Genomic DNA, 53,112 nt, shown 5'->3' on the forward strand with positions numbered 1-53,112 from the left:
CGGGCCCGCCTTGGGGCAGCCACCTACTTTTTTGGCTATGATGGTTCCCCGGAGGGGGTTCGATGACGATGTATAAGAGATAATGAGATAACGGAATGAGTATATCTAGGGTAGTTCAAATATTACGTATGATATATGTATAAAATGTATCCATTTGAAGGTTATGTCTTAAATGCTTATGCCTTATGATTTCTATTATGTTCATTTCATTCATGCCTTACATACTCGGTACAATATTAAATGCGGCGTACGTTTTTTCTTTAGACGACGTGTTCATGCCCACGGGTAGACGGAGGTGATCCCGGACTCGTAGGAGCACTAGGTTGCAAAAGGCACTCGTTCCGGAGGTGCCATTGATTATTCTTTTGGTACATATATGTATATATTCATGTCTTGGGCACGACGGGGTCCTGTCCCGTCTATATGTCTAGTACTCTAGTAGAGGCTCGTAGATACGAAGTGTGGGTAGTAAGGTCTCATAGTCTTTATGTATATGCATGTATATATATATATATTATTTTGATAGCCGAAGGGCTTATGTTTATAAAAGTAAATATGTTTCAAATGATGATAGTTTTTTATGATTATGGATATCTATTATGAATGAGCGGTGTTCGGTGGTTAGCCCCGGATACCCGTCATGGCCCGTAGCCCGGTCGTGACACTCACCCCAAAAGTACGAGTAATCGTACTTCCAACTTGTCGACTTTTGACGAAACTCATCCTTCTTTGATTCATTCACTTTCCAAACCTTCCGATACTTACTAATATTATTTATAGACTTTTATAACAATTTATATTAATAATATCAATCCCTTTTAACCTCAAGATAATTTCTTTTGAACTTGCGTCGACTAAATCATGATGCGACTTTGACGTGCGAAAATCCGGGGTGTAACATTTCTATAAGTGATGACTCTACCATATTCCGGACCATTATACCTCCATTATCTGAGTCTACCAAGTAGATTTCGAACCTGCTAATTGGTGAAAACCTCTAGTCAACCCTTTTTCCTTTTGGGCTTGTTCATTTATCATACCTCCCGTGACTTACGACTATATGCATCAGTTACAATATTTATTCTTCCCTTTTTATTCTAGTTCTAACGATCTTATATGAAACATTTATGACATTATGGTTCTCCATTCCTCCTCATTTTCCTCACTGACACTTGTTGTCAACGGCTTCTTATTTAGGCCTATCCTTATACTCCTTATTTGTAACTCTAATCTAATTCCCACACATTCTGAATCCCTTATATATATATATATATATATAATTCTGACATCATTCTTAATTCCCATCCTCGTGTCATCCTACACGGTAAATGATGAATTACGAACGTAATCCCTTGTCGGTTGTACTCATAACCTAAAAGAAGCTGACGTTATTAAACAATTAACCTTTACACTAACTTTTACTATTCCCTGTCCTTCTCTCATTTGCCGGTATCTCCCAAAGTTTACCTTCAATACTGACTTCATCTTTCTAACTTGATGTTTTCTCCCTTCTAAACTTCTCTTAAAATGTAGTACTAGCTCCCTTGTCCTTGTTGCCGTCTAGACTATTTCTCAAGGTTGCAACTCTGTAGCGGTAAAAGTAATTCGGAGTGACTATGCCATTTGGATATTATCAAGGCTTGTCTTTTATCCTCATGTGTAATCATACCTAGATCCTTCCTTAGTCCTTTGTTAAATATTTCGATTTATCTACTTTCATATCTTAACCTCAAGTAATTTTTTTTTTTTGGATTCATATCTTCCAACTTTAACTCATTCTTCAGATTAACATTCCCATTTACAAAGTGTTTGACTACGCTTGTCGTCAATTTGTAAACCAATATCGTCTCTTTTCCATGTAGTTTGTATCAGTGCATTACTTTAAAGTTGCTTCTAATCCTTTATGTCCCAATCCTCTCATTTTTTCGTTGTTAAACAAAACGTGCTCTCAACTTAGTGCTTTACCACCTTGTCCCCCCACCTTAGGGAAATATCTCAATGTTTCACGCTTGAAGTCCTACTCGTCTTTCCTCCTTCCGTGGATCCGTATTCTTGGTAGTTTACGATTGATCTAGGGGTAAACTTTCTTCCTCTGAGACCATTTATAGGGGTCCATATACGTAGAGAGTCATACGTTCTTGCTGGCATGCCTTTTCTTGACAAGTTTAACTTTAGTTCATGTGGCCTGTCAAAGAGATCTTCATAAATTTCATTTAGTATTTTTCTCCCACTAATCCACTTCCTCCTTCTTCTCGTTCACTCATTCTATCACTACAATGCTAGCTAGTGTGAGACTCCTTTGAATCTTTAATCGGTACCTTAGTTCTAGTTCATCCTAAGTCATCCTCCGATATCCGCATCTCGTAGTTATACGGTATAATTGACCTTCCGATAATCCCCGTTAAAATTACTAATCCACTTTTAATGAAAATGAGGCCCATCTTTGCTTTATAACCTTAGAGCTCACTTGCCTACAAATCTTATTGTACTTCAATACTTTAACTTATGTCCCTTAATAGTCTTCCCTATTCACTCATATTACTCTATTTGGCTTCATACCAACCTTTCGCAACATTCCACTTCTCATCTCCTTCGGAATAATTTCAACAAAACATCCTTGATTCTCAACTTCCCGTAATCTAAGTGGCCTCATTCTTTAGTCGTCTGGTATTGCTTTACTTTTCTAATAACCCCATAAGCTGCAGAACTTCCTCGATTATATTTTTCGCATTTTGTGCTTATCATCTACCTTTAATACATTTGCATATACAATGATTTATCCATAAGGGTCGGAAACTAACCATCAGAGCTTCCCCGCACTGTCAGGTAACATTGTGCTAGTTAGCATCAACATTATAAAAGAAACCTGGGTCGTGTATCTGTCACAATATCATTGATGGTTCATAATCCACTAACTTGATAGGATGTAAGTGCAACTCTCATTATCGTGCAAACATAGGAACTCTACCTTGATCTTTTATTTATTTTGTAACTTAATTCCATTAGGATGCCCTAAACCCTCGATAACAAAATAGAACTCAAATTTTTTGAACCTGATGTCAATAATATAAAACATATAACACTCTACCACCAACTCATAAAAGACGAGGTCTCACAAAATATAATTTACATACCTGTACTCAGAAATCTCAAATAGCATTGGAGCCCGACGCTCCATCTCCACTCCTATCTTGGTCTTTATGCTTAAGAATTGGACACGTTCGTATCCTGTGGCTCTTACTGCCATACCAAAAATAACCCACTGTACCTACACGACATGGTCCGGTATGCGTCACCATAGCTTAACGATGACACGTGGACGGCGGCTCCTCTACCTATACTAGCACGATCTAACATCTTGCGCGTTGAAAACACCGCCTCGGCCTTTTGAGAGTTATGATCTCGCACAAGTCATTGTATAAACCTAGCCTACTGTAAACCAACACCACCCGAAAATCCTCTATAATCACTAACTGTCCTAGCTCTCTTGGTCCATCCAATAGCCTCATCGAGATCATATCCTGTAAATATATACGGGCCTTGCTCTTTGGGGTCCTGGCTTGTCCACCGACCCTTGATGGTGTGTGTCCATCAAAGTGCTCTGAGTGGCGCCAAGGCGCGGTGCAACCAGCTTCCCCGATACGCATCGCTCTCTAACATCTCGATCGGATAGAGCCGGTGGTGGAACTAGTAAAAGCGATGATCTTTGGAGCTTCCTAAAAGACCCTCAATACGGACGGGTGGAGCTATCTGGAGAAGCGATTGACTCTGGGCCTCGGACGGATCTGTCTCAATAGAGGGCATACCTCTCATACCCTCTTTCAATCCTTTCTTAACATCCCGACTAGCTGCAGTTTTTTGGGCGAAGGCATCTCTGTACAACCTACATCAACATATACATTAGACTCGACTTCCTATAACTCAGTTCTATCGCACGATCTACTACATGAAAGGAAGGTAACCATCCTAAATGTCTTGCATCCTCCTGTTTATAAGTATGGTGCACAACGCACCCATAAACAAGACTACGCTGGGCACCGGCTTGTAGACTCCCTAGGAGCCAGGACACGCGCTGCGATACTAAGTTTGTCACACCCCAAACCGGAGGGGCACGACCGGTACCCTGGCCTTACTTACCAAGCACCAACATAACATAAATCAATAACCATTCTAGAGTATACAAGTGGTCCTGAAGGCCATGATACAATAATCTGATGAAGAATGAAATACTATCCAACGATAAATAACCCAAAAGGACATACATAAGTGAATACATGGGACATAAAGGCCGACGGGGCTGTACAAACTTCTATACACAGGGCATTAATCTACAAGGCTCTAGAGAGTACGTAAACATGATAAGGTTGGGACAGGGCCCCTCCACACCCATAAGCATATGCACATAAGCATACTAACTCAAAAGGCAACTCCGGAGCATGTGAAGTGCACCAACACCTTCCGCGGAGCTAATAACCTACCGAGGAGGATCGTCAACCTATCTATCGGACCTGCAGGCCATATATATACATAAACACTATATGTTTATGTATATATATGGCCTGCAGGTCCGATATATACACACACACACACACACACACACATATATATGTACATACATACATATACATACATATATATATATATACACACACACACACACACATTTATGGGGATTTAATACATATCATACATATATATATGTTCTTTGGGGTTAACATTATCATAACGTACTCGACTGTAGTGGTGTGCAAAATAGGTGTCGTATCCGGTCGATTATAGCGCGGCTTGGTGTCATAAAATATATATATATATATATACACACACACCCATAAGCATACCGACTCAAAAGGAAACTTGGAGCATGTGGAGTGCACCAACACCTTCCGCGGAGTTGATAACCTACTGAGGAGGATCGTCAACCTATCTATCATACCTGCAAGCATGAAATGCAGCATCCTCGGGCAAAAAAGGACATCAATACAAATAAAGTACCGAGTATGTAAGGCAGGAAAGCATAAGTAAAAGCAATAATGTAAATAGAGATAAGGAGAAACAACCCGTAACTCTAAAATGCCACTGTGGGTGTATGACTGTAACGACCTGTTTGGTCGTTATAGTGTTTTGACCCATATAACCTTGTCAACCCTTCCCTCGAGTCCCATTAGTATGATTTATTCCTTAGTGAGGTTATTGGTTTGGGTCCCAAGGCGTTCGGGGATGTTTTGAGTCTCGAGTGAAGGCTTAGTTTCATAGTGTTAGGGTTGACTTGGTCAACACCAGGTTAAAATGATCTTTTTTGAGAATTCTGAGGACACGGGTGAGTCCGTGATGTGGTTTACAATCAAAACGCATATATGATTTATGTTCAGAAGGTTCCGGATGAGTTTCGGGGGCTAAAATGAAGTTTTGAACATTTCAGAAATTTGGGCACCCACTGCAGCGAAAATTTGGGGCAGAATGTCCATTTTTAATGCAATTTTCAAGTCTTTCCCCTCATAAAACCAAAAACACTTTCCTAGAAAGTGAGGCTATTTTCCTAGGGCTAGGGTGGAGTTCCTCCTTAAAGATAAGTGCAAACCCTTACGTGATTCATTATCTTCCCTTCTTCAAATCCCATGACAAGCTTAAGCTCCATTAATAGTGGGTGAAAGATTAGAATCCAAGAATTGATGAAACCTTCAATAGTTGAAGGGTTGAGGTGATAGCAATTGAAAAGCATTCACAAGCACTTTGGGGTAAGATTCTAACCTAGTATTCATTATTATCATCTTATAGTCTACCTACACACTATTTGTGAAGAACTAATGGGTTAAGAACGCTAGGGCTAAAAATAGAAAAGATAAATTTGGATATCTTGTGATGAATAGAATTCCATGAAAATAAGATTGAAGGTTAACTAGATGATGCGTAACATAATTGTGCACTTAAGTTTTCCGTTTTACCCTCATGAACCCGGATTCACATTGCAAGGTATTTTGGGTATTTTTCTAAAAGTATAGCAATATGGGTATCGTTGGACTCGTTTAGACTCGTAGAGTAATATTTTGACTATATTGTACCTGAATTTTTAATAAAATTACAGTTTTTCTCTCGTGGCTCGGGTTTGGCTATTTTGGATCCATTTTTGGGTTTTGGGTAAATCTATGGCAATATGGGTACCCTTAGATTCGTATTCTGATGTAGAATTCATATTTGATAGATGTTAATTGTTTTGAGGTTATCCAAAGAGGAAGGCAAGGCTAAGGTTTGGCAATTCGAGATTGTTTCTCGGCATTCCGGGTAGTTACGGCTTACTTTAGTTAGACTTTGATTAGTGAAACGTATGTTTGTGTAGAATTGATGGGATAAAGCATGATTAGGTATTTGTACATGGTGTTTTGGTTGGACATTAGCTAGGTTGGTATGACTTCTGATTTTGTGGGCTCGTCGTCATTACTTTATGTACTGAAATATGAGATGTAGTTGTATTCATACTATGGCAATTCGGGATGGATTTCTATTAGGTTGATTGTTGTTGATGGTGGGTTTTTTCCCTGTTATTTCGGTTAGACTTATTACCTAAATTGTCGTGTTGTACTCAGTTCATATCATTAGAGAAAGGAAGGATAATGAGTTTAGACTTGAATTGTGATATAAACTTATGACAGTACGTTGATGAAAACTTGATGTATGATTTATTGTTGATGATAATATATAGAAAAATGGAGCATCTTGGTGATACAAGACTTAGTTGTGAGGCGTACTTGCTAAATATGGAAAAAAAAAGGGACATAGACTCTTATGTTGGTTGAGACAGTTTGTATCATTCATTTCATGGTTGAGTTGATCTAAGTCTTGATATGACTTGTGGCTTTGTGACTTGTACCTTCATTGTTGCTTTATTGGTTTGCATTGATTTACCATGTGTACACTCATTTATGCATTCATACACTCATACATGACGGAAATGGTTCGGAAACGATTCATGAAAGACTTGTGGCATGATACCTTGTGTTTGACATTGATATTGCTAATTGTTCATAGTCCATACATACTAATGAACTGGAATACGTTGAGACATACATTGTGATGTGAAATTAGTGAAGAAGTTAATATAATCTGCTTGTTGAACTTGTGATACTATTTGATACATGTTACTTGATAATCGATCATTAGAAGTGATGTGACAATATATATATATACATACATATATATATATATATATATATAAATGTAGGGCACATTTGACCGGGGGTGAGGATGTGGCCTAGTTGTGAGCTCGTGGTCCGAAGTTCATTTCAGAACGAGTGGTATATATATATATATATATGGAAAGGGCACATTTGACAAGGGGTGAGGACGTGACTCAGATTATGGGATCGTGGTCCGAGGTCAGTTCCGAAGCGAGTGGTACATGGACACCATGAGTCCTCTGTAGGTCATGACTTTTGGGCAAAGACACCAAAGCATGTGTGTACACGAGTGATGGTGGGCGAGGAGTGAGGTATTTGATGCATTGCATTGCATTTCACTTCATCATATTTTGCATTGTACATCATTACATTTTATTCTAAATTATGATATACTCGTTTGGTTTTGATTTTGGTATGGATCTTGAATGCCTATTGTGATATAAATATGGTCATTGACTGAGTTAAATTGTGGATAGTGACTCTACCTAGGGACGGAACTTGGACTTGTGATTATCAGGTGAGATTATTGAAACTTGACAGACTTGTTGTTTAAAAGCTTCATCTTAGGTTGTGACTCTATTATGGGATATTATGTGACTTGGATTTGAGTATTAAGTGCCAATATGTTTATCTTGTTGATTTTATACTTATATGCGTGAACTAATCTTAGTTGGCCTATGATGCTTACCGGTACATAGTGTTTGTACTGATACTACCTTGTTGCACCCTCTTTGAATGCAGATTGTGTTCCAGAGATTTCATCTAGACCACATCTCTAGCTTGAAGCTAGTTAGCTTGATCGGATCCGAGGGTGAGTGATGTGCCGCAGATTTGTGGTACATTCGATGCCTTTTTACTATGGATTTTGAGTGTTCTCAAGTAAGTCTGGTTCATTTTAATGTGTTTTTGTTATGTTCTAGGAAGGCGACGGCCCAAAAGCAAAAAACAAAGAAAAAGGAAGAATTGCCCAAAAATGAAGATTCGACGGTCCGTCGATTGATCGACGAACCGTTTCTTGGAGCGTCGAAAAGATGGATTTTCCAGTGATGGCCTAAGTTGAAGGGGACAACGGACGGAACCATCAACGAAGCGTCGAATGGATCGACATTTCGTCGTTTGTCTCATTAAACAAACTTATCCATCAGAAGAGAAAAGACGGAAGAATCGACGGGGCGTTGAACTAGTCGACGGCACCGTCAAATAGACCATCAAACTGGAGAACTAAAAGACGAGGGAATCGATGGCCCGTCGAACTGATCGAATGTCCATCGATTCTGCCACCAGGGGCAGTTTTGCCAATTGTTGATGTGCTTTTTTTAGCCTATTTAAAGAAAATTTTAGGTTTTTGTAACCATCAGATTATTCTCCAACATTGAACACGTTTTCCAAGGCTTCAGCAGCCCAAAAGGGCAAGACGGTGGCAGAAAAGCGGGTTGAAAGAGCACCGCCACCGGTAGTAGAAGAAAGTGAGTCCCAAAGTGCGGCTCAATCTCAGTCTTCCCGTTCAGTGCCTATATTAGAGGAGCGAGAGGGAGCCTCGGCCCTGACTCCGGCACCTCGGCTCCTCCACCGGATGCTTCGAGCCAAGATGTAAAAGAGGCCATTAATTTGCGACTCAATTGGTTGCGGCCCGGACTCGGAGGCCAAGTTCGGGCAAGGTGATAGGCTGTTAGTGCGAAGCCCGTGACTTTATTAGTTTGAACCCTCCGAAATTCTTTGGATCAAAGCCGGAAGAGGACCCTCAGAATTTCATTGACGGTATGTTGAGGATGCTTCGGTTAATACATGCTTCAGACACCAAATCGGTGGAGCTAGCGTCCTATAGATTGAGGGATGTCGCGGTATGTTGGTACACGATTTGGATGGCTTCACAGGGGGCCAATGCACCTCCCCCGGTATGGCAAGAGTTTGTAGATGCATTTCTCCGACATTATTTGCCTCCGAAAGTTCGGTGAGCTAGAGCCGATAAGTTCCTAAATTTGAGGCAAGGGAGCATGAGTGCTCTTGAGTATAGTCTCTGCTTCAATTCCTTGGCTAGGTATGCTTCGGCCATGGTAGCGGATATGGGGGACCGAGTGCACAGGTTTGTGAAAGGCCTAGGGCCACATTTAATGGATAGATGTTTGACCGCATCCCTTCAGGACAATATGGATATTGCACGCATCCAGGCCCATGCTCAGAATTTAGAAGAAAGCCTGCAACAACAAAGAAGTGAGCATGACAGAGGGCATAGCAAGAGGGCTAGATCTTCGGGTCCGATGAATGAGTATAGAGGTGGTCACAGACAGCAGTCTTCTAGACATTTAGGCTATTCTATGACCAGTGCGCCCCCACGGTATTCAGGCCAGAGATTTGATAGATCTACTCATCCCGGGCCGAGTTAGACCTTTTCGGGATCTCAGTTTAGAGGTGATTCGGGTCAGGCGAGGCCACCCGTGCCACGATGCTCCCAGTGTGGGAAGTTACATTGGGGTCGGTGCGGTTGGGTTCGGAAGGGTTGCTATTCGTGTGGTCGGCCGAGGCCGTATTATGCGAGGTGCCCCTCGATTGGTGGCGGAGGTAGGACCCGGCCTTCGGGGTCGGTGGCCGGATCTTCGACGTCATATATACGCCACATGGGGCCGGGTTCACACGCGCCGGTCGGCCGTGGTAGGCGGGGAGAGCCCCCCGATTTTAGCGGTCCTCGGCCACCGTATTCTATGCTTTGGCTGGACGCAAAGATCTCAAGTCTTCTCCTGATGTGGTCACAGGTATATTATCGGTACTTTCTCATGATGTATATGCTTTGATAGATTCCGGCTCCACATTGTCATACGTTACTCCGTATATTGCGGGTCGGTTTAGAATCAAACCGGAGTCGATTAAACCTTCTGAGGTGTCTACACCCGTGGGTGAATCAGTAATAGCTAGCCGAGTATATAGAAATTGTGTAATTGTGATCTATGATCGCCGTACTATGGTTGATTTGCATGAGTTAAAAATGGTGGATTTTGATGTTATTATGGGTATGGATTGGTTGGCTTCTTGTTACGCCAATGTCGATTGTAGAATGAAAATGGTTCGTTTCCAATTCCGGGAGAACCGGTTTAGAATGGAAAGGAAATACGGCATCACCAAAGGATAGGTTTATTTCCTACCTAAAGGCAAGGAAAATGATTACAAAAGGTTGCATTTATCATCTAGTGCGAGTTCAAGATGTAGAAGCTGAACCGCCGACTTTCCAGTCAGTTCCTGTAGTGAATGAATTTCCGGATGTATTCTCGGAAGAGCTCCCAGGCCTTCCTCCAGAGCGGGAGATTGATTTTGCTATCGATGTGTTGCCAGACACTAAGCCTATATCTATTCCTCCTTATCAAATGGCTCCCGCAGAATTGAAAGAGTTGAAGGAGCAATTGAAAGACTTGCTCGAGAAAGGCTTTATTAGGCCTAGTTCATCCCCGTGGGGAGCACCCGTGTTGTTTGTCCGAAAGAAAGATGGCTCTTTAAGAATGTGCATCGATTATCGGCAATTGAATAAGGTGACGATCAAGAATAAATATCCTCTTCCGAGGATTGATGACTTATTTGATCAACTATAAGGTGCCCAATGGTTTTCTAAGATAGATTTGAGATCCGGATATCATCAAGTGAGAGTTAGGGAGAAAGATATCCCTAAGACAGCGTTCAGAACAAGATATGGCCATTTTGAGTTCCGGGTAATGTCATTTGGGCTAACCAATGCACCGGCAGTGTTTATGGATTTAATGAATGATGTGTTCAGGCCTTTTCTAGATTTGTTCGTGATTGTGTTCATCGATGACATTTTGGTGTATTCTAGATTCGAGGCAGAACATGTAGATCATTTGCGTACTGTCCTCAGAATTCTTCAGACTCGAGAGTTATTTGCAAAATTTTCTAAGTGTGAGTTCTGGTTGAACTCAGTGACATTTCTTGGGCACATTGTCTCAGCCGATGGAATTCGGGTAGATAGCCAAAAGATAGAGGCCGTAAAGACTTGGCCAAGGCCTACAACTCCTACGGAGGTACGTAGCTTTCTGGGCTTAGCGGAGTTATTATAGAAGATTTGTAGAAGGTTTTTCTTCTATTTCTGCACCACTCACAAAGCTGACCCAGAAATCAGCTAAGTTTCAATGGACAGATGCTTGCGAGCATAGTTTCCAAGAGCTAAAAGATAGATTGACTTCTGCGCCAGTCCTGACACTTCCACAGGGACTGGAAGGTTATGTTGTTTATTGCGATGCTTCAGGGTCGGGCTAGAAATTTGTGTATTGATGCAACATGGCAAGGTGATTGCATATGCTTCAAGGCAATTAAGAAAACACGAAAAGAATTATCCAACCCATGATCTCGAATTGGCTGCAGTGATTCATGCATTAAAGATATGGAGACACTATTTATATGGTGTTCATGTAGATATTTATACGGATCACAAGAGCCTTGATATATCTTCAAGCGAGAGAGTTGAATTTGCGGCGACGCTTGATAGTTATAATTGTTAAAAGATTATGATGTTGATGTTCTATATCACCCCGGAAAAGCAAATGTTGTGGCTGACGCCCTTAGCCGCAGATCTATGGGAAGCTTATGTGATGTACAATCAGAGAAAAGAAAAATGACTCGTGAACTCCAGCAATTAGCTAGCCTAGGGGTTCGAGTAGTGGACTCAGGTAGCAAGGGAACCACCATTCAGAATTCAGCAGTTTCGTCGCTAGTAGTGGAAGTGAAAGAGCGACAATACGAAGATCCTATGCTAGTGCAGTACAGAGATACACTCCCTCAGAAAGAGGAGTCATCATTTGAGATTACAGGAGACGGAGTTCTCCGATGTCGAGGCAGATTATGTGTCCCTGATGTGGTAGGTCTACGCCACCAAATATTGAGAGAAGCTCATTGTTCCCGTTATTCTATCCACCCCGGAGCAACAAAAATGTATAATGATCTTAAATCCATGTATTGGTGGAATGGGATGAAGAAAGATATAGCAGAATTTGTAGCTCAATGTCCCAATTGTCAACAAGTCAAAATCGAGCACCAAAAGCCGAGTGGATTGTTGCAAGCTATAGAAATCCCAACTTGGAAGTGGGAAGTGATTAACATGGATTTTATTACAGGCTTACCCCGTTCTCGACGCAAGCATGATTCCATTTGGGTGATTGTGGATAGACTCACTAAGTCAGCTCATTTCTTGCCAGTCAGAACGACGTATGTAGCAGAAGATTATGCAAAGCTTTATGTTAAAGAGATAGTGCGACTTCATGGTGTTCCAGTATCTATTATCTCAGACAGGGGTACTCAGTTTACAGCTAATTTCTGGAAGTCCTTCCAAGAGGGTTTGGGGACTCAAGTGAGCCTTAGCACGGCATTTCATCCACAGACTGATGGACAAGCTGAGCGTACCATTCAGACTCTTGAGGATATGTTACGGGCATGTATGATAGATTTCGGTGGAAATTGGGATGATCATTTGCCACTCATTGAATTCGCTTACAATAATAGTTATCATTCTAGCATTCAAATGGCACCGTATGAAGCTTTATATGGGCGAAAGTGTAGATCCCCAATTGGGTGGTTTGAAAGGAGAGAGAGGCTAAATTGATAGGGCCGGATTTGGTCCAACAAGCCATAGAGAAAGTCAAGCTTATACAAGATCGATTGTTAGCAGCCCAAAGTCGTCAAAAGTCCTACGCGGATAATCGTCGAAGGGACCTAGAGTTCCAAGTTAGAGATTGGGTATTCTTGAAAGTGTCGCCAATGAAAGGCGTTATGAGATTTGGCAGAAAGAGGAAACTTAGTCCCCGGTATATTGGGCCTTATGAAGTTGTACGCAAGGTAGGCAAAGTAGCTTACGAATTAGATTTACCTCCTGATTTGGAGTCAGTCCATCCAGTGTTCCATGTCTCGATGCTACGTAAATGTATTGGAGATCCTACTAGGATCGTCCCATTAAATGATGTTCAAGTGACAGAAAAGTTAGCTTATGATGAAAAACCCATTGCCATATTAGATAGGCAAGTACGGAGGCTTAGAAACAAAGAAGTGGCCTCAGTTAAAGTTTTGTGGAGAAATAATAATCGAGAAGAAATGACATGGGAAGCGGAGGAAATCATGAAATCCAAATATCCGCACCTATTTCAGCCCCCAGAAGAGGGCCAAGATGAAACGTCAAGATCATAAGGTATGTATGTTTTTCCTTTTATGTATTTGGGTCGTGTGTGGCCAAGTTATATTGCTATTATGTTGTGGCCCTATGAGGCATTGATATTATGGGTTGTTGTGACAGGATGGTAGCGCCACATTATAAGGGAAACTCTGGCGAAATTTCTGTAGAATCCCCGAGTGCTTAACATTCGAGGACGAATGTTCTTAAGGGGGGAGAATGTTACACCTCGGAAAACTTTCCGTTGATGCTCAATGAATAGGCTAGTGGAGAGCACGAAGTATATGATGTCTCGATAAGTAAGAAGTAGCATTTGATGACCTTAAGTAAGATTTCAAAGACATTCGATGTTAGACGAGAAAGATTGCCAAGAGAAGGCAAAGCTTACGATGAGTATCGGAAAGAAGTTACGAGTAACGAGTTAATGGCGACTTAAGGGGATTATGAAGAAGAGTTACAACGTCCATTAGATTGGTATTGAGGTTCTAGACAAGTGCCAAGAAGGTTACATAAGGATTGGAGATCAAACGAGTCGACGAGAACAAGATCGGAACCACTGGGCATTACACAGCCAGACATATTGGCCGTATAAAATACACGGACCGTATGTCCGGCCGTAGGTTCGACTTATGTTGTGGAGAATGGCATGCCTCACTGGACCAAATATACGGTCCAGACATACGGCCCGTGAAAATTATACGGACCATATGTTGGTCCGTATATCCGAGTCGGGACAGATTTGTGTATTTAATTAGGGTTCAAGTTTTATTTCATTTCATTTCCATTTCACTTCCCTTCTCTCTAAAACATCTCTCCACATTTCTCCCACAAGTTTTCAAGAGAATTAGTGATCAACTTCATCAAACCAAGTGAATCAAGTATAAGAAACCCTTTAAAGTTCATCCAAAGCAAGAATCCAAGTGAAGGAAAATCTAGGGTTTTGCTCAAGTGAGGCATATGCCAGAAAGGTTCAATCCAACACCATCTAAGGTAAGTTTTATGATGTTTCCATGTTGTTCAAAGTATTAGGAAGTTTAAACGCTTGGATTGCAAAAGAATATAAGAAATGGGTCATGGAATGTGCAATAATGCCACTTTTGAATAGATGTTGGGATGAGTTATGATTCTTGATAAATTATGAATATGATCATGTTATAAATGCTATTGAGAGTGTGGAAAATGATATTGTATGTGAATGAACGTATTGTCAAGTTATGACTATGGATATGGAAAGTTGAAGTGAATTGTGAAGTAAGAGTAATGTAGATGACTAAAGGCTATTGTGAGGACTTTGTGAACGTTATTATTGATGTTTGGGAGTTGATATGTAATATGGGGAAAGTCGTATAAATAAAGGAGATGCTGTCCGATTTTCTCTAGAATTAGTTATGAACGCTAAATGCTATCCATCATCTAATATGAGTATGCACTTGATGAAGGTAGAACGTGAGCTTTGAAGGAGAACGCTCAAGTGATAGAATAGTTGCACGAAAGGTATGTAAGGCTAACCCTTCTTTCATAAGGCATGGTTCTTGGGCCAATTGTTCATCCTCTTATGAGTTCATGATACTCTCTAATGATCCTAGCTTGAGAAGCTATTAAGCTAATGACGCTCAAATGATATGATTGTACTAAGTTCCTTATATGACGAGTAGTACTCTGAGGTTAGAAAGTAATGAATGACGATAGTAACAAGATTAAAGATAAATATGTATATGTATATATGTATGTGTGCCCATGAGAGGCTATTGTGAACACCGAGCTTATATGGCCGGGTAGAATATGATAAATATGTATATGTATATATGTATGTGTGCCCATGAGAGGCTATTGTGAACACCGAGCTTATATGGCCGGGTAGAATATAACGAATATGTATATCAATATACAACGACGCGCGCGCGCTAGTTGGGTACGAATAACACCGAGCCTTGGTAGGGCCGAGGTACGAACAACCCCCGAGCCTTGGTAGGGCCGGACCGAGCCTTGGTAGGGCCATGGTACGTAAAACACCGAACCTCGTGGTCGGGTCGGGTATGCATCTATATAATAATAAGCCATATATATGATATCTATATGAGTACGAATAAGCTATATGTATGACATCTATAAGAGTACGACTATGCTATGTATATGACATCAATTAGAGTACGAATATGTTGAGACCATGTAAGTGCCAAGTAAGGGCTATGTATATGAAATGTACATGATACGAGCATGAGTATGAGGGAAGATATGAATATGAGTACGAAAATAGATACAAAAGGTAAATAAGCAAGAATATGAATGTATGTACGCGAACACGCAATAGAAATGGAACGTCCCTATGGAAAGCAGGTAAGTGCTATGATGATGATGCTATTATCTCCCATCTTGTGATATTTCATATGTTATCCATTATGCTTCTATATTGATATTGATCATGCTTTACATACTCAGTACATTCTTCGTGTTGACGTCCTTTTGTTTGTGGACGACCGCGTCATGCCGCGGTGGCCACGGAGACGATTGGACCCATGTTTGTATTTTCTCGGGGACTACTTAGCGAGCTCCATTTCATTCGGAGATGCAGCTTTTGGTATAGATTCTTTTGTGTATATATTCATGGGCACGGCGGGGTCCTGTCCTGCCCATATGTTATGATATGATGTACCCTTCTTAGAGGCTGGTAGACATTGTGTCTATGGTTAGATATGTTCGGCCTTGTCGGCCTATATTTTGGGATGTTGTTTGATCGCCTCGTCGGCGCATGTACATTTATTTGGGCATAGATGTTATTGATGATATAGATATGTTGTTGCCCGATGAGATTAGAATGATGATGAATGAAAAGTATGATATAATCATGTGGCTCACCTAGAATGTGATGTAAAGTGTGTTAAGGGGTGCCCGGGTAGGCTAGCACCGGGTGCTCGTTGCGGCCCTCAGGATGGGTCGTGACAACAACCAACAAAAGACAACAACATCTTATGCTATTTCAAGTACTATCTTATAAATTCTTCACCCAAACAACTTAACCAACACCTACATAAGCTTAAGCACAAGAAATTGGGTGTTATACTTACCTTAAATAGTAAAAGAAAAAAAACCTGTAGCCAAATCTTCCCTTAGCTTACAAGAAACCTCAAAGCCATCCCAATACCATGGAAACACTTTTCTTCGCTTAAACTAGCATTTGAGGTTGGGTTTAGCTATAACCACCTTGGATTCACTTTGGAACCTTGGAGAACTATTAGGGAGGTGTTGAGAGAATGTGGGAAGTGACCTTGGTCTAAAATGACCAAAAATGAGCCTTTCGACCACTTTGAAACTCTCCATGGTCGGCCACCGCCTAAGTGGGTTCCAAAAGAGGCTACCTGCGCAGTCTCAAAAAAATGCAAATATCACTATACTTTGACGGTGCATTGATAAATGGTTTAATACGTTGGAAACTAGACTAATAGTTATTCAATGTGGTGGGTGGATCTCCTCATAACTCCAAGTATATTGGGAGAAAAGGTCAGTGACATTAGACCCAAATTTCAATAAAATTATGAACGTAACTTGCGATAACTTTCGCCGACTTTTGTTTAACAATTGGCTTGACTTCAAAACTTAACATACGAATATTATATGATTCAAGTAAAATAAAAAAAACTTCGTTAGCATATTAAGCACTCCCAATTTAACCCTGAAAGTTTGAATTATAACATCCTTGATTCATTTAACCTCCAACCTTCACGATACTTCATTAATACTTGTTTTAATCCATTATTATCTTTGTAGAGGTCCTTAAACTCTCCAACTCATATTGATTCAGTTAAGACGAATTCTAACATGAAAGTACGGGGTGGCTAGAATTTGCAGAAGTTTCTTATGGAATGGCTCAAAAGAAAATTCCAGGAAAGCTCTGGTATCCCAGGAAACCTTGTATAAACCCAAGTCAGCTGGAGGACTAAACAATTTTGACTTAACCTAAAACAAAGCCGCACTTACTTTTATGTCCCGTAGTCACATTGTGGGTTCTATGGATACATTGTTACTATATCAAGAACAGAAACTTAGAAGACATTGAGCTTCCTAAACAGGCTAGTAGGATCATTAGAAAGATACTTGCTGCTAAGGAATGTATATCATCTACAAATGCACCAAATGTTCTAAATGCATTGCAGCAATACAGTGAAGAGGGGAAGTTTAGCATCAAAACTGCCTATGGGATGATGCTTCCTAAATATCTAAAGGTGGAGTGGAAAACTCTGGTACTGCTTCATGGACCTATGCCTAGGCACTAGTTTATTTTGTGGTTAGCAATGCAGCAAAGGCTATCTACAGTTGACAAATTAAGTAAATGGGGCATACAAGAGTAGACAGACTGTGTTTTATGTGAAAGTACAGTGGCTGAATCTCATGACCACCAGTTATTTTACAGAGGATATTCTAAATATGTATGGAAAGCTCTACTATAGTGGGTGAGATTGAATAGAACTATTGACAATTGACAAAATGAAGTAAGATGGTTGGCAAAGAAGGCGAGGAACAAAAGACCAAGGAATGCTATAATTGAGTTTCTCTTCTCAACAACTGTCTATCAACTTGGGATTGAGAGAAACAACGCAGATTCAATTTGAAGAAGAATACACACGACTCTCATCAGGGATATTTTCATGCAGTTGCATCTTGTTGGGCAGAAACACAGTAATTTGGCAGAATGCCTAAATAATTTGAATAGATATCTAGTCTAAGGCTAGCCTGAGTTTATAACAGGTTGGTCACATAGAGTTTTTGATGTTATTTGTTGGATTTTTTGTTGGAGAATCTAGCGGAGTCTAAAGCTAGTTGTAAAGATTTGCTTATTGGTTAAATAAAAAAAATCATTTGACCAAAAAAAAAAAAAAAAAAATTCTTACAAAAATTTATAAACTTCAGCAATGTCTTAATTTGGACCTTTTCCTCACATATAAGTCTGATTTTCTCAATTAGGCATTTTCATCCCACCATTTATAGTTTGTCCTTATTTAAAAAAGTTTGACAAATATACCGTATGCTCTTCACACCTAGACGAATAAAAAGTTTACGCCACCAGTTCTACAAAACTTTAGAACAATTATCTAAAATTTGGTCATATATTTTTTATACGTAGTTCAACTTTTATTTTTTTAATTTTTTTCTTTTGAACTTGTGTGAAATCTTTTTAGGCATTATATACTAAAATTCATAATAGGTCATTTAATCATGTTATATGTTGTATTTGCAGGATAATATCGGCCAATTGTATAAAGAAGTCGAAAACTATATAGAAGCCATAAAAATTAAAATTACTTATTAATTGACAAGCTTTAATAAATTCTTTTAAAATTTCATGTAAGTACACATAATAAATAATCTACATTTATAATTTGATATACATTAGAAAGCAACTTTGGTTTTCCACTCAAAGTATCGGCAGGAGCACGACGGCAAACCAAAATCTCAACTTTCGGTACGAAGACACGCAACCCGTTTCTAGTAAAAATGGACAACTTTTTGGTAGCCAGCTCATCAAAAAATACAAGTCAGCAACCTCTAATTCCTCCGTGATAATTTCATAAATGAATATTCATCTTTTACTTCATTTTATTGTACAAAGTTATTAAATAGTTTTTTTTATAGCACGTAAGTCATTAAAATTTACTCATTTAATTTTGTTGAATTATCAAAAAGAGTCTCATTTGTTTCTAAAATTCATTCGTTCTTAGGTAAACCCAATGATCTTGGAAATAGATATTTTATTCATGAGACAAGCTAAGTCAACAGTTCAAAACTAGCCATCTCCACAGCCATTCTTATAAATCACCCCGTATAGATTGCACACACACTTTATGCTACATTTCCCTACAATGCTAAACTCAAAACAAATTAGGAATTCTCAAAAATCTGGCACTTATGCTTGCATGTACATAGAAGTGAGTCTACACAACTTTATCAATGATTCTCCATGAAAAAACATGCAACAAACTCGCTCTTTATTCGCTTCCTCCACCCAATACTACTAAGAATCCAAAAGTAATGAAAAAAATAAGCAACAAAGTGTAGAAAACTCAAGAAAACAATTTTATTCCTTTCTTGAGCAAAACATACTTAAAAAAGCCAAAGCAGAAGACCACAACTTTTCAGTTAAATTAGTCATTAATCCCTCTATTCGAATTTACGTGATACACTTCAGATTTAGAGAGTCAATTTTTTTTATTAATTTTAACGGTGAATTGGGACGTATAATCTTTCAGTTTTTTTTTTTTTTGAAAAATAATTTACTTATTAGAAACTACCTAAAAAACATTATAAGTCACAATAATTAATAATTTAAAATATTAAACAGGCTACAAATAAATCGCGGTGCAAATTTTTGTTGTTTGATTGTCGAAATCGGAAGTGAGACCAGAGTATTATTATGTTTATAGAGTATAACGCACATGACACGCGGTGGCACAAAAAATAATGAGTAAGCCTCAACTTCCCAATCAAATTTCTGTTTTTTTTCTCCCTCACCCCTGGTCCCGCGGCTTCCTTCCTTCCTTCCTCTCATAACTCCAACATTTTCTCTCCAACAAAAAGAAAAAGCTTCTTTCTTTCAAAAACAAAATCTAAGGAGAAACTACTGCTGCATATATAAAATTGGGTCGGTTTCATTTCAAGAATTGAAAAACAAACATGGGTTTCTTTTTGGGGTTCTTCCTAGGTGCTGCATTGGGTGTTGCTCTCATTGTTTGTTTTGCTCGCTTTCAGAATAACAGATCCAAAGCTCGCATTGATTTGGTATTCTTTTCTTATTTATTGAGATTGGAATTTTGTTATTTTTTATTTTAATGATTAAATATTTCATTTTCTCTATATATATATATATATATATATATATATATATATATATATATATGCTAGGCAAAAGCCATAACAGCATTTGCCAGGATGACAGTTCAAGATTCAAGAAAACTTCTGCCACCTGAAGCATACCCTTCTTGGGTAGTCTTTTCACAGAAGCAAAAGTTGAGTTGCATTTGCTTATTACTTTTCTGTAATTGAGTAGTTGAAAGTATTAATAATGGTTGCAATACCTTTTGTGAATTGCAGTTGAATTGGCTTAACCAACACTTAGAAAAAATGTGGCCTTATGTTGATGAGGTAATTGTGTTTTTTGCAAATCTAGCACAACCTTTTCTTGTTTGGTTCTTACTGTTTTTCTTGTTTCATTTTATGTTTCTATTGATTCTCTGGTTAGGCAGCATCAGAGTTGATAAGAACCTCTGTGGAGCCAATTCTTGAGCAATATAGACCATCTATCTTAGCTGCTCTGAAGTTTTCAAAGCTTACATTGGGTACTGTGGCTCCATCATTCACAGGTCAGTTCAATAGTTGCCGCATGTTTTGACATTAATTAAAGTATTGAGTGTAGTTCAAGGTCCACCTTTTTTATATTGATTAGCTTTGAGTAAGCTGCTCTATGTATGATCAGAAATTGAGGCAGGTAGAGATTTCATGTTCTTCAGTAGTATTCCTGGTGCTTGTCGCAGTTTTCTCATTTCCAGGCATCCAGCGAGTAGGACTAACACTTTCTGTTTGGAAAATTTTAACTCTGACATCTCGTTTTGACATTTCAGGAGTTTCCATTCTTGATAGTGATCCTGGGGAAATTATTATGGAGTTGGAAATGCAGTGGGATGGCAATCCCAATATTGTGCTCGATATCAAGACTTTAGTTGGTGTAGGACTACCTATACAGGTACTTTTGACATCTTCCGTTTTGCAATAAATGAATAGCTGATAACGGTAAGCTGAACATATTGATTCAAACAGCAAAATGAATAAATCCCATGAAACTTTGGGTCTGAAACCATAACTCACTTGCACTGGAAGAAATGTAGTCTAAGCTGCAAAAGTCAAATTTGTAAGTGTACAGATGTTTTTTAAAGTTGCAGGTGAAATAAAGTTGTGTTCTTGTGCGCATATATATCAGAGGCAAACCCTTATAGATTATCAAAATGATTCCTAGTTAGGGTAAATCTGAGTCTTCATTGGTCATTCCTTCCATCTCAGTGCTGATTTTCTGATTTTTTCTTGTATGTTCGTTCTGTAACACTTTCGCAACGTAATAACTTTAGAGAGGAACCTCTTAAAAGAAGAACCAAAAAAAGAAAAAACTAGAGAGCAAACTATTCATCTTTCCTTTAAAAAATTAGTCCACATCCATCTTCTATGCGTTCTATTAAATATTTTAAGAATTTTGCTGCTCCAAAGATTTCTAAGATTCTTCCGTTAATCAACTTAAAACTGCACTCGTGCCTATTGAATAAATGCCCAAAAAGCTCAGTATTCAAGTGTGAAGAGACTACAACGCATGCTCTCAACCAATGCGGGTAACAGTCTTTATTGATATGTCATTCAACTGAAACGAATATTTACTACTTTGGTGTATGCTGTTATCATCAGTTCAAGTTACAAAAACACTTTCTTTCTTGACTCATGAGTACATAGTCACTTTTACATATACTGGATGTATGGAAATCCAAAATTTGCTGAAAGATCAAGACAATATTCATGGAAACATCACAACTGATCAAGAATCGTCTTACATATTTTCATCCCTCTCCTAATCCCGTTGTTAAATGTAGGTCAAGAATATTGGATTCACTGGCGTTTTCCGGTTGATATTCAAACCACTGGTTGCGGAGCTTCCTTGTTTCGGAGCTGTTTGTTACTCCTTGCGTCACAAGGTGAGTGCAAACTCTTCCTCTATGATTTGGTTTATGAAGTTTTCATGGATATTAATTGTCCCGGATTACACTTTTTCTTTTATGTATTATTTAAGGCTCATAGACTTGGTAAGAACAGACTAAATGCTTGATCTTCATCTTCAGATTTGTATTTGGTTCCGTTCTCATTCTCATTTACAAGAAAAAAGAATGTTTCATAATGTTGGTTCTGATATTATACTTGTCATGAATGTTTCTGCATGTAGAAAAATCTGGATTTCACTCTCAAAGTTGTGGGTGGTGATATCTCAGCTATTCCTGGAGTATCTGATGCCATCGAGGTTTGAAATGTCATGTGTTTGTTAACGAATGAACATAGACTTCTTTCTCACTCATGTACATTTCCCATATATAAATAGCCGATTTGTAGGGTTCTTATTTTATTTCTTACCTTAGGTAGCACACATTATTATATTGCTTACTTTTTGGAATGACATACAAGTTATTTCTCTATTACCATGTCTTTTACAGTTTTATTTCTTTCTTGTTCAGGTGCAAATGAATTGAAAACTATAGCATTATTCTTTACATTAATTAGTTCATCTTTCTCATACAACTGCATTTTGCATGACTCTTTCTTTCAGTTAAGTAGCATTTCAAGTATTTTCGTTTTTGATTTTGATTTTGATTTTAAAGCTTTATTGGCATGAGATTTTCATAAACTGAGATTGTTGAAAGTTTGGATGGCATCCTTGTTCTTCATCATTGGCCTTGCTCTCTTAAATTCTTGCAATTAGTTAGTTGATTCACGATGAGTATTTATCGCCATAAGTTTTTACAATTAAAAGATTCCTCAATTCTAATTGAGCATTTTGGTGGTACAACAAAGTACTCTTAATTAAATGCAATTCCTTGATCTGCTGCACAGGGTACAATACGGGATGCAATTGAAGATTCTATCACTTGGCCTGTCCGCAACATTGTTCCCATATTACCAGGAGATTATAGGTGTGCCATTTTTGAAACCAACGCTATAATCATTGCGTGACATGTTTTTACCACTTGAAACGAAAGGTTCTTTTTCGTTTGAACACGGTAGCTTCATTTAATAACAGACCTAAGCAAAAATAAATACTTTGTGAAATAGTTCTGCCATATAAATTTATCTTGCTCTCCCTCTATAAGGTATATCCTAAGTGAATGATATGAACCTTCTTCCCTTGAAGTAGATATAACTTCTGCAACCTCTGGCTCCATCACTGCCCAATTGTTTCTTCTGATAATTTTATCAGTCTATGTTGGTGACTTTTGTTTAAGTAGAAAAGATCATGAAGAAATGAAGAATTGCGTCCACAAAGGAATAAGTCAAGATAAAGGGGAAAAGTTAAATACCATTACAAACTACGCTAGATCTATACTGCACATGAAATTGTCTAAAATGATGTTGTATTATTGTAGTGACCTGGAGCTAAAGCCGGTTGGTGTATTACAAGTCAAGCTCATTGAAGCCAAAGAATTGACTAATAAAGACCTCATTGGGAAATCTGATCCTTTTGTTGAGTTGTTTATACGTCCACTACGTGACAGGACAAAGACCAGCAAAGTTATTGTAAGAGGACTTGTGTCTCTTGTTGTCCTTGTTAATTTGTTTATCTCCTGATGAGAAATGTTTAACTCCAGATTTTGTTTGTTTGGTTTGTTAAGGATAACTGCTTAAATCCAATCTGGAATGAGCACTTTGAGTTCATAGTTGAAGACATATCGACACAACATTTAACAATTAAAGTTTATGATGATGAAGGGATTCAGGATGCTGAATTCATTGGTTGCGCTCGAATAGATTTGAAAGACCTTGAGCCTGGTAAAGTGAAGGATGTGTGGTTGAAACTGCTGAAGGATTTGGAGATCCAGAGGGACACCAAAAACAGAGGACAGGTAAGATATTTCTCTCCAACAGTCTTGTTGAATTCGAATGCATCAAACCATATTCGATTGGGAGGAGTAGCCGTGTCTGCCTCATTATATTTAAGCTTGGAGCTTTCTGCAAATATTCTTGAATATTATTAGGATGAACTGAAGAATGACATCATCCATAATTGACTTTTTTGCTCTTTCTTCTTAAAATAGAATACCATTACCTCTCACCTTCCTAGCCAAATTTCTTAGTGGCTGAAAGCCTTTAGACCTCCCTAATGCTCTGTGTTTTGTGGTCTCCTACTATCATCCTTAATCTGTAGGAAAATAAATACACCAATCACCCAGTAGATATAGTCTCAACAATATAATTAAAAGGAACATGTGAAATTTGATTTTTGACCAACGGTAACTTGAGAGGTGTTTGAGTTCTTCAGCTGACCAATCAATTGTTATTTCTATGTTCTGTGTCTTGATACAAATTAAGCAAGCGCGTAGCACACCCTTCTCAAGGACCACTTGTATATAAAGATGAGCAGCAATCATTGATTCTTTCGGAATGTTCTTGTAAAATGACATAGAGTAGCTGGATCATTTTCAGAATCCAGAAAAATGAGATTTAAGATTATTTATGATTTTAGATTTGAAATCTTTTTGTTTTTTTGTGTTGTCAAGTTCCGTCCTGCTACAACCTCTCTTGTTTTGCCTCTGTTTGACCATACCAGTCCGTTTAAGCTCGTCTTATACCCATATTATATGTTAATAATAATAATAATAATAAGTAATAGAAGATATATTTCTATTGGCACATATACCGTAAAATGAAATAGGACTAAATGACTCATAGAAAACGTAAGAACTAAAGTAAACGTATGAAAAAAAAAAAAAAAAAAAAAAAGGCAGCCCGATGCACTAAGCTCCCGCTATACGCGGGGAACGTGACTACAACAACAACAACATACCCAGTGTATTCCCACATGGTGGGGTCTGAGGAAGGTAGAGTGTGCGCAGACCTTACCCCTACCTTAGGAGGTAGGAAGGCTATTTCCGATGGACCCCCGGTTCAAGAAAAGGTGCCAAGACAACAATAATAATAGGCAGTAATAGCAACATATAATAAGATAAATGACGTTAAAGAAAGAAAGAGAGAAACAAGCAAGCTATATGAGAGATACAAAAAATAAGCGAGTGAAAAAAGATAATAAAACTCCTAATGCGGAAAAGAAATCCTCGCGGCCCCCTACTAGCCCTCTACCCTGATCCTTGACCTCCACACCCTCCTATCACCGGTAAACTGAAGTAGCGCCATATCCTGCCGAATATCCTCTCCCCAGGCCTTCTTTGGCCTACCCCTCCCTCTTTTCGGGCCCTCCACTGCTAGCCTCTCACACCTCCTAACTGGCGCATCAACGCATCTCCGCTGCACATGGCCGAACCATCTCAATCTCCCTTCCCGCATCTTATCCACCATTGGGGCCACACCCACCTTGTCCCGAATCACTTCATTCCGAATCCTATCTCTCCTGGTATGACCGCACATCCATCTCAGCATCTGCATCTCTGCTACCTTCATTTTCTGGTCGCGGGGAACGTGACTAAATAAAATAATCCCAACTAATGTTGGCTCTCATGTATTGCCCAAGCAGCCAGAGTCAGCAAGGAAAAGATATGCCATTTAAGGGAATGACCATTAGACAACACAAAGTTTTGACACATAAAAAACTACAGCAAAACATATTTCTGGTTTTCCAACAACTGTTGCATCAGATGTCTGATGAAGGCCAATGACCTCATACTATGCCAATTCAGAATATGATAAAAATAAGTAATTGAGACCACAAATCATTTATGTCATGGCAATTTCTCTAACTCTCTTTTCTTTCTTTGAGTCTTGCACGGAACGATGCATGCTTTTACATAACAAGTAAGCAAGCAAATATTGCTTAGGTTATTGCAAAACGTAAAAGCAAACAACTGTTTGGCATCAAGACTCACGCGAATATATATGGCCAACCCCAACTTACTTGGGATTGAGGCATAGTAGTTGTTATAGTTGTTTGATCAGGGCTGGCCTTCCTAAGCAGAATCTTCTTCTCAAAAAAATAAAAAAAATCTCAGTGTCAGTGGAAGTCTGGAACAGAAGGCTTCTTGTTCCGGTAGAAACTGATATTATAACATTGGTATTTTAAATATTTAGCAGGATTTATTTAGAGAGAAACAATAAAAAAGAAGAGAGCAGAAGAAAACAGCGTAGGTGTACATTTCTAGCTGAAGAGGGTAATATGCGCGTGATAGTTGATCAACCATAAAATATACAGTAATAAAGTTCGATAGACAAATATGTGTGCTTTTTTATTTGAGCCAACCTGTATGTATTACACGGAAGTTTTTTTTTGTTTTTTTTTTTTTCTGGTTTTCTCATTTTTGTATTACATCGTGTTTGCATGGTTTTGTCCACGTAGGATGCCTGTCCATGCTATGTGGTCTCTCCATACACTCCTCAGAACTCATAAGAGGATTCTTGTTTGTGTGATTGGAGCTCAATGCATAAACTGGAGTCTTAACCAAAACACTTTTCTTGTCAACTAACACAGGTACACTTGGAGCTTCTCTTTTGTCCTTTTGGCATGGATAGTGTGTTTATGAAGGGATTTAAACCTGACTATGCACTGACTACCTTGGAAAAGGCCCTTAGACCAGAGTCTGCTAATTTTTCACAAGCAGTGTCTGAGAAGAAAGGGGACATCCTCTTTAGAGGAGTTCTTTCCGTGACAGTAATATCAGCAGAAGATGTACCTGTTACTGATCTTCTGGGGAAATCTGATCCTTTTGTTGTACTGATTATGAAGAAATCTGAACAAAAAAATAAAACCCGAGTAAGTTTCTGTGTACCCTGAAGGATGCTATATTATCTTCCCCTAACTTGTCTGATATTTCATTAAGTTGCTCTGTGTCCTTACTTTTCAAGATTTTGAAGTTGAGTAACTTTTGTCGTACTCATTGTTCTTTGCTAATCTCAGGTTCTAAACAACACCCTTAATCCAGTGTGGAACCAGACATTTGACTTTGTAGTTGAAGATGGATTACATGATTTGCTCATATTGGAAGTTTGGGACCATGACACATTTGGGAAGGTATATTCTTTTAGACTATCTTGCGTCCGCTTTGAGTGTTACACTTTTGCTCCACTGCTTTTTAAAGTTTATGAGTCTGCTGTGTCTTTGTCAAAACTTGCAAATTTCAGGATAGAATTGGTAGATGCATCATGACCCTCACAAGAGTTATTCTTGAAGGGGAATTTAAAGATACCTTTCCCCTGGATGGTGCCAAGTCGGGGAGATTAACCTTTCATCTTAAATGGACACCACAACCAATAATCCGAGATTGATTCATTTGAGATTAGATTTAGGGAGAACATTTTTTCTTTTTCCCCAAAGAGTATATATATGACATTTTACAGGAAATGCTACCTCTAATGAAAATGAGAAGGAAAAGGCAGAGCTTTCAAATTTGTTAGATGGAGCAAAAAATTAACAGAAGCAACAACACTCAGAGATCTTGTAGCCTTCCATATGCAAATGTCTGTTGTAATTACAATCTCCTAGGTAGTCTTCTTTTTCCGGTTAAACTTGTTAACAGCTTCTTCAGAACCAGTGTCAGGCTGCCCTTTTCTTATTAGCTAGTAACATGTTCTGTTTCATGTAAATTTGAGTGAAAGACAGGAAACCAAGGAATTGATTCTTTTTTTTTTTTTAAAGAAGCAAAGGACATTGATAGGCAAACTTGTCCAATGCATATAAACAACTAAATTCAACTCGATTTAAGAAGGACAAAGGATGAAGGGGAACAGAAACAGATGAAGGGGAACAGAAACAACTTTGTTCTTTTTCTTATTATAGGGTCGGAATTTTGGATTTCTACCTCTTTTCTACCTCTCAAAGACGTGCAAATGCACGAGCTGAGAATCATTGCTTTAATTAAGGAGTTGTAATAAATTTTAACTACTGCTACAGGTTTTTGTTGTATGTAAGAGCATCTGAAGTTTGAAATAAACAACCTTAACTAATACTATAGATTTACTAGAATGAAACTAAGAATAAAGCTGTGGTTCAAATACCATCATGACATGAAAAAGTCGATCGTCTACCATTCCCAGACCGAAAGAAAAGGCAATTGACAGCTGTCTACTCTGATATAAACTCCTACAGCCAATATACAACCGCTCCCACGCAGCCACGCAATGAGCACATAGCGAACTATTCTTTTGTCTTTTACTAAAGAATTAAAGAATACTATGTGCGTGCTGCAACTAGTAGCATACGTCAATTTTTAGAGGGATCTTTTCATCGAGTGCCCCCAACAATCCAAGTATATACTATTTTGAAACTCGTATTATATTTTAAGGGATCTCTTTATCGAGTGCCCCCAACAATTCAAGTATATAATATTTTGAAACTCGTATTATATTTTATTAACTTTTGAATGTTAAACTTGCTTGTTCACTAAACACAGTTACGTTCCAAAGAATTATGAAAAAGAATCAACACTTCAAAAAAAATGTAGTAGAAACTTATACATCGTGATAAAAAAAAAAAAAAAAAAAAAAAAAAAAAAAAAAAAAAAAAGGGATAAAGATTGATAAGAAATGAATTTAAAAAATAAAAATAAGCTGCTGTTGTTTCATCTTTGTAACTCTGTTTTATCACATTTGCAGTATCAGATGACAGCACCAGAGTTGCTGCCTTTCTCCATATGCATATTCTTGCAACTGCTATATTCGAGGATCTATTCCATCTACCCCACCTCAAAAATAATTTACTGAACATTGTCGATTCAATGAAAAGTTGGCCTAGCGCGATGCAGGCCACGACGCCCCGCGCCAAGCCAATTTTTTAGAGTAATAGAAAAATCAGCAGGCTCAGTAAAGTATGCTTAGCGCAGGGCGGGCTGCAATGCCCCACATGCCACGCCAGGCCATTTTGTGCCCGGTGCGATTTTTCACGAATTTTATAAAAGCCCAACTTCATCAAAACTCTTCCCCACTTCGTTTTGGATGACCTTTTGAGAGAAAACAACCCTAATTCTTCCCCAAAATATCTAAGATAATTTCTTGATCAATTTTCATCATTGCTAACCCAATCTAACATCAAATTAACGCTAGTTCATCCTTCGAAATTATAGATTCTTTAAAATTGAAGAAAGATAAATTGAATGAGACTTTGGGAAACTTCTTAAAGGTATGGTATTTGATCTTTACTGATGTTATTTAGAGGGTCTAGCCTAGTGTAGGGTATTAGAAACAATAAGAATCCATGGATGATTTATGGGGATTCAAGAACACATTTTTGGGCACAAAAATCCCTAGTTTTCGATAAGGGTGGGAACTCTTGAAATTTGGCTAAAGTTCTGAACTTTATCATTATTAATCATTGTAGAGTGATTGTTGAACCTCGGAAAACCCGTTTGGTAGCGTTATAGCAGGAATCGAGGTATGTCTCTTTTCGAACATACTTTTGAACCTTTAAAAATGGTTTCTTTTGCAAAGTTTGGGTGCGTGAGGGACAAGCGCACATTAAACGTTATATGTATTATATTAATGTATGTATCTGCGATTTCCCTATAAAAGTAATATTGAAATTGAATAATAAAGCTTTGAATTTGAACATGCTTTACCCCCTTATAAGAGATGACTTAACTTGATTTTGAAAGAGATAATCTTCGCTTGTTTCGCCCCTACTATGGGATGATCGAATTGATTTCTAAAGTGATCTTTAAATATGGTTTTCCCCTATTACGGGATGACTGAACTTGGTTTCTAAAGCTTGGGTCTTTAATGAGTTTTGCCCTATGAACAGGTTTGGTGAGTTGAAAGTTCATTAATGATTGAACATGGTTTCTAAACTGATTAATCACTTGATCTACCCTATTAACGAGATGACAAACATAATCCACAATGAACAATTTGGCTATTATGCTATGACTTGTGATTCGCCTTCCACGCCATGATTTGAGATTCGGCTTCCAAGCCATGACTTGTGATTCAGCTAATATTCTATGATCTTTATTGTTTGTGTGTGGCCTAGCTACTCGGGAGGAAGGGTAGTCAGTATAGATCCTAGTGGTGTTTGCCTATCCATTAGGGAGGAAGAGTGGCCATCGAGGGTCAATAGCACCGTGTGGTAGCCATTTGAGAGGAAGAGTGGAAATCGATAGTTTGTGTCACGCCCCAACCAGAGGAACGTGCGGGCACCTACCATTTCCCACCTCAGTAGGCGAAACCTTTTCCAAATCATTCCTTCAATCACAATAAAGTAATCAAGACAACCAAATGTAAGTGTCAAAAATAGATAATAACAATAAGGATAAGGGAATAAATGCGAAAAATAATACAACAATCCTAAGGAATCTTGTCTAAGGCCGTACAAGAGCCGTTACTACAAATACTACAAGTCTAAATGTGAACACAAGTCTGAAAATGGAACACTGTCTCAGAATATCAAAATAAGACAAGTAACTAAGAAGAGGCATCTGGGCAGCGAATCCATCCAAGTGCTCCCCCTGGAAAGCTCGTCAGACGGCCTCGGGACTCAGTCATGAAGTGCAGAAGTCGATCCAGTCATAAACTCTGCACTCAGAAAGAATGCAGCAAAATAGATTCAATACAACAATACGTACTGAGTAGGCATCATAGGCTGACAACAGTTAGAAAATCATAGATATAAGAAAGAGACTGAAAAAGTAGGCATGCTCACAATCAGATAAAATTCAACACAGTCTAAATATCAAATCCAATACCAAACCAGCAAGTCTAGTAAATCACCTCAAATCCCACTATAAGTCCGAAACACAATATCAAGAACCACTATCCAGTTCACGTATCACTAAAGATCAACCAACAAGTCCAATACAATGCCGTAGGTAAATATGAGATGAATGCAATGCAAATGTAATGATACACACATGCTTCAGGCGGAATATCTCGTCGCCTCGACAGTCATGACCCATGGGGGACCTCTAAGTCTATGTACCTATTGTGGCGCATAGCCCGATCCAATAGTCAATATTGCGGAACATGTAACCCGATCCCAGTCAGCACGCGCAAGCCGATCCAAGTAAGTGTTGTGGTGCAACCTGATCCCAAAATATGTATAAATGAGTGAATGCATGATAACAATGCCTACAAGATTATATGAATCAATGGTGCCACACATGGACACAAATCTCACTCATAATATCAAAACCTTTCTTTCCTTTCCAACAACCTCAATCATGATAACTATGCTTTTTGACACACAAGTAATCACTAAGCATTAACTCTAGAATCAATCATATGGCAACAAGCCAACAACTCACAAATAAGCAACAACTCAATAGAACACAATAAGGTGACAAACCATAATCAACAACAATACCAACCTAAGTATTCTATTCCAACTTCATACCTGAAGGTTTACATGCTTTCTCCAACAATCACTAACTCTACATATGATCTGCTAACCGAAGTCTAGCAAAAAAGGTAAGCCGTAACCTACCTAGAAAGCCAAATAGGAGCCACGAACCGTCACACCTTAGCCTTTCCCTTTCATAGCTCCTCTAAGTAAACCATGAATAACGACACCTCTAATTGCTATACTTCTAGTTAGGTCAAATTCTAACCTAAGAAATTTGGGAAACGGGCCCATAAGGGTAAAACAGGGATTTGAAAGATGGAACATGCAATTCAAGCTCTAGGTGATCAGGCCCACTAATCAATTGCTAAAACAACTCAAGATTAAGCTTAATTCGGATTCAAAGCAAAACCCCCAAATTTGGGTATGAACCCTAATTCTTCAATCCTCAAATTAACCCTTTAATAATGGAAGAAATATGCTTAATAATAAGGAATTCATCAAATTCTACGATTATACCAGTCAATTTAACACAAGACTCATCTTCTCTATTTTGATTTTAGTGATTCTAAGCATGGATTAGGGGTCTAGGAAGGTAAATGATGAAGTCTAGGGTCATAGATCTTACCTCCATGAAGATTCAGCCCACAAGTTGATCAATTCTCCCAAAGAGTGCTTAGAAATTCATGGGAATTGCGGCGCACACATGGTCCACTATGGCGGGCATCACAAAAATCTATAGGCGGCTATAGCCGCAAGGACATTGCTATCGCGGTCACCAAAACACCATGTCTGCTATGGCCGTCAGTCCAATGCTATAGCGAGACTGCTACAACGACTTTTGAGTGCGCTACGGCGCGTCATGGATAACGAAGAAATTGGTTTTGACCCGATCTGTTGGATATCGTATCACGAGGCCACTACGGATACCAAACAAATATGTAAACACGCACAAAAACAAGCTACGAACTCACCCGTGGCCTTGAATTTCTCAACGGAGGTCTATTTGACTAAGTCAACCCCCTAATGGCCCTAAGCCAAGTTTCCAACCCAAGTTTCAAAATGCTCACAATTGCATTGGGAACCGAACCGAACATATTACCAAGTCGTAAATGACCATTCAGACCTTTCGAAATCAATGAAATTCTAAAAAAGGTCCGTTTACCCAAATGTCAACTTTCGATCAAATGAATTTCACTTTAAGGCTCAAACCTCCCAAAAGTCACACCAAAACCCGCCTCGAATGAGGACAGAGTCTCATCAAGTAACACAGAATCCCAATGAACTATATAAGAACCATCAGAATGATACTTCTTCAGCATGGACCCATGGAAAATTAGATGAACACTAACGGCCACGGTGGCAAAAGCCGACTCGCATAACATCTCGACTCGATGAAGGACCTCAAATGGGCCAAGGTACCTCGGGCTCAACTTGCCCCTCTTCCCAAATCGCATAATACCCTTCATGGGTAAGATCTTCCGAAGAACCTACCCGCCCACCATAAACTCTAAGTCCAGAACCTTCCAGTCTGCATACATCTTCCATCGACTCTGGGCTGCTAGAAGTTTTTCCTGAATAAGCTTTACCCTGTCTACGGATTCTCTCAACAAATTTGTGCCCCACGGGCGAACCTCAAAAGTATCAAACCATCCAATAGGAGAACGACACCTTCTACCATATGCAAACACCGCTAAGGGAAAGAACTGTTCCCAATGACCACCAAAATCAATGACGCATCCTCTCAACATATCCTCGAGCACCTGGATAGTCCTCTCGGACTGGCCATCAGTCTGGGGATGAAAAGATATACTAAGGTCTAACTGAGTACCAAACTCTGCCTGAAAAGCCCTCCAGAAATTAGAAGTAAACTAGGGATCTCGATCCGAAAAAATAGTAATAGGGACCCTGTGCAATCACGCAATATCACGAATGTAAATCCTGGCTAACTTCTCTGTAGTGTAAGTGACCCGAGCTCAACGAAATGAGTGAACTTAGTCAAACGGTCAACGATAACCGATACTGAATCAAACTTTCTCAGGGTCTTCGGAAGACCCACAACAAAATCCATAGCAATCCTCTCCCACTTCCACTCGGGAATGGGCATCCTCTGAAGCACACCACTAGGCCTCTAGTGCTCATACTTGACTTACTGACAATTCCTACACTTAGCCATTAAATCTACAGTATATTTCTTCATCCTCCCCCACCAGTAGTGCTTCCTCAGATCTTGATACATCTTCATAGCACCTGGATGAATGGAATATTTGGATCTATGGGCCTCATCTAAATTCAAACGGATCAAATCACCAATGCGAGAAACGCGCATGCGTCCCTTGATCCTCAGGATACCATCACTATAAAGCATGGCCTCTTTGGCCTCACCGCTCAGAACCTTATCACGAATCTTACACAACTGGGCATCCTCAAACAACTGGGCCCTAATCTTCTCCAGAGGGACGACACCACTCGCTACGGCCATGACTACCTTTCCCGGAACCGAGATATCAAGGCGTACAAGCGTTAGCCGTACGGTCCGAACCTCCATGGCTAACAGATGCTCACAAGCAACCAATCAGGCTAAACTACCCATACTCACTGCCTTGCGACATAAGGCATCAATTACAGCATTGGCTTTCCCCGGATGATAAAGAATGATGATGTCATAGTCCTTTAGAAGCTCTATCCACCTACGTTGTCTCTAATTTAGGTCTCTCTTACTGAACACGTGCTGAAGGCTGCGGTGATCGGTGAACACCTTATAATGGACTTCATACAGATAGTGCCTCAAAATATTTAAAGCGAAGACTACTGATAATAACTCCAGATCATGGGTAGGGTAGTTCTTCTCGTGGATCTTCAACTGATGAGAAGCATAGGCAATGATTCTACCCTCCTGCATTAACACAGCACCCAAACCAATACGGGCTATATCACAATTGTTACATCTCGGAGATTTTGGATTGTTGCATTGTACCATAAGATTTTGGTTAATGAAGTGTTATACAAGTGCCAATAAGGTTCCATAAGGATTGGGGGTTGAACGAATCGACGAGAATAATTTTCGGGGAAAAGTGGATTATACAATCGGATATACGGACCGTATAATTTCTACGGTCCGTATAATTGGCTAACCTCCACCGTAAAATAATTCTAGAAAAGGGTGAACCTCTGGTGGGATTGTACGGCCCGTATAATTGGCCGTAGATCGGGGTCGGGCCAGATTTCTTTTTAGTTATATATGACCGGCTCTTGTTCATTTATTTCATTTCCAACTTTTCCCAAACTCTTGAAAGCTCTAGAACCCTCTCCTAAGTAAACCCAACCAAACCCAAGAGGATCAAAGATCAAATAGGAAGAATCAAGGGATTCAAGTGTGAAATGCTCACTAGGGTTTGTAAGATCCAAGAATTTCTTTGGTGTTGAAGTTGGGATTTCATTCAAGTTGGTAACTTGATCCAAAGCTCATTCCTATATGATAAAAGGTTAGTTTTCATGTCTATTTCATGTTAATAAGCATGCTTGGTTGTTGAACAACTTGAGTGAGAGGAGAAAGTGGAAGATGAAGTTCAAATATAGATTTAATGATATTTTGAGTAGTAAATTAACTTGAGCTATCATTGTTAAAATGTTATGAGTGTAATCTTGTTATGAAGGGTAATAATGATGACAAGGAAGTATTGCATACAAGTGTATAGCGGGTTGATGTAAAGTTGTTGATATAAATTGATTATGAGAATGAATTTTGAGACTTAATGGAATATAAGTACTTGATTATGATATTGCGGATGTTGTTTATGGTTGTTTGGGGAGTTGTTTTGTAATATGGTGAAGTCGATGAAATAGGGGAAATACGCAATTTTCGCTAGCTCATGAATTATACTAGTTTGAACTTAAGAGTGTCTTTAAGACCTAACCTTGGTATGAATCCTCTTAAATGTAGATTTTTCGGGACTTATAGAAAGAACGTTAAGTAGTTAAGAAGACGAAAAGGTATGTAAGGCTAACCCTTCTTTCTTAAGGCATTATTCCACTGTTGTATACACATGTGTGAAATCCATAATGTCTTCCATGACGCCTCCATTTCTAGAAGTGCTAAAGCTCATAAGTCTTGATACTCTAATGATAACGCTGACCTCATCCTGCGATAGTTGACTCTCCAAAGAAAGATATATTGATGACAATGATGTTGATGATGCTTATGTACTCCTATGTGTATATGTATGTATATATGTATGGCCATTATGTAACACCGAGCTTGTATGGCCGGGTATGATATTCTCTGCACACACGCTACCGGTTGGGTAGATAACTTACTTAGAACCTTGCTATGGCGTAAATTATGTATGACACCTAACTTACATGGTCGGGTATGGTACTACTATATATGTACGCGTACGTATGGAAGGTTTCCATTAGAAAAAAGGTAAGTAAATATGATGAACGTCTCAAGAGGTATATATGGCTCTCCTATCTTATGGATCTTCTATCTCATGTTATCCTTCATGCTATTATTATGTTACTGCTTATGCCTTACATAATCGGTGCGATTGTTAAATCTTGACATCCTTGTTTGTGGAAGCCTGCGTCATGCCCGCGGGTGGATAGGGAGATAGACTTGATCCTTAGGCCTGCACATCCGGAGGCTTGCTTAGAGAGGCTCATTTGATTAATTTCTGTTGTTGGTACAATTTGTGTACATATATGGGAATGGCGGGGCCCTGTCTAGTCTTTATGATGTTACATACTCTTTCTAGAGGCTCGTAGAAAGTTGTGTATAACTAGATGTCTCTTAGCTTTGTCAGCTCATATTTTGTATATCATTTTGATAGCCTTGATAGCTTGCATATATATATATATATGGGCATAGTTGTTGATGTTGTTATAAAAGTGCCATAGCCCGATGGAGAGTGTATTATTGATGCATAGAAATTATGAGTAGGCCAAGTGGCTCACCTAGATATGATTGTGAAAGTATGACGAGAGGTGCCCGGTGGGTTAGCTCCGGGTGCCCGTCATGGCCCTCCGGTTGGGTCGTGACAACAATACACTGAGAAATCTTTACCCTCCATAGGTAATGCCAGATTCGGGGATGAAGTCAAAAGAGTCTTGAGCTATTGAAAGCTCTCTTGACAAGCATCAGACCCTTTGAAAGGGAATCTCCTTTTGAGTCAATCTAGTCAACAAAGAGGCAATAGAAGCGAAACCCTTCACAAATCGACTATAATAGCTGGCTAACCCCACAAAGCTACGAATCTCAGTCACAGTAGTGGGCCTCGCCCAATCTCTAACAGCCTCAATCTTTTTTGGATCAACCATGATCCCATCTTTGGAACATAATGTGGCCCAGAATGCCACGGACTCAACGAGAACTCGCAGCAGCTTGGCATAAAGCTCCTTCTCTTTCAATAACTCAAGGAGAATCCTCAAATGACGCTCATGCTCTTCCCCAGTCTTCGAATACACCAAGATATCATCGATGAATACAATAATGACGGAATCAAGATATGGCTTGAAAATGCCGTTGATCAAAGTCATAAACGTAGCTAGGGTATTCGTAAGCCTAAATGACATCACAGGGAACTTGTAATGACCTTAATGAGTCTAAAGAAATTTGTTTTTGAGAACATCGTAAACCGAATCTTGGTGATGGTAAGTCGACCTCAAATCAATCTTCAAAAATATTGAACACCCCTGTTGGTTGAACAAGTCATCAATATGAAGAATGGGAAACTTATTACGAATGGTGACCTTGTTCAACTGATGGTAATCTATGCCCATCCTTATTATACCATCCTTAACAACCCATGACGGGAACGCCGAGGGAGATGCGGTCTAATAAACCCCTTACTCGAAAGCCAGATCTTGTAGGCTGCTCCTTGACTCCATAACTCGGGTGCTATCTATAGGGAGAGACGAGAAATGGGGCGCGTGCCGGATCTGTCTACAAAAATGAATGTGGCGGTCGGGTGGCATATCTAAAAAATAAGAAGGAAAACTTTCGCAAACTCACATAGAATGGGCACAGACTCAAAGGCTGGAGAATCAACGCTAGTATCACGAATATGGGTTAAGTAAGACAAACACCCCTTGCTAACTAACTTATTCGCACGAAGATAAAAAATGATCTTCTTTGAAGCGGGGCTCGGAGTACCCCTCCACTCTAATCTTAGAATCCCGAGCGCCAGCTAATGTGACATCTTGGCATGTGATCAGATTGAATGATACGGTGACAACCAGTGTCATACGGATAATATCAAAGTCTCTTCGTCCAAAATCATCAAATCTACAAGTATCATACCCATAAAAGTAACTAAGCGGTCGAAAGACTCGATCAACAACAGTAAAGGTCTCCGACGATTGGAGGTACATCAACCGGTCGCTAGTCAAATCCCGACGACGAATGATGGCGGTCACATATGAAAAGTAAACCCGGATCAAATAAAGGCGGAAGCCGAGGTCGATGAAGAACATAAATAGTACTGTTATCACGATGTCTGAGCCTCGACCTCGAAGCCTACCAGAAAGAAATATCGGAGGGCACGAGAAGACGCCTGCGGCCCCCGGTATCCGCCGGGCTGATGTGATCCACCGCGTCACCGGCGGCGTCGTTTACGGCTAAGCCTCGGCCACTAGATAGTGCGGAGTCCTCGAGTACGGGCAAGGAACCTGCGGGACCAGCTACATGCGGATGCGAAATCTTTTATAAAGTGGCCGAATCACCACGAGCATAGCCCCAGACTCCCCCCCAGATTGAGCCTTGGCGGACACAAACCAGAGCGTGATGTGGCCGGCACTTGGAAGGAAGATCCCAAAGTCACCAACTAAAGACAAGTGACATGGAGTGGATACACAGGTCCACCAACAAACCTACGAACCTTCTCCTCCTCCGTGGGAATCAACTGAGCAGCATATCTAGCCAAAAATGGAAATCTGGCCTCATACTCTGACAGGTCATACCTCGTTGTCGTAAATGAAGAAACTCATCTCTAAGCTCATCCCTCAAAGTATGCGACACGTACTTCTCTAAGAAAGCCTGATGGAACGGGGTCAAAGTCAGTGGAGGTGCACCAATGGTTCTGCTCTCAATAAAAGTCCTCCACCAAGTCTTCGTATCGCCGCGAAACTCAAATGACACATAATCAACCCGATGAGACTCCACAATACGCATCTTATAGAGCCTCTCATGCTTCTCTATAATAAACTTGTATGCATCCTCACTGCACAAGCTAATGAACTTGGGCGGCTCCATCTTCGTGAACCTCCCAACGAGCTCGATCCTCTCGCGGTCAAAGGCCGGGCCGGCCACGGATGCTGGGAGCACCACCGCTGGGCGGAAAACCACCTAAACGCAGGGCCATAGAAGCAGCAGGATGCATCTCCATAGTCTAGCCCTGCTCGGGAGCCTGTATACCCACTCAAGTCTGGGAACCACCAGGAGTAGCGATACCCCCTACAGCTTGCTGGCCGTCAAGATGAAGAAGTACATAGGACATGATATCTTGGAATGCCTGATAAGACATGGCATCGGGTGAGTCTGGTCTAGTCCCTGACCTCCTTGGTCGCGCTCTCTCTCTCGGGCCGACGCTTCTGCAGGCCGAACGTGCTCGCCTGTCCGGGCCACGGGGACCCACCCCTAGCCGGTGTAGCTTCACGGCTTCTAGCTCGGCCTCAACCTCTCGCCTGTTCTCGTCCTCTGATGAGAGAATAGAAGTGGATCAAATACTAATTAGAAAATGCCAGATACCAATTTGAATAAAGTAGCATGAAGGAATGAAAGAACGTGAAGTTTCCTAAATGTCCTGTAGTCTCCCGCAGATAGGTACAGAGTTCATTGTACCGATCCGCAAGACTCTACTAGATATGCTCTTGTACTTATAGACAAGGTAACATAAGGCTCTGCTACCAACTTGTCACACCCCAACTAGGGGAACGTGTGGGCACCTACTATTCCCACCTCAGTAGGCTAACCCTTTCCCAAATCATTCCTTCAACCACAAAAAAGTAATAAAGACAACCAAATATTGTGAATAATTGCAGAAAATAATACAACAATCCCAACGAATCTGGTCTAAGGCCGTACAAGAGCCATTACTACAAATATTACAAGTCTGAATACAAATAGAAGTCTGAAAATGGAACACTATCTCAGAATATCAAAATAAGACAAGTAACTAAGAAGAAGCATCTGGGCAGTGAATCCATCTAAGTGCTCAGCCTGGAATAATCATCAAACAGCCACGAGACTCAGTCATGAAGCACAGAAGTAGATCCGGTCACAAACTCTACACTCAGAAAGAATGCAGCAAGGTAGAGTCAGCACAACAACACATAATGAGTAGGCATCATAGGCTGACAATTGTTAGAAAATCATATATATAAGAAAGAGACTAAAAAAGTAGGCATGCTCACAATCAAATAAAACTCAACACAGTCCAAATATCGAATCCAGTACCAAATCATCAAGTCTAGTAAATCACATCAAACTCCACTATAAGTCCGAAACACAATCTCAAGAACCACTATCAAGTATATGTATCACCAAAGGTCAACCAACAAGTCCAATACAATGCTGTAAGTAAATATGAGATGAATGCAACGCAAATGCAATGATACACACACGCTTCGGGCGGAATATCTCGTCGCCTCGATAGTCATGACCCATGGGGGACCGCTAACTCCATGTACCTGGTGTGGCGCACAGCCCAATCCAATAGTCAATATTGTGGAACGTGTAACCCGATCCCAGTCAGTGTTGCGGTACGTGCAACCCGATCCAAGAAAGTGTTGAGGCGCTCAACCCAATCCCAAAATATGTATAAATGAGTGAATGCTTGATAACAGCGCCAACAAGATTATATGAATCAATGGTGCCACACATGGACACAAATCTCACTCACAATATCAAAACCTTTCTTTCCTTTCCAACAACCTCAGCCATGATAAATATGCTTTCCGACACACAAGTAATCACTAAGCATAAACTCTAGAATCAATCATGTGGCAACAAGCCAACAACTCACAAATAAGCAACAACTCAATAGAACACAATAAGGCGACAAACCATAATCAACAACAATACCAACCTAAGTATTCCATTCCAATCATACTCGAAGGTTTACATTCTTTCTCCAACAATCACTAAATCTACATATTATCCGCTAACCAAAGTCTAACCAAAAAGGTAAGTCATAACCTACCTAGAAAGCCGAACAGTAGCCGCGAACCGTCACACCTTGGCCTTGCCTTTTAGTAGTGCCTCCAAGTACTCAAAATCTATTCATAATTGAATTTTATATTAAAAACCACGGATAACGACACTCATATCGCTATACTTCTAGTTAGGTCAAATTCTAACCCAAGAAATTTGGGAAAATGGGCCCATAAGGGTAAAATGGGAAATTGAAAGATGGAACATGCAATTCAAGCTCTAGGTGATCAAACCCACTAATTAATTGCTAAAACAACTAATGATTAAGCTTAATTCGGATTAAAGCAAAACCCTCAAATTTGGGTATGAGCCCTAATTCTTCAATCCTCAAATAAACCACTACTAGTGGAAGAAATAAGCTTAATAACAAGGAATTCATCAAATTCTATGCTTATACTAGTCAATACTAGTCAATTTCACCATCAATTTCCATTTTATAAGTCTAAATCCATTTCAAGAAATTTAACACAAGACTCATCTTCTCTATTTTGATTCTAGTGATTCTAAGCGTGGACTAGGGATCTAGGAATGTAAATGATGGTCATAGATCTTACCTCCAAGGAGATTCATCCCACAAGTTGATCCATTCTCCCAAATAGTGCTTGGAAAGTGATGAAAAGATGTGATAAGGTTTAAGGGTTTTAACTTGAGAACAAGAAAATAATTCTCCCCGACAACGGCTGCAGCGGTCATGGAAACCACTGTGGCGCACACGCTATGGCACACATGGTTCACATGGCGCCATCACAAAATCTGTGCCGCCAGTAGCCGCAAGTGATAGGAAGCCATCGCTGCCATTACCAAAACAATTACGTCCGCGCGCGTGCCGCGGTCCGGCATTTATACGGATCGCGGGCTCGCTTATATTGCAGCGCACACACCAGAAATTAGAAAGTTCTGGTTTTTACCAATCTCAACCCAAAATTCGACTATCACCTGAGGCCCCATAGATACCAGACAAATATGCAAACTTGCACAAAAACGCGCTACAAACTCACCCGTGGCCTCGAATTTCCCAATAGCGGTCTATTTGACCAAGTCAACCCCCCAATGGCCCTAAGACAAGTTTTCAACCCAAGTTCCAAAACGCTTCCAATTGCATTGGGAACCGAACATAACACGCTACCAAGTCATAAATGACCATACGGACCTCTTGAAATCGACGAAATTCTAAAAAAGATTTATTTACCCAAAAGTCAATTTTGGGTCAAACGAATTTCACTTTAAGGCTTAAACCTCCAAAAAGTCACACCAAAACCCGCCCGATTTCCTCGGTAAAGGATCAATGTAGGTTAAAAGGGTCATTAGCACTATAACGACCAATCGGGTCATTATATCAAATATTAATTAAATAATCGCTTGTCCTTGAGCAATAAGGAGTAGAAATGTGGAAAAGTACCTGAATTAGCAAATAACTGGGCATATCTCTCACGTATATCGGACTCGATTTCCCAAGTAGCATCCTCAACAGGGCGATGCTTCCACTGAACCTTGAGCGAAGCAATCTCTTTCGACCTCAGCTTCCTAACGTACCTATCCAGAATGGCTGTAGGCTCCTCCTCATAGGACACATTCTCATCAAAATGATACTTCTTCAGCATGAACACATGGAAAACCGAATGAACTCCTGACAGGCCTAGTGGAAAAGCTAACTCATAAGCAATATTTCTAACTCGACGGAGGACCTCAAATGGGCTAAGGTACCTCAGGCTCAACTTGCCGCTCTTCCCAAATTGCATAACACCCATTATGGGTGAGATCTTCAAACGCACCTGCTCGCCCACCATAAACTCTAAGTCCCGAACCTTTCAGTACGCATACATCTTCTGTCGACTCTAGGCTGCTAGAAGCTTTTCCTAAATGAGCTGTCCTGTCCATAGACCCTCTCAACAAATCTGTGCCCCACAGGTAAACCTTAAAAGCATCAAACCATCCAATAGGAGAATGACACCTCCTACCATACAAAGCCTCAAACGGCGCCATATCAATACTTGATTGGTAGCTATTGTTATACGCAAACTCCGCCAAGGGAAAGAACTGGTCCCAATGACCACCAAAATCAATGACGCATGCTCTCAATATATCCTCTAGCACCTGGATAGTCATTTCAGTGCCATCAGTATGGGGATGAAAAGTTTTACTAAGGTCCAACTGAGTACCCAACTCTGCCTGAAAAGCCCTCAAGAAATTGGAAGTAAACTGGGGACCTCGATCCGAAACTATAGAAATAGGGACCCCGTGCAATTGTACAATATCACGAATGTAAATCCTGGCTAACTTCTCCGCGGTGTAAGTGACTCGAACTGGAATGAAATGTGCGGACTTCGTCAACCGATCAATAATAACCCATACTGAATCAAACTTGCCCTGGGTCTTCGGAAGACCCACAACAAAATCCATAGCAATTCTCTCCCACTTCCACTTGGGAATGGACATCCTCTGAAGCGAACCACCAGGTCTCTGGTGCTCATACTTGACTTGCTGATAATTCCCACACTTAGCCAAAAATCTGCAATATCTCTCTTCATCCTCCCCCACCATTAGTGCTTCCTCAGATCTCGATACATCTTTGTAGCACTCGGATGAATGGAATAACTGGATCTATGTGCCACCTCCAAAATCAAACGGATCAAATCACCAATGCGAGGAATGCACATCCGTCCCTTGGTCCTCAGGATACCCTCACTATCAAGCATGGCCTTCTTGGCCTCACCGCTCAGAACATTATCACGAATCTTACATAACTGGCATCCTCAAACTGCTAGGTCCTAATCTGCTCCATGAGGGATGACCTTGCCTCCAAACAATCTAACACTCTGCCCGAAATTGAGATATCAAGGCGAACAAAACTGTTAGCCAGAGTCTGAACCTCCATGTCTAGCGGATGCTTAGATGCAACCAATCGGGCTAAACTACCCATACTTACTACCTTGCGACTCAAGGCATCAGCTACAACATTGGCTTTCCCCGGATGATAGAGAATGGTGATGTCATAGTCTTTCATAAGCTCTATCTACCTACCCTGTCTGCAATTTAGGTATCTCTGACTGAACACGTGCTGAAGGCTGCGGTGATCGGTGACCACCTCACAATGGACTCCATACGAGTAGTGCCTCCAAATCATCAAAGCGAAGACAGTTGTTAATAACTCCAGATCATGGGTAGGATAGTTCTTCTCGTGGATCTTGAACTGCCGGGAAACATAGGCAATGACTCTACCCTCCTGCATCAACACAGCACCCAAACCAATACGGGATGCATCACAATACACTGAGAAAGGCTTTACCCTCCACGGTAATGCCGACCGTGGCCGAAGTCAAAAGCAGCGTTGAGCCGTTGAAAGCTCTCTTGACAAGTATCGACCGAAAGCGGAACCTCTTCGAGTCAATCTAGTCAACAAAGAGGTAATAGAAGCAAAACCCTTCACAAATCGACTTGCAGAATAGCTAGCTAACCCCATGAAGCTACGAACCTCAGTCATAGTAGTAGGCCTCGCCCAATCTTTAATAGCCTCAATATTTTTGGATCAACCATGATCCCATCCTTGTCACAATGTGGCCCAAGAATGCCACAGACTTAAGCGAGAACTCACACTTCAAAAAATTGGCATAAAGCTCGTTCTTATTCAATAACCCAAGGACAATCCTCAAATGACGCTCATGCTCCTCCTTACTCTTCGAATATACAGAGATATCATCAATGAATACAATGATGAAGGAATTAAGATATGGCTTGAAAATGCCATTCATCAATGTCATAAACGTAGCTGTGGAATTTGTAAGCCCAAAGAACATCACAAGGAACTCGTAATGCCCATAACGAGTCCTAAAGGTCGTCTTTGGAACATCCTCAGCCCGATCTTCAGCTGATAGTAGCTTGACCTCAAATCAATGTTAAAAAATACCGAAGCACCCTAAAGCTGGTCGAACAAGTCATCAATGCAAGGAATGGGATACTTATTATGAATGGTGATCTTGTTCAACTGACGGTAATCTATGCACATCCTCATCGTACCGTCTTTTTTCTTCACAAACAAAACTGGAGCACCCCAAGGGGAGAAGCTCGGTCTAATAAACTCCTTACTCAATAGATCTTGTAGCTGCTCTTTTAGCTCCCTCAACTCAGCAGGTGCAATCATATAATAGAAATGGGCCGCGTGCCCAAATCCAAATCGAAACAAAAATCAATGTTGCGATTGGGTGGCATACCTGACAAATCAGAAGGACAAACTTTCGCGAACTCACATACAATGGGCATGGACTCAAGGGGAGGAGAATCAACGCTAGTATCATGAACATGGGCTAAGTAAGCTAAACACCCCTTGCTAACTAACTTCTTTGTGTGGAGATAAAAAATGATCTTTTCGGAGCGTGGCTCGAGTACCTCTCTCCACTCGATCTAAGAATCCCAAGCATAGCTAATGCAGATCGTCTTGGCGTGGATGTACCAAGGTCGCATGATGATGCTGACAACTAAGTTATACCTAAGATAATGTCAAAGTCTGCCATGTCCAAAATCATCAAATATACCCAAGTATCATACCCCATAAAAGTAACTAAGCAAGACGGAAAGACTTGATCAATAACAACTGAGTCTCCGATCGGAGTAGATACATGAACAGGTACATTAAGACTACGTAGTCAAATCCCAACCAATAGAGTAATTAGCAGATACATATGAGAAACCAAATCAAACAAGACTGGAGCAGGTCGATGACGAATAGAAATAGTACTTTAGATCACAGCATCAGAGGCCTCACCCTCTGGCTCACCCGGGAAAAGAATAGTAAAGACCACCAACACGACCACTCTGGCCCGACTGTGCCCTTTCTCTGGAGGCCTGAGAACCGCCTCTAGCACCGACTCGTTTCCACCCCGGACCGACGGTGAGATCCACCGCAACCCGACCGAGCACCGTACGTGGCTAAAACCACCCCGCCACTCGACGCGTCGAGTCCCTGAGTCCGGAATCGGGGAAGCCCGCCGGGGACCCACTCCCTCAGATCGGGACACCCTCTCATAAAGTAGATAGAATGGCCACAAACATAACAAGATCTGGGGGCTGGAGGCTAATACACGAAAGCCGATGAACTAGAGGGACCACCACGATTAGCTAGACGAGAGTAAAAACCACCACGGGACTATCCAGCTCCATAACCACTGGGTCTAGAAGGACCACTCCGACGGCTTCTCCGTACCGCCGATCGAACAGGGGTTGGCCAACTGATAAGGCCTGGATGACTGTCCCCCACCCCTGTAGCTAGAACCACTATAACCACCATGATGACGCGGCCTCTTCTCACTAGACTCCTCTAAATATTGAGCCTTGGCAGACTTCACACCCACAACATGATCAACAACCGCCTGGAAGGAAGATCCCAAAGCCACAAACTAAAGACAAGCAAAATGAAGTGGATACACAAGTCCACCAACAAAACTACGAACCCTCTCCTCTTCCGTGGGAATCAACTGAGCAGCAGTATAAATCTAGCCTTATACTCTGACATGGTCATTCCTCACTGTCACAAATGAAGGAACTCATCTCTATGCTCATCCCTCAAAGTACGCGGCACGTACTTCTCCAAGAAAACCTGATGGAATTGGGTCTAAGTAAGTAGAGGTGCACCAATGTATGTGTACGTGCAAATATGTTGGGAGCTTGAGAAAAATTAAAACATGAAAGTCGTAGATCTTTGAAATACCTTTCCAACCATATATTTCTGAGCTCAAACAGAGCTCTGTGATAGGAGTTAGGCCTAATTTACGGAGCATTGCCGATTCAATAAAAAATTGGCCTAGTGCGTTGCAAGCCACGATGCCCCGCGCCAAGCCAATTTTTCAGAGAAATAGAAAAATCAGCAAGCTCAGTACAACATTCTTACCGTAGGGTGGGTTGCGATGCCCCATATGCCGCGCCGGACCATTGTGTGCCTGGTGCGATTTTTCACGAATTTTATAAAAGCCCAACTTCGTCAAAACCCTTCCCTACTTTGTTTTGGATGACCTTTTGAGAGAAAACAAACCTAATTCTTCCCAAAAACATCTAAGGTAAGTTCTTGATCAATTCCCATCATTACTACATCAATCTAACATTAAATTAACAATAGTTCATCCTTCGAGATCATAGATTCTATAAAATTGAAGGAGACTTCGGGAAACTTCTTAAAGGCATGATATATGATCTTTACTGATGTTATTTAGAGGGTCTAGACTAGTGTAGGATATTAGAAACAATAAGAATCCATGGGTGATTTATGGGGATTCAAGAACACGTTTTTGGGCACAAAAATCCCTAGTTTTTGAACTTTATTATTATTAATCATCGTAGAGTGATTGTTGAACCTCGGAAAACATGTTTGGTAGCTATATAGAAGGAATCAAGGTATGTCTCTTTTCGAACATAATTTTGAACCTTTAAAAATGGTTTCTTTTGCAAGGATTGGGTGCGTGAGGGACAAGCCCACATTATATGTTATGTGTATTATATTAATGTATGTATCTGCGATTTCCCTATCAAGGTACTATTGAAATTGAATGACAAAGCGTTGAATTTGAACATGCTTTACCCCCTTATAAGAGATGATTTAACTTGATTTTGAAAGAGATGATCTTCGTACTGTTTCGCCCCTACTATGGGATGATCGAATTGATTTCTAAAGTGATCTTTAAATATGATTTTTCCCTATTACGGGATGATTGAACTTGGTTTCTAAAGCTTGGGTCTCTAATGTGTTTTTCCCCATGAATAGGTTTTGGTGAGTTGAAAGTTCATTAATGATTGAACATAGTTTCTAAACTGATTAATCACTTAATCTACCATATTAACGAGATGATGAACATAATCCACAATGCACAATTTGGCTATTATGCTATGACTTGTGATTCGCCTTCCATACCATGATTTGAGATTCGGCTTCCAAGCCATGACTTATGATTTAGCTAATATTCCATGATCTTTATTGTTTGTGTATGGCCTAGCTACTCGGCAGGAAGGGTAGTCACTACGGATCCTAGTGGGATTTACCTAGAAATTAGGGAGGAAGAGTGGCCATTGAGGGTCAACAGCCTCGATGTGGTAGCCATTTGAGAGAAAGAGTGGAAATCGACAGTTTGTGTCATGCGCCAACTAGGGGAACGTGCGGGCACCAAACATTTCCCACCTCAGTAGGCGAAACCTTTCCCAAATCATTTATTCAACCATAATAAAGTAATTAAGACAACCAAATATAAGTCTCAAACATAGATGATGATAATAATAATAATAATAATAATAATAATAATAATAATAATAATAATAATAATAATAATAATAATAATAATAATAATAATAATAATAATAATAATAATAATAATAATAATAATAATAATAATAATAATAATAATAATAATAATAATAATAATAATAATAATAATAATAATAATAATAATAATAATAATAATAATAATAATAATAATAATAATAATAATAAGTGAATAAGTGCGGAAAATAATACAACAATCCCAAGGAATCTGATCTAAGGCCATACAATAGACACTACTACTAATTCTACAAGTCTGAATATGAATACACGTCTGAAAATGGAATACTGTCTCAGAATATCAAAATAAGATAAGTAACTATGAAGAGGCATCCGAGCAGTGAATCCATCCAAGTGCTCACCTTGGAATACTCGTCAGACGGCCTCAGGACTCAGTCACGAAGCGCAGAAGTCGATCCGATCGGAAACTCTGCACTCAGAAAGAATGCAGCAAGGTAGAGTTAGTACAACAACACGTACTGAGTAGGCATCATAAGTTGACAATAGTTACAAAATGATATATATAAGAAAGACACTCAAAAAAGCTCGTACATGCTCACAATTAGATAAAACTCAACACAATCCAAATATCGAATCCAGTACCAAACCACCAAGTCTAGTAAATCACCTCAAATTCCACTATAAGTTCGAAACACAATCTCAAGAACCACTATTAAGTACACGGATCACCAAAGATCAACCAACAAGTTCAATACAATGCCATAGGTAAATATGAGATGAATGCAATGCAAATGCATAGACACATACACGCTTCGTGTAGGATATCTCATCACCTCGACAGTCATGACCCATGGGGGACCGCTACATCCATGTTCCTTCTTTGGCGCACAACCCAATCCAATAGTCAATGTTGCGAAATGAACCGTCACACCTTGCCCTCGCCCTTTCGTAGTACCTCCAATTACTCAAAGTCTATTCATAATCAAATTCTATATTAAAAACCATCAATAGCGACAACAATATTGCTATACTTCTAGGTTGGTCTAATTCTAACCTAAGGAATTTAGGGAAACTGGCCTACAAGGGTAAAATAAGAAATTGAAAGATGGAACATGCAATTCAAGCTCTAGGTGATCAAACCCAAAATTTCTAAAACAACTCTAGATTAAGCCTAATCCGAATTTAAAGAAAAACCCCCCAAATTTGGGTATGGACTAATTCCTTAATCCTCAAATTAACCACTAATAATGGAAGAAATAAGCTTAATAACAAGGAATTCATCAAATTCTATGGTTATACTAGTCAATTGCACCATCAATTTCAGAAGTCTAAACCCATTTCAAGAAATTTAACACAAGACTCATCTTCTCTATTTTGATTCTAGTGATTCTAAGCATGGATTAGGGATCTAAGAAGGTAAATGATGAAGTCTAGGGTAATAGATCGTACCTCCAAGAAGATTCAGCCCACAAGTTGGTCAATTCTCCCAAAGAGTGCTTAGAAAGCGATGAAAAGAAGTGATAGGGTTTAAGGGTTTTAACTAGAGAAAAAGAAAATACTCGCTCGACACCGGCCGGGCTAGCCGGCGGGAACCGTCGGCAGACACGCGCTATGGCATACATATGGCCCATTATGGCGGCCATCACAAAAATGTACTACGAACTCAACCGTGGCCTCAAATGCCCCAACAGAGGTCTATTTGACTAAGTTAACTGTCACGACCCAAATCCGGAGTGACATGACTAGCACCCGAAACCAACTAGGCCCGAGCGAACCACTTTAAATCTGAAACCTAAGGGGGTAACCTTCGACCTAAACCGGCAAAGCTTACCTGCACGCAAACAACACCAACAAGCCGGCGAGACCACAATCTAGATATATATAAATAAAGACTATCTCGTTTGAACTGGGCATACACACCCAAAATATACATATACACAACTGAGTAGGCAGACAAGGCTTCTATGATCGTACAAAGCCAACAGTATCCAACAATCATACACCATCCGACAAGGCTATCACACAGACATACTATATACAGGACTTGTCTACAAGACTCTAGGAAATATGTGACTATACCATACAATCTGAAATCAAAAAAGAAAACTCCAAAGGACTCGGCAACTCTGAACAGAAAGGGAGCTCACCAATTAGCTGGAGTCAGATCCTACCTATTGGGGAGGTCTATCAATCTGTCGATCTGTACCTGTAGGCATGAATGTAGCGCCCCCGAAAAAAGTGACATCAGTATGAAATAATGTACCGAGTATGTAAGGCAAGAGATAACTGAAACTGACTGAGACAATACAATTTGGAGGCCAAAAGATGCCCGAAATATCTCACCTGACCTGTCTCATATGTGCAATATAATACTATTATATATGTCTCACCGACCGCGCGGTGCAACCATAAAATCTCACTGGCCAAGTAGCCAGGCAATATGTCTCACTGACCCGTCGGCCAGGCAATCAAGCAAAATAAAAATGTCTCACTGACCAAGTGGCCAGGGTAAAGAAAAAAAATATATATATATATCATGCAGTATATCATGAGTATGCTAAATAACACTGATACTGTAACATGTCTCTTCTACCTCTCTATAACTCAAGGACATAGGGAGGGGATATGGCCCCTCGAAAAAAACAACACAATATTCAGAAACTATACAATATTACCACATGCTCTATTCTGACACATCTCTAGTCATAACGGTTCTTTGTAGTCCTACTATAGATGGAATCATGCTAAGAAAAAAAGGAACAACCTTAACATACCTTTTTGGTCCTCTATTATTTAATGCTTATTCTCTCGAGCTCATAAATCTACATTCAAGAGAAATCATACTACAGTAAGGCTCATTGACATATGCCTACCTCAAGTCTTTAAATTAGGCTTCTTTAGAATCTGCCGATATTCAGGCACCATCTCCCCTGTTTATATCCCTAGCATGAAATCACAATACCAACAATCAACAAAACAACAATAACTCTAATGCCAACAATATCATCATCCATAACAAAATATTCCATCAAACATCTCACACGATGTTTATCCAATTTTTCAACCCACAAATTCGTTATACGATTAATTAATAACTTTATCTCCATAAATATACCTAAATCAATATTAATAAGGAAGATTCATACCTTACCTCTGCTAGAACCGCAATATCTTCATTTTTCACCTTGAATTCAAATCAAGACTTGCCGCAATACGATTTTATAATTGCAACTGTACGCTGTCGGGACCAGAATCCAGGGATTATAATTGATTCGGGCCAAAATTTGATGGTTGGAGGTTGGGGGAAATTTCCAGAATATTTGGGAGCTTTGGAGGGGTGTTTGGATGACAAATGAGGGGGTTAGCTCTTTTAGAGTCGGGTTGCACCGACCTAGAATTTACTCAACGCATTCGCGCCACCTTGGGGCGCGTTCGCGCTGAGTTGCTGCCTGCTCCTCTGCGCGTTCACGTCTCTCCGAGGCTTGTTCAAGCAGGGTTATTCCCTGCCCTGGCATTCTGTCCTAAAATGCCCATAACGTTTGATTCTGATGTCGGATTAATGCCCGGTTTATTGCATTGGAAACTAGACTTCCTGAACTTCAATTTAGGCTTTTGCTTTACCTCAAAACTCCTCATATGCTAACAACTATTCTTTCTCCAAGTTGGACCAAAATTGTCCCCCATCCTTTCTCCAAAGTTCCAACAAAGTTAATTTCCCTAATCCGCTTGCCCTCAAATCCTTCCCTAGCTTATTATATGAACTTAAAACCTCATAATCATAAGGTAGGCACATATAATCTAATATATCCTAGAAGGTATTCCAGTATTCACAATTACACAGCTAATACCTAACGAATCTCAACGTACCAAACGACGAGGTGTAACATTCCTCCCCCCCTCCCCCCTAGAAACATTCATCCTCGAATGTTAAACTCTTAGGAATTCTACAAAATTTCGCTAGAGTTTCTTTTGTAATTGCACCACTACCATCCTGTCACAACATCCAAAATATACAAAGGCTCCCGCTGTATTACAACAACAATAACCATAATGGTCCCATTACCTACTCGGCGGACTACAAGAAGGAAAGCGTTACTTAATTCGAAGACAACGAGGTCTCTATCCGAACTTCTTCGGGGAGTTGGAAACAACATGGATACCGGACTTACTATCTTCTCCACCTCCCAAGTCATTTCTTCCCTATTATCGTTTCTCCGAAGAACTTTCACCGAGTCGACATCCTTAGTTCTTAGCCTCCGAACTTGTCTATCCAAAGATTGCAACGGAACCTCTTCATGATAGTTGTCTTCTAAGTAACCCGAACATCATCGATGGGCACAACTCTCGAAGGATCTCCAACACACTTACGAGTATGGATACGGAAGACATCAAAAAGCACGGACTTAAGTTGGAAGCGTGCAGATTCAACTCATAAGCTACCTTGCCCACTCCACGAATAATCCTATAAGGCCCAATATATCGAGTGGCTAAGCTTACATCTTTTTTACCAAATCTCATGATGCCTTTCATCGGCGACACCTCAGAGTACCCAATCATTAACTTCGGATCTCCAAGTCTCATCGGCGATTATCCGCGTAAGACTTCTCGTCGACATCGGGGTCGTTAATAATCGATCTCGAATAAGCTTAACTTTTATCCACCGCTTGCCGGATTAAGCCCTGCCCTACTAATTTTCGTCTCTCACTTCAAACTATCCAATTGGTGATCGCACCCCCCCCCACATAGCTTCACACGGTACTATCCGAATACTGGAGTGGTAGTTATTATTATATGCAAATTCAATAAGAGGTAAGTGATCATCCCAATTTCCCCCAAAATCTAGCACACATGTTACATCCGAAAAGAAGTTCGGGAAGTTTAGTATCCAACACAACAAACCGCTCCTCAATAGGACATCGAGGTAAGGAGATACTGACGTTACAAGCGGTGTTGACAGCACCAGAAACGGTTCGCGCGAACGCGCGGGGATAGCGCGAACGCGCGTAACAAGTACAAACAGCCGCAAACACGCCACTATTTAGGCGCGAACACGCCGAACTATTTGAGGCCCGGTTAAGGATGAAGGTTACATTACAAGAGGGCAAGAATAATATGCATGTTTACATCAGAGAACTATACTGTGTAAATCGTGCAACAAGGCTAAGCTGACGAAAAGCCCTAGTTCCCCTACGCTAAGTGGGGGCCACACGCCCGGTTTTAAAAGGACATAAAGAGACATAGAGTAGTACATGGAAAAATTGAGGGAAGTCCTAAGAAACCCATAAGCCAAATAGGGCATAAGCCCCCCCA

The 53,112-nt window shown here is 40.1% G+C and overlaps 1 protein-coding gene, 1 long non-coding RNA gene and 1 pseudogene across 2 annotated transcripts; 2 read left to right on the plus strand and 1 right to left on the minus strand.

Annotated features, from left to right (window-relative positions):
* Positions 1-17,282: 17,282 nt before the first annotated feature.
* LOC132045455 (uncharacterized) lies at positions 17,283-17,951 on the minus strand. Its single transcript, XR_009412420.1, has 2 exons — positions 17,682-17,951; positions 17,283-17,596 (listed from the first exon to the last, which is right to left on the minus strand). It is a non-coding gene; the product is annotated as an uncharacterized LOC132045455 (long non-coding RNA).
* Positions 17,952-19,794: 1,843 nt separating this feature from the next.
* Positions 19,795-27,360, plus strand: LOC132045456 (synaptotagmin-5-like). The gene is made up of 13 exons (XM_059436048.1): positions 19,795-20,100; positions 20,224-20,326; positions 20,411-20,463; positions 20,561-20,681; positions 20,940-21,061; positions 21,951-22,052; positions 22,298-22,372; positions 22,960-23,039; positions 23,490-23,640; positions 23,736-23,966; positions 26,540-26,821; positions 26,966-27,079; positions 27,190-27,360. The coding sequence occupies exons 1-13, from the start codon at positions 19,996-19,998 to the stop codon at positions 27,331-27,333; spliced, it is 1,683 nt and encodes a 560-aa protein (XP_059292031.1). The 5' UTR covers positions 19,795-19,995; the 3' UTR covers positions 27,334-27,360.
* An 816-nt stretch (positions 27,361-28,176) lies between these two features.
* On the plus strand, positions 28,177-28,301 carry LOC132045458 (U5 spliceosomal RNA; annotated as a pseudogene).
* Positions 28,302-53,112: the final 24,811 nt, after the last annotated feature.

This window comes from Lycium ferocissimum, unplaced genomic scaffold (assembly GCF_029784015.1).
Source record: "Lycium ferocissimum isolate CSIRO_LF1 unplaced genomic scaffold, AGI_CSIRO_Lferr_CH_V1 ctg6701, whole genome shotgun sequence".
In the NCBI taxonomy this organism is placed as follows: Eukaryota; Viridiplantae; Streptophyta; class Magnoliopsida; order Solanales; family Solanaceae; genus Lycium; species Lycium ferocissimum.

Bases quoted from the DNA above. Each gene is read 5' to 3' on its own strand.
- LOC132045456 (XM_059436048.1), top strand. From the start codon at position 19,996: ATGGGTTTCTTTTTGGGGTTCTTCCTAGGTGCTGCATTGGGTGTTGCT. The intron at 20,682-20,939 runs GTCAGTTCAATA...TTGACATTTCAG, and splicing joins TGTGGCTCCATCATTCACAG to GAGTTTCCATTCTTGATAGT. The intron at 27,080-27,189 runs GTATATTCTTTT...TGCAAATTTCAG, and splicing joins ACCATGACACATTTGGGAAG to GATAGAATTGGTAGATGCAT.